The sequence below is a fragment of the Leptinotarsa decemlineata genome, unplaced genomic scaffold (genome assembly GCF_025532065.1).
Source record: "Leptinotarsa decemlineata unplaced genomic scaffold, Ldec_3_MD MMD2_tig00026340_RagTag_RagTag, whole genome shotgun sequence".
NCBI lineage: Eukaryota > Metazoa > Arthropoda > Insecta > Coleoptera > Chrysomelidae > Leptinotarsa > Leptinotarsa decemlineata.
Genome location: NW_027412694.1, coordinates 8,245,218 through 8,301,050, shown reverse-complemented (window position 1 = coordinate 8,301,050; position 55,833 = coordinate 8,245,218). Strand labels below are relative to the sequence as shown.

Here is a 55,833-nt window from a genome sequence, read left to right as displayed (position 1 = left end):
TGCAATATGACCTTGAATGTAGAGTTTGACGTTACCTGTAACAACTTTTTCTCGAAATAGAACAACACTGTTGTTAGGCACACGAAAAGAGATATTAAACGGTATTTAGCGTTATTTGAAAAAAAAAAGGATCACGAGTATGAAATCTTAAAATCTAGTAAGCCATATTGGTCGACAAATTTGCATGAAAATTCTATACGAATGAGTCGCTATACTAGTGTAGCATCCACCAGTATATAGACATATTGCTTAAAACATAGGCTCCTGTGACGGTCATTTGCTGTTGTCAAATTATTTACGAAATTTGCAAGGATTTACGCCTGTAGAATTTGTACCGCGAAAAACTGTCTGTCTCGCCTGCTTTCTAACCTCGGCTATCATTGCAGGCTCTACTATAATAGATGTTTTTTGTTCTTGGTACATAAATAACTATTCAATATAAAATTTCAGTTGTGGATAATTCCAGTTGGCCATACAAAATTCGTGAATCATAATGATCACAGCTAATTATTTTATATCTCCAGGTCCTTCTTGGGATGCTATGTTGAAGTATAAATGTTCTTCATTCCTATCACATTGTGCACCAACGTATAAATGGAAAATTCAGATATCTAATTTTATGGAACTAGGCGAGAAGTATTGATCTGCCCGGTTCAACAAAAAATTGAGGTGGGTTGTGAAATTGAATAATTCACTTGATATTCAACATTTTATTAGATAAAACACTATTTGTATTTGCATATTCTTTCGTATAAAAAAATTAAGTACATCTTTGTGTTTACTTAAAACTAAAATGGACGAATTCAAAATCTTAAATACAATGATTGCAGAACTCCTTATATTTATACATACTGACTACTTCCTCTTATGATTTCAACTTATATATTGCACAGTTATTTATGTGAAGAGAGAAGAATTATGGTTTTCTACTATCTAGCAGTGTAGAATTGGGAGACTATGTCATCAGTAACACTACATTTACAACTCAAAAAAATTATGTGAATCACCAACAGTAAAACCTAGGAAAGAAATTGAATAATAGTAAGCTGAAGAAGTATGTTCATATTTTTAAATTGGAATTTTTCAATTGTCGGTTGTCAAGGTTTCTAAAGAATTCATTCTTTGTTGAGTAATATGCATCATGCTTTGTACTTGAAAATCGAGATTCACACTTCACAGTTATTTAATTATTTAAATATACACACACAAATATATATATATATATATATATATATATATATATATATATATATATATATATATATATATATATATATATATATATATTTGTACGGTTTATGTACATATATGTACATATTGGTACTGTTTATGTCAAGACAACTTCACAATTTCATTTAGTTAAGAATGTTACATTTCTACCCCTAAAAAAAAAATACATATATTCAAAATAAATTGATTCAATGAATTCAGTTACACACTATACAGCAGAAAATTGATTATACGAAATTATTGAATATGGAATTTTGTTATTATTGGTTCGAAATTTAGATAACAAAAGCAACAATGAACAAATCTCGAAAACCTCCTGGGTATATTCGGATTTTTATCTGCTTTATTTGTAATTTCATTTCTTCGGCGTTTCTCCAGTCTGATCTCCATTATCTCCATTTTGGGTGTATATGATTTCTGCATATTCAGTTTTCTCATCGTCATTTCTGACAACTGGTTTCAATTCTGCTCTTACCAAATCAAGTTCAGCATAAACTAGTCCTCGCTGTTCTTCTTCCGGTTGTGAAGGTTTTTCCCTTTGATCCACTGGAGAATCATCATGTTGTTCCTCTTCAGTAACCTTATCTTTGTTTTTCTTGAAGATTGAGGTGAGTTTTATAGGATTCTTACGTTCTTTTGGTCGAACATCTGCGCTCTCTGTATCGCTCCTGTAAAAATATATTTTTTCATGAAGATAAATTTGAAACCAGAAAGCTCTACGTATGTTTCTCAATAAAATACATATATCATATAATATTTTTGAATAAACAGGATTTACTAGTAAGGTTGCAGACTCCGTAGACCTGAGCAAACAATTTTCAATATTTGAAACGAATATGAAAAGCAATAGGCCATAGTAAAAGGTTGGCATCAAAGGGAAGGTAAGTAATATGAATAAAATAGATAACATTTTTCCAAAAATAGGATATAAAAAAATCATCACAGAAATTCTGAGAGTTTCCTAGAATATTTTTCAACTGAAATAGACAATTAGAAGTAGTACCTCTGGATACTGCGATCGACATGAAATTGAATGAACTACTTTCGAGACTAAAACTTTGAAAGAAAAAGAAAGGAAACGATACGCGCCACGACTGCAAGATTGAACTGTTATGTTATTATGTCACTTGAAATTATTTTAAATCAATTAGAGATACACATCTAATCACATGATTATTACAAAGATGATATTTTATTCAATTTCAGGTGGGAATATAAATTAAAGTTTCACATCGAGAAAATTAGCTGAACACTGGGGAACACTGTATGATTTGAATACATATCACTCTAACATCATACAAGAAGACTACTTTGAGTGGATTTTAAATATATTCATATAAATTTTTTATAAATGCATCTTTCTTGGGAACTAACGAACAAAAACTAATAATTCCAAATTAAAAACTACTTTCCTAGCACGTTTTGTTTATTTACACATTGAACTGCATAAAATATATATTTCATTAGGGAATTTGATGAGGTTTTTAAAACTAACTTTTAAAAATATACAGATATGAAAAGTATGGATAAATGTAAGCGGTAACGTATTGTTGCTACTTATGGTTATAATGATAACCATAAGTAGCAACTTAAAGTGTCGTAAGCTCTGCATACAGTTGATTCGATAGGATGAAAACCATGCCACCTGTATGCAAAGTACGGAAGCACCTTCAAAAATGAATAATATAGTCAGAATAATAGATATATTTCGGAGAGGTGCGTACGAAATGCCCAAGTTTTGGTAAAATACCAAACCCTTGCGTGTGACTCATACTCGACGGAAAAACGAAAGCCAATGTCATATATAAATTTTGAAGTTAAACCATCAGACAACATTTCAAATATAGAAAGTTACTTGTGACGAATCATCCAAATGGAAAATATTGCACAGGTGTTTTACTTCAACTTGTTGTACGGTGCTAGCTGTAGCATAATTAGAATGATTTCACATATTTCAACAATTTCATTAACAAAAGGTTTAATGAAAAAAAATATAGCCCAGCTACAACTCAAATCTTATCGAATGTGATCACTTTTGAAAGTTGAAAAAAATGTACATGAATTTGGTAGCGCCAACAATGAAATATAAAACCCAGTCACTACATTTCTTTTTATTACTGATTGGCTTCTGATTACACACCAAGAGAGTTGAACTGAGCGCTGGCCATTAAAATTTGAGTTCATCCTAAAAGTCGAAAAATTGAACGGCGTGCAAAAATCTCATTGAAAATATGAAAGGTTTCTACTTCAACATATTCAGTTATTTGACGAAGTGGTGGTATATGAAAGGGTCGTATATATATGTATATATAGATATAGATATATATATATATATATATATATATATATATATATTTATATATATATATATATATATATATATATATATATACAGGGTGTCCCTGGACTTCCTCTTTTCCTCTCGGGAATGTATAGATGGGGTCAAAATATCACCAGTACTTCCAGGATTCCTAAAATCCTTCGTTACCAAGTAACGGGTCCTCGAAGTTACAAAATGAAAAATGTTTTTCTGTGATAACTTTTCAAGTGAATATTCAAAATCATCCAAATTTTGGTAATTGACTAAACAAATGAATTCCTTCGATGAGCTTTCATGCAGGAGTCAGTTGTTTTGCTACAAAGTCAGGAACGGACTACCCCCGATGGTCCACACCCCAAAACTTTGAAATGACAGATATTTTTCAATATTTTTCAAACAAATTAAGGTTACTTGGACAATTTTATGAATAAAAGGACTCGTGTGGAAAGTCGATCGGAGCAACGAGTCTTGATAAAAATGTAGTTTCACTCGACGACATCAAACCCGCTCGTCCACCATTATTTGAAATGAATAATTATCAAAGCAGAAATAATAATGATAACGTTAATTCAACAACATTTATCCTGAGATGTCTACCATTATTCGAAAATATTAGTTTTTAAGGAAAATGGAAATGATAGGTAAAATGTTCATAACGAATTTTTATAATGCAAACACGTTTAACTAACGAAACTCAAGAGCCTCAAGAGCAAACAGAAATGAAAAATCCGCTACAGAAACTGCTCGATATGACCACCTTCTCTCTCTATACATTTTCTTAGTCTGCGAAGACACCCTCTCTGTACTTGAAATAGCATTCCAGGGTCGTTTCGTATGGCTTCACAATGTAATGTTATTCTATTCAACAATGCATCTCTTGTGTGAATAGGTGTAGCGTAAACAAGGCTTTTTAGATGCCCCCACAGAAATAAATCCAATGGATTTAAATCCGGAGACCGCGATGGCCATGAATATGGCCCACCTCTACCAATCCATCTATTGTGGAAAATATGGTTCAGATGGTCACGCACAATCAAACTAAAATGAGGAGGAGCGCCATCATGCATAAACCACATATCTCTTCGGGTTTGCAATGGAACATGTTCCAAAAGTCCATTCAAATCGTTCTGAATGAACTCCAAATAACGCTCTCCATTCAATCGGTCCTGTAGAACGAATGGTCCTATAAGATGGTTTCCTATGATACCAGCCCAAACATTCACGTTGAATTTCCGTTGGTGTTTGGTTTGCAATATCCCATGGGGATTTTCTTCGGCCCATATATGGAGATTATGAGAGTTGATAACTCCATCTCTACTGAAACCTGCTTCATCAGTGAATAAAACTCGATTAATAAAAGTCATATCCTCTCTTTGCCTACCCATGAACCAATTGGCATATTCCAGTCGTGCTGGAAAATCTTGAGGTGTCATGGCATGTACCTTCTGGATGTGAAATGGGTGGAGCAGTTGTTCCCTAATTATTCTATGAATAGTGGACTTGGATGTATGGAACTGTTCTGATAGATTTCTGATGCTCATTGAAGGATCATCAGCGACGGCTTCCAAAATATTTTCCTCCAATACAACGGTACGTACAGTCCTAGGAGCGCCCTCACCACCTCATTTTGGCAAAACTGTACCTACAATAATATCGAAATAAAACAACGTGCTCAAATTAATTATTATCAATTATTACATACCTGTCTCCCTCAAGCTGCGATCGACACGCTCGAATGTTTCTCTTGACGGTACCGTTCGATTGGGAAAATGCTCGGAATACAGACGACGAGCTTCTGCAGCATTACAAAATGCTCGTCCATAAAATACATGCATATATGCATATTCATTGAATGTAAACTGTTCGGCCATATCAAAAAAATTCAAAATATCCTATAGAATATTGACAATACAATGATAGTCATATGACAACGCACCACTCAACAAAACAAAATCGCATTCATTTTTTATCAAAACTTTCTAAAAGGTTTTTTTGTCAACATCTGTGAAAAAAATATTATTCCCTGGATATTTTTCACCTGATCATGTGCAGCCGTTTTTGTAGTTCATTCGTTTGCTTTTTATTAGTATAGTAAATATTTTTTCCGATGTGCGTTTTTTCAGCTAAATTTAGATTCGTGTTAAAGAATTTCTCCCATAAAATTATAATTATCAGTGAAACTCCTCAACAGTTTAGCTGTGAAGAAGAATTTGAAACATTCGAATGTTGAGTTTCATGAGATTCAGATAACTGATCAACACGAAACGTGATTATTCCACACGTATTATGTACATACAAAATATGGAATGAATTCGATATTTCATAGTAGAGTAGCTTGTTAGTTTAAAAACACCACGAATCTACAGAACTTGATATTTCTTTTGAAAAAATATCTGCTATCACAATTGTGACTTAAACTTCCATATAGGTACTGTACTTTTTGTTTACGACTTCATTTTAGCATACTTTGTATTATTCCTCTCATAAATGTTGTTGAATTAACGTTATCATTATTATTTCTACTTTGATAATTATTCATTTCAAATAATGGTGGACGAGCGGGTTTGATGTCGTCGAGTAGAACTACATTTTTATCAAGACTCGTTGCTCCGATCGACTTTCCACACGAGTACTTTTATTCATAAAATTGTCCAAGTAACCTTATTTAGTTGAAAAATATTGAAAAATATCTGTCATTTCAAAGTTTTGGGGTGTGGACCATCAGGGGTAGTCCGTTCCTGACTTTGTAGCAAAACAACTGACTCCTGCATGAAAGCTCATCGACGGAATTCATTTGTTTAGTCAATTACCAAAATTTGGATGATTTTGAATATTCACTTGAAAAGTTATCAAAGAAAAACATTTTTCATTCTGTAACTTCGAGGGCCCGTAACTTGGTTATGAAGACTTTTAGGAAAAAAAAGTTATATGAAGTACTGGTGATATTTTGACCCCATCTATACATTCCCGAGAGGAAAAGAGGAAGTCCAGGGACACCCTGTATATATATATATATATATATATATATATATATATATATATATATATATATATATATATATATATATATATATATATATATATATATATATATATATATATATACATATATATATGACTAGTTATCTCTTGATGATGCTAACTTGGTTAGCGAATCGTGCGTTGAGAGACAGTACTTTGGTTAGATGTTGGAGAAGTGTTTCTAATGGATACAATCTTGCGTGTTTCCAAATTTGTACATACCTTCAGATGAAGGAATTTGTAACTTCCTTTTACAAGGAAGAGGTATTTCAGTTAAACGAAGCCCTTTTTGATGTTCTCATTCTAGTTCTGATTAAAGTAATGCAAATACCATTTTTTTTCAATTTCAGAATAATTTTAAATTTGTTATAAAAATCGAAAATCTTTCAAAAAGTATTTGTATATCAAAACTCAGAAAACTTACGATTCTCCAATGTGTCTCAAGTCTCTTTCCCTTTCACCTGGAAATAAAAACATTCTTACATTAAATTACATTATCGTATTTGTTTTCACTGGTCGCTGAGCACAATTTGTAATCAAGTTATCAGAAGATGATCGATAATAGAAGGTTTTGGTTTTCTGCTCCTCCATCTTTATACAAAAATGTGGGACACTTCCAAACGAATGAAGAAGGCAATTAATTTAAAAATGAACTCTTCACAAATATGTATATCATAAACGTCATGAAGACAATTCTTTTAAATATAAACTGAAAGAAAATGCCCCCTTGAAACAGCTACTTCCATGTAAAAAAAATTACACGAATTATTAGAATTATTAGTATCAACAAAGGTAACAAATTTTTACCTTTGTTAGAACATATATTTCATCCGGTGCTTTATAAGTAATGTTTTGGTTATAAACTATATTTCTTTGAAATTACTGTAAAAAAATCCAATCATGAATATGACATTTTGAAGTATAAAAATTCTTAAAGGATACTTGTGAATCAAAATAATGCAAACACGAGTATAATGACTTTGTTCATGTTAAAAGTAATATATGTGGTCAACGTGATTGGTTCAAAGATATTGGGTCACTCTGGAGGATGTTGAATCCGTTGTGGAGAATGAGAGGTGCAAAATTTATTGGAACTCAACAATACCAACCTTCAAGCTGACACGAGCCTCCGTACAGAAGTAAACGCAAGTAGAATCACTCAACGCCATTGTTATGAAATGGTACCTCCCATGTAGGTACTCAGTTGCGCAATTGAATAAGCGTTGATTTCAGATATAAAACAAGTGGAAGAAATTCAACGTACCAAGTGATCTCACCGAATAGTGCTACAAAAAGCTTCAAGGCGCTCTAAAAGCGATGCACCGGCATCGTAGTGATTCATATGGGATTTGAATCGCATCGAAAGTTGCTGAGGTGTGTAGTTTTCTGATTTGGAACAGTGTTCCGAGCTTTTCAGAAGCGGCTTTCTCAATTCCAGCGACATGATTGTGCCAAGCCATATTAGTGTCCATTTTAACCCCCAACAAACCCAACAGTAAAGCCTCATGCCACACACGGCCAAAGGCCTTAGAAATATCAAGCGCAAAAGCTCTTGACTCTCCATATTGCGTTATTCCAAATATGGGTGGCATACGATAGAAGATCGCCTGTTGATCTTTGTTTCCGAAAGCCATATTGATAATCGTTAAAAATCTAAAAGTCTTACAAATATTCAAGGATATAGTAGTTTACGGCTTTTTCCGTGATTTTTGGTATCACTGATAGCAAAGCGATTGGTCTATATTTATTTGGAAGATTTTTCTTGCGCTTTTTGGGAATAGGTTGATCGCGAGCAATTTTCCAACAAGAGGAAAAAAACCCTTTCTAGTAAGACAGGTTGAAAGTCTGCAAAATACTGGTGCGAGTTCATTTGCGTACTTTTTAAGTATAATGGCGAGCATTTCATCAGGATCAGACGCCTTGTTGATATTAAGCTGTTTCAAAATTCGCCTGACTAGACGTTATCGAAAAGTAATTTCCGGCATTGTGGATTCTAGTGTGGGAATAGTGGGTCGTACCTTTCTCAGAAAATCAACTGTGGCGTGGGACGTAAATTGTTCGGCTAGTAGATTTGCTTTTTCTATGGCTGTTGTTACAAGTGAACCATCCGCTTGTCTTAGTGATGAAATTGTGGATTTTGTGAAGTTTTGACTACCAGCTTTAGTTATCGACCAGAAGGATATAAACCCGTTGGGATTGGTACGCAGTTTATCCATAATTATCTGATTGTGAAGTTCTTTGCTTTCATTTATCCCAAGTTTGCAGCTGTTGCGAGCATTAACGAACCTAGTTCCGTTTTCGGCACTGGGATTTTTTCGCCACTGCCGGTAAGCGAGATTTTTGGAGGCGTCAGCTTGTTCGAAATTTTTCGGAAGGTCATCCTCGTTTCGTTCAGGCTTGGAGTCCAGCTCTCCTACCCTTTTGGCTGATTATTGGTCGCGAGAAGGACCAATGGGTACATGACTGGTGGTATGGCGGCATGAAGTCCTCAGACATCAGTACCGCCCTTCACGGGATACCCCTACCTGGCTAGGGTGGGATGGATGAGAAAGTTATTCATCCGTTAACGGGGGACATGAGGGCCTCATTCGACAGAGTGTCGGGACCTTCTATATCGGGAGGGGTCGTCTACAGCATAATCTGTGGCTTTCCTGACTAACGGGTTTTTGTGAGTTTCCGTGCTTTCAAAAACTCGCTGATTCCTCGACTGAATGGACTGCCGAATGGAAGGCAGCTGCAAATCTCTGCGGATGGCTTCATCCCAATTAACTTATTTTGCAACCTTTCCAGAATGGAAATGTTGGACGGAGCCGATTCGAAATTTTTGTTGAACTGTTTGTTTGCCGTTAGAAGTTCGTTTCATTGAAAAAAAATATATGCAACCATGGATGATAGAATAACTTTCGTGACTTCAGAAGCACAAATAGATGAATTTTTAGAGCGAAAACAAACATCTAGCCAGGGGAAATTTCGGAAATGGTCTTGGATATCATCCCACTCAGCAGATCTGTAATGCCAAACTTTGCGCGGCTTAGATTGTTCCCTAACATTTATCGGCAATTCACTTAACACTGAATGTTGTGATCACAAGATCCCAATGGAGACCTTACGGTGACTGTGTAAATCTCTGGATTGGTTGTTAGATATAGATCCAGAAGACTAGCATATTCTCCATCACGGTCAGGAATCCTAGTTGGCTCATATATAATCGGAGTGAGTCCGCTGCTTATTGCAAAAGCCTCAGCTTCGCGACCTTGTTCGTCGTTGATATTTGAAAATTTGAGCCATTCAATATTGTGGATATTGAAGTCACCGAATATGGAAATTTTGGTACTAGGATGATTGATTTGCAGAAAGTTAATGGTGTTTGCAAGTGAAGAGAAGAGAGCCACATATTTTGTATCACTTGGTGGTCGATAAACGCAGCATATGAATTTAGTGATCTTCTTTGGGGTTCCAGCATTTCCTCACGTTGACAAGAGAGATTGTTTCTGTACGCAGTGTTTCGGCAAAAACATATAATCAAGTGATATGTGTATCTACGATTTTTTTTCAAATCGATTGGGTAAATACTCTGAAGCAAAGCAAAAAGTGTTTGAGTTGTCCAGGAAGTGACTGAAAAGCAAAGATTTTCCGAAGGGAGAAGAAAGGTTAATTTGAGAGTTCATTTTCGGAGCTATTATTATTGAATGATGAACTTTCAATTTGAATGTCATAGCAACTATCGCTACAATAGTGCATCTGCAGAACAGTCGTTACTGAGAAACCAAATCTGAATAAATCTGACTAATCCCATAATATGTATCAAGAAGAGATGGGTCAACGAGTCTGAAATAATTGCAGAAAATTTTCAAAATAACGGCTCTCTGTAGGGTCAAGTAAAAGAAAGATAGAGGACAATATTCGACCGATACTTGATGAAAATCCATAATGTCTTCAAGTAATACTTCATAAGGAAATAAATATGTCTAAATACAATTTCGGAACATTCATCTCTCCCAACTAGGTGAATATTAATGAAGTTGTATCCCAACACCAAATCGTGTTTTTAACACCTCGACACGTGTTTCAATCACCAAGTGATCATCTTCAAGATTAAGATTAAACTAAATCTACATACAATGTTGTCCTTATCTATAGCATAGATACCTCTGCTAGGTACCTGCGTCTTAATTGTCTTAAAATTAATATCACAATGTTGCCTTATTTACTAGTCAGGTAAATCTGATAACTGAAAATATTATTTCAACAATAGTAAACTATAAAGTATGGTCCACCATACTAATTCATGATATTATTATGATGACTTATTTCTAAACTCTCATAGGCATCTAGATGCCTGTTGTTGTTTACTTAGAAATAAGTCAACAATAAGTAATATTATGAATAACGATGGTGGACCAATAGGCACCTAATAGTTTACTATAGGTACATATAGCTTATTGAAATAATATTTTTAGTTATCAGATCTACCTGACTAGTAGATAAGGCAACATTGTGAAATTAATTTTAAGTCAATTAAGAACGCAGGTACCTACCAGAAGTATCTATGGTATAAATAACGACAACATTGTATACAGATTTAGTATCTTCCTTTTGAAGATGATCACTTGGTGATTGAAACACGTGCCGGGGTTTTAAAAATAACGGTTTGGTGTTGGGATAGAACTTCAGTAATATTAATTTACTACATCGAAGGTTCCAAACAGTTCATCACAAGTACACCCCGTAGGTTCTGGTAAATGTCTGTCGAAAAATAACTACTTTTCCGGCTAATACCACGCTGAAAATTGAATTCAATAGACATTGATGCAAGATAGCTCACATGGGTTAGTCTTGCAGAATTTTCTTGTTCATCCAGCAGCAGGACCATGCTTAAATCAATTGTGAGATCACCTACAGACCGGTTTAGAGTTATTACCTCTCAACAGCATAAGAAAGATCCGATCCAAACAGCAGTGTGTTTTGGGACTCAATTAATTTTAATATGCCTCGACTGCAAGTAGGTCACCTTCATTTAAGATAAATATTATTAATTAGTAACAGCTCCATCTCGTGAAAAAATACCTATGCAGGGAAGAAACATCCCATGTATCTGTATTCTGACAGAAATCAAGAAACGTATTAGTATCTAGGAGAGATACATGCATATAAAAAATAAATATTTCGAAATGAAACATTGAATCATTCGTCTTTCCCAATGTATCTACACTAGGTTCTGGTAAATGCCTGCGGCAAACAACTTCTTTCCCAGCTAATGCCACGCTGGATATTGAATTGTATCCGATAGACATTTATGCAAGATATCTCATGAAGGTTAATCTTCCAGATGTTTCTCATTTATCCACCAGCAGGACCATGCTGAAAGCAGTCGAGTACATCACCTACAGACCAGTTTCGAAGTATTGCCTCTCATCAGTGCAGATCCAACCCAAACAGCAGTGTGCTTGGGACTCTAATAATTTCAACGCGGCCGACTAAAAGAAAAACTTTCAACTAGTAACAAGATCTATATTGTGAATGAGATTTCTCATAATTTCATTAAACTACTAAGGAAGTGAAGTATATGGATTGGATGAAACAATTCGCTCTATCTGATTATTTGTTGGAATCAAAATGTTATCAGTACCTTTATAAGGGTTTTAAGTTGCCGTCTAAATCAACCTTGATAAGAATAACTAATAAGTAGCCCATCTATTAACGTCCTCATGCGAACATTCTGAAAGATAACGAAGAAACTCCTGGCATCTTGATTGGTATGACCCCTGAATCGAGGGGCACAACTTTAAATTTGACTTTTCAAGAAGACGTATTTGTTACTCTATCAAATAAATCTTCTGACCACAATTCCTTGATGACTTCTGCGAATGCTTTGAATGAAGCAGCCTTCATACTAGAAATACTAGTATTGATATCTTTCATGTATTCATCCTTTTTCAAATACTCCAATAACCACCTCGTATCTGATAAACATTGAATTACACTGTTCATAAAACAGGTTTTGCCAATATTTTTCCGATTGAGCCCGAGGGTTTTGACTGAAGATTGTATTAATGGACAATTCAAAAATCTTTAGAAACCATTTCAGAATTTTGCTGAGATAAAGTTACTTCTCCATTTGCTTTTCTTTATAAAGTGGGTTTTCAGGTAACATGTAAATTTCAGTACCAAAAAACGAAGCCGCATTTCCTCTTTGTATGGTTCTAATTTTTTGAATGAGAAAAGATGTGGCTCTTGAATCAAGGGTCTCAATGATTATCTTTATACAATTTCATTGATGAAGGATAATGCTTTAAACACACCAAAAGTTCCAACAGCTATTTGGCGAGAGATATAATCATTTCCCAAATTCTAATATTTCCGTAGTTTGGAACAGCACCGTCTTTCATAGAAGTAGCAGTAAGATGGCAAGTTGCTATTGTATCCAGAAAAGTAAAGTCCCAAAACTGATTTACCGATTTTTCATGGAACAAATGTCATGTCATCCCACCGTTTTACGTCGTCTCTACTTATAGCTGTGGTTTCCAAAATTGCAGGAATTTTTGCTGAAGTTGATGCCCTTTTGATTAGATCTTTATGGCGCAATGGCAAGATGAACGTCCAGCGCTAAAACGGCAGCTCAACCCCAATCACAAATGCACCACATTCACAAAAGTGTTGAGCACACAGTGGTGTATCAAGTCAAAATCCAATCACAAGTCTTAAACAGTCATCATCCAGTAGAGTCTGAAATGATGCTACAGAAATATCATTTATCAAAGCACCAGATTCTTTCACAGTAACTGAGAGAAGACGAGTCTTATTTTTTGAAGTTACAGAAGCTGCCTTCAGTAGAATACTAGTTTCCTGACCTAGTAATGGTTTATCCTTTCCCCTCTGGTTTTTTATGTCTTCAATTTTTACTGATTGGTCAGTTCTGGATTCCCAAAGAGATTTGCCTCGATCAAAAATACAATCAGATATTGGCTTTGGGTATTATGAGATGATTTCTATCATATTTGAAACACTGCAAAATGAGAACAGAAATGATGTCAAAGCGAGTACAGTGGCTGAACGAATTCCTATTCCTTCTCTAGAAAATGGAAGTGATGACTGTAACCAAGTTTCATCTTCGATGCGGTGATTAGTGATGAGTTCCAGCATCCGTTATTGTTATTCTGTAATACCCAGTAGTCTTGCCAAGAAGGCTGCACCTCAAAATATACGATAACTTCGAAATGGCTAATCAATTCTTCAATAAATGGATTGCGACATGTGTTGGTAAAATAGATAAGCGCCCTGACATAAGATGAAATTATTGTAATTTTTCTGCCAAACAATATTTTAAGGCATCATCACATAGCGGGGCACGGAGAAGGAACCAATTGGGTTTTTCAATCACAAATATACCAGGAGCTATCAAGTCGAAATGATCGATTATGTTAGGGTCTTGTTTATACAGAAAAATAAGTTCAAATTTCTCGAAATTGAGCTCCGTCACCTATTGAACCATCATCTAGATATCAGCCGTTGAATTCAGTGAATATTTGAGTAATCAGATGATGTATAAGAAATGTATACAACGCGCTAACCTTCATATTTATTATCAACCAGCCACTCCAACGTGTTGAGATAAAGGATGAAATATACCAAAGTACTGCTTGGAGAGTGTTTCAACTTGTATTTACTTCTGAAGGGATTTATTAGCTGATAAGCCTGATGCAGTCTTTCTCAACCATTAAAGCGACTCAGTATTTGTCATGGAGTTTTGTAATTGGAATTTGAATTTGTTTTGCTTTGATTCAATTTGATTCAACACCAAATTCGAATATTGATTTTTTTTCCAAATTTCAAACAATATGATTCAATTAGTGGGGTTTTGTTTGTCTTGTATTCTTATCATAAATAGTATTTATTTCACTGAAATTCAACGTTGAATGTGTTCATTTTGTTTTAAAAGAATGAATGAAATAAAATTTCAATAAAAAGTTGACGTAGTGTATATAAATTTAATGTAGGTTCAAGATGCGGTCTCCTAAGAACATTCAGTGTTGATGAATTAGGTGTTTTCCAAAACGAAATTAGATGATGTAGTTCAAATATGTCAACAAGAAATAAAAAGTAAATTCATTTAAGATATTTCAAATGATGAATTTCCCAACACTAAACGATATGTATTCCTAAAAGTGCTCATTTTTTCTTCTTTAATGTATGTACAGTCTTGAAAAAGTTTGTAACTTGACGATATGAAACAATATTCATTTTTAAAAAATAATTTACATCAGGTTCAAAAATATCTAGTTGTAAACTTTATTTTCATTTGCTACAATGCCATTCATTCATATTTTCTCACTTTGCTTGTCTAATTATTTTCAAATTTACCTTTTTCTTCAGTAATATATTTTGAATTCAATAAAACCATCAGTATTCACCATCAGTTTATTTATTTATAAAACAATTTATAAGTAATTTATCCAACTTATTCTAAATATTTTAAGTACATATAACATACAAAATTTTTACATTAATTCATATAATTTTGAATACGTTAAAGTTGGAGAAACAGAAAAAAGTCAGTTTTACAAATTCATGTTCATACTTAAATAAAATGTATAAAAAATATAAGAATAATATTCATTAGAGAAACCTTGTCTTTGTAAAACCGTCCTCCGCTTAATTAATAATTACTATATATATATATATATATATATATATATATATATATATATATATATATATATATATATAAACTTAATACTTAAGGTAGATGAAATAGAAACAAAAAAGGTTATTGTCCTACATAATGTATCAGACAAAAATTGAGATAAAGGGGTGTAAATGAATATTATACATCCAAAAAAGATAATTCAGTGCCATTATCCAGAACAGAGAATGATTTTTCAATACTTTCAGTAAATTAAATTCAGAAAATCCTATAATTTTGTCCATATCTAGACTTCCTAGATATTTATAAACTATTAGCATCTATTATTCCATCAAAAACATCTACATATAAATAATTCATATTGGATAAATAATAGTATGGTATTTTGTTCTAGCTGCCAGAAGTAATTGACAAAGATTCATATAATGATAAATTGCTTCAAAAATCATTCAATTTTTTTTATGTTATGGCAGTTTTTTCATTCATAACCTAAAACATAATATAAATTATGCGAAAAAAATATCTAAACAACTAAGTAAATACCTAACGAGTATTTTGCTTTAAGCAAATGGTGGAAAATATAAATAATATACAAGTCTGTTTTGATTATTGATTTTAAATAATCAGGAAAACTATGTATATAGATGATACAAATCAAAAAGAATATGTTTGGACCGCCGTCTCTTTTTCGCAACTCAGCCAACTATCTTATTATCATAAAATGTAAAACATTCATACTTATTCGTCAATCTATATAATATTTCCTTTCAAAAAATTATCAAACTCAACAAGCTGGATACTACAGATTCTAGAAAATTAGTACTTACATATATTATATAGAAATTCACATTAAAGTATTCGTGTTGATTATTTACATATATTTTCTAATAGACAACATTTTCTGAAAATACTAATCTATAAATAGCAGTCATTGGTTTCACTACAGTGAGATCAACATAAGAACTCGTTATTATATTGATTGCACCGTTTTGAATGACACACTCAGTATAATACATTGGAGTATAGTCAAATGTATCTCAAATAATATCTGTAAGTGACGATTCATTCTTTTTGATTTTTTTTTTTATTTTGACATACTTGAGAAATTGAAAGGAATTCGTCCATGAGAATAAGTAACTTGAGATTCTCCTTCATACTAAAAAAGGTTAATATATAGGTATGACCGTCTCTTAAGTATTTTATATCAATCTTTAACAAATTTCATAAGTCAAATCTTAATGTTACATTAAATTTGCTATTTAATGTAACTATTCTCCAGCAATAAAGTATTGTTTGAAAAAAGAAAAAAAATTCTTCAAACAAAAATTTATAATATTCCATATTCTAATGGAAGGTTGTGGGTGGTTAAAAATACGTTATAAAAACATATCAAAACAGTTTGTTTTTGCTGATAAGAATGAGTATTTCTTTATAATGGACATTTGTGAATTCGACAGAGAAAAAATAAAAACTTTTGAAAAAAATCAAGTCACATTCTAAAAAATTAAATAAATCGTGTTTGGAGACAATTCTTTCAATAACTCATTTGAAAATGGAAATACTTTATGTCATGGAAACCTGGAATGTCGAAAGTCTATGGATTAACATGATTAGTACATCGAACAATCAAAAATATCACTTGACGCCATGAATAGAACGTTATTACACGGCAGTATCTATTTTCTCGTCCTTTTTGATTGGCAAATCGTTACCGTTAATGTATTCAGAAGATACCTGATGATGGGGGTTATCTACTCCATCGCCACTAACACCGTCAGAGTGCGGCGGTTGTCCATTCTCTCCGGTAGTGTAGTCGATCACAGTGGCACCCCCTACAACAAATAAAAGCTAATATGTAGGCGGTCGTCATATATGAAGCTTTTTTTCTGCCGGTACTACTTATAAAACCATTCACGTATAGATTGCTGGAAATTATTGTATCTATAATAGATTTTCTCAGACAAAAACATATCAAGAGAAACTAGTTTTTGATAATTTGAAAAGGGAATATTTTCTGGAGATATTATTTTTTGGGAAAGAAACCTTTTAGATTCTCAAACTTGCACATCGACATTTCTTTGACATTCTTCTGTAAATGGAATGAAATAGTATAAAGTATGTTTTTCAATCTCAGATTTTGAAAAATATATATTTGTATTCCATATCAGTTTATTTCCATTCCATATCAGTTTATTCTGAAAATAGTATCAAAAATTCTCATCCATGTGAACATATGACTTATCGAACTGATAAGAGCTTTCGATGTAAAATTTTGTTGAAGAATAAAATGAAGGATAAAATAAAGAAAACATGAAAATTCTCCTTACGTGTAGTAAAGGAAAGGAAATGAATTCGTTGGAAGCATTGTAAATAAATAAATTCAATGAAAACTTCAATTTCAAAACTCTCAATGACCAACTAGAATCATGCAGCTCTCCTATTTCGAATTTGTGAATTTTGGACAACTAGTTTATTAGGATCCATTGATAGCTGGAGAAGAACACAAGTAGTGTTTTTCAATCAATACTCAGTAATGTTGATATGTTACAAAGGTAAATAATTATTGTTTTGGTATCTCAAATAAGCTACTGATTCAGGTAACATTTTTGTTATTAAAGGTACAGGTTTAATTAACCTACCCAAATGACATTGTATATTCAAGTATTTGTTTATCAAACTACGTCAGTTTACTTGAGAATGGTATAGTAAACCGAAACTGGTCGTAACAAATGAAAATGTTAGTACTCTATCAGACAAAAGTTATTTACTCTATCCTATATTTCATTGTACGTCTTTGTCGTTTTTCGTAGTTTTTCACTTCTCTCTCATATCTTTTTGATATCTGAAAATCACTCAAAAATGACGACATTCATATAGTGCTATGAACATTTTTCATACTCCAAAGTATAATTCGCAAATATTAAAACAGATCTGAAGGAACAGTTTCACCATTCGGTGTTGAGCAAAGAGCTATTTCACTGGCTATATGTTACAAAGATCATCATAGAACTAAATAATAAGTCACTATGTTTGAATGTACAAAGAAATAAATAGTAATTGAGAGGTATATATCCCGTAGAGGCACCAAATATAAGCCACTAGCACTCTTGTAACAAATTATTCTAATTTAAATCACACATTTGTACTACTTTCGCCATCTATGTGGAGTTTTTCAAAGACTCTTAGCTACGTACTATTCTATATTATCGAAGAATCTTTGAATACTGTCTCATAGGTGGCAGTAGTTGTGCATATGTTTTACTTGAAAATGAAAAAATAAAGAAGGTATGAGTGATTTCACTTGGATTTGAATGTTCATATAGATTCTACCAAGAATTACCAGTAATTTAAAATAAGGAGGGAATGGTAATAGTTAAAGATTTACGTAAATATTGTTTATATTAAAATTGAAAGGTTGTATTTATTGACCAATGGTAACTAATTGAATATCTAACATGGAACTGCAAGATGATGAAATTGTTTTCTTTTGACATTTTACAAAGGAATCATTCATTTCAGTTGATGTTGAAAAGAAAGATTTACATACTTAGTTGAAAACCTTATTCATTCGGAAGAAAAATATTAGGTATGATATCAAGTAACTTTGAAAAAAATTCTGAATTACCAATTAAAAATTTTAGATTCAATAATTCATTTAGTCTATTGAAAAATCTCACGAAAAAGACCATTTCTTGTGGAAATTGTCAAAGAATAATCAACACAAGACATTATTATTCGAATTTCCATATCGTATTGTTTTGAATGTGTTTTATCGAAGAATCATTAAAAGTTTCATTTGAATTTAATCTACACGTGATTGGAAAATCGCTCATTTGCACAATGCATACTTACAGACCGCCATATAACAGAGGCAAGCAATGCTTTTATACTTAGAAAGCGTAAAATATATATATGAAAAAACAAAATTTTGGTATTGAATTAGCAGTTTCCATTGCCAGTCATATTGCCTTAAATGTTTTGGAACATTGTTAAACAGAAAAAAAAAATGCTTTTCCCAGAATATAGTTTCGAAATGATGAACCCAATTCTAAAACTGTTAACATTAGAATAGGTGAGAGCAACGTTGTCATAAAATTCAAAAATTTTCGATGATGTTTATGAACATCACGCTTGAAGTATAGTTATGAACCTGTACTGAAAAATGATCACAGTAGAGTTTCCATGAGGTTGGTGAGATAGGTTTGAATATTTCTTTCCATTTGGTATCTCAGGAATCGATGACTATGGTCATTGCTTCGTGCTCTTGGTGAACTATATTACCTATATAATCCTCGAGCCACTAGATAACCACTACAACCAGATGAATTCTCATGAGAAAAATGTTTTTATTAACAGTGTATGCATCATCGAATCATACAACATTGAAAATGCAACAAACCATGCATCGTTAGAAATCGATTCAACTGTTATACATTCTACTGAAAATACTTTTCAATAGATTCATTTTCATGCCAGAGGTTCCAAATACCATTTATCCTATTATAAATTCACTATTTCTTTCTATAAATATTGATAACTGAAGGCTATTAAATACTAGAGAACTAGAGGGATCCTTCTATTGATAATATTGCAGCTGGCTGATTTTTTTTTACCAGATCTATATTTTATCATAGTGTGGCGAGTGTAGAGATAATAAACCATGCGAGTCGAATAACTCCTTTCTTCAAAAGTGAAAAATACATGATGTTTTGATGATCGTCATTTTTTTTCAGAAGTTACTTTCACATAGATACATCAGTATTCCATTGTATAAGAATGTATCTTTTCTACATATGTGATAAACTATTTATTGGTGATTATGAGTGGCTCTTCATTATGTCTAATCTATGCACCGAAAAAATTTGTTTCTCAGTTTGCTTTCATTTACTATGGGTGAAACTTGTTTCGCAACTTGAGGTTATCGTTATGAACAGTTTTGTCTTAATATTTTTTTTTTTTTTTTTCATAAACTACACCTTTCGATTTGATCTTCACAAACTTTATTTTCAAAGGTATATCACGACTTGTTTCGCTATCAAAGTGGCTTTTTCAAAGTGTAAAGCTACTGTGATGGCGAAACATGTCATGATATGAATTGAAGGGGTTATATTTTTAGGAGTGATTAATTTTTTGGGAAAGAAAGTTTTTGGCTTTCTACTACTCCATCTGACCCATACTCCATCTGATTCTTATTCCACAACAAATGTTTGAGATACAAACTGAGTAGAGAAAAGTATCTTCTGTATAATTAAGTAGTCATAATTCAATGTTTATATGGAAGTAGCTGTTTCAGGAGGACTTTCTTTCAGTTTGTGTCTGAAAGTTACTTCTTTGCATGATCTACACATCCATGTATAGAGTTACTTATTTTCTTATTACTTCCTTCCTTTCTTTGGAAGATTCTCTCATCCCTTTTTTTTATCAGATGGAGTAATAGAAAGCCAAAAATTTTCTTTCCCAAAAAATGTCATGATATATTTTGCCAAAATGAGTTATTTGCATGAAATTTGGTACCTGAGGTTTTTTTGATGTGGGAAATCATAATTTCGTGTTAATTTTCATGTAACATGTAGAGGGCGCTGCGTACGCTGTCATTATTCATTTCAAAATGACCAATTTTTTTTAGTAGTAAACTTTTTATAATTTTCATGAAAAGTAACCCACACCTTTTCTGAGTAAAAAAAGGACACTTCCTCAACAACGCTGGAGGTGATGGTTTTTTAGGTATTTACAATTTTCTATATCCATGCATATTATTTATCAGCTCCTAGGGCGCTAAGTGAAGTTGCTGAGAACAGGGCCGTCGCCATGGGGGGGATGGCAGGAGCCTCTCCCCTGCTTTTTCGACTTGGGAAAAAGTTGGGAAATTTTGGGCCGTGTCAAAAAAGTTAGGGCAATTCGAAATAAATAATGATAGCATACACAGCGCTCTCTAGATGTTACATGAAAAATAATACGAAATTATGATTTTCTACGTCAAAAAACCCCGGTTACCAAATTTCGTGCAAATGACTAATTTTTTGCAAAAGTTATGTTTAAAAAACGAACAAAAAAATGTCATTTTCAACACCCTGTATCTCCGAAAAGAAGCATTTCTGAACAAAAGTTTATATAGACTTTTTTTCTTGAAATTATCTCAGGATTACGTCACATGAATATTTCAACGTACTTATGATACACGCTGTATAGTCTTCCACAAGCTAGAATAATAAATAACTTATAATTTACAACCATTCTATACTCCCCAATGCTAGATACTAGCTATAATTCTACAGGTAATCAGTTAACTACTTGAAAAACTAGATATAATCTATAACTTTCTACTTAAATAAATCTAAAGAGATGAATAAAATTAATGATATACTTAACAATGAAAGACAATTTATAGAAATATGAATACCAAGAAAAATTACCTATGGTCTCTATATCCTTCAAAATTCTAGTAGGTATGTAAAAAATATTGGTATTAATTGGACACGAAATACTTGAATTTCCAAATTGAAGGTGTGATGGAGAAAGAAGAAAGTAATCAATCAATTTGTTTCGTAACAACATCACCATCATAACAGTTACAAACTGAAGATTACTTAAAAAAATAGTTTTTTGGAGAAGGCGAAATACATTTTACAGAAATTTATTTGCCTTACGACGTTAATCCAAACTTTAGTACTCCAAAGAAATCTACAATGTTGACATTGAAATTAGAAAAATAGATGAACTGTCCAAATTTTTCTGGTGAAAAATCTGTTTTAGTTTGTATTTTCGTTATCCAGCTGTCACCCTCGTAGATAAGGCAATTCTCAAGAGCCAAAACTTGTGCGAGCTAAGTATTAACAAGGTTTAACCTTTTAACGTGCGATTCCTAGCGTTTTATACGATAATTGTGTGTATTTGAAGTGTGAATTGAACAAATTATATTAAATAGTTGTAAATGATGATTATGGATTGAAAGTGATATTGAAATGAAGAAATTTTAAATGAATATTCAATGACTTGAAATATTGGAAGAGGGCTTCAAGACAGTTAGCATGAGTGATTCATTATACTCATGCAGTCTACCGTTATGTGGTCGGTGGTTGGGACCCCACTGTGGGACGATCGATTTTCACTGTGTATCGTCGTTCTAGTGCCAGGAATCACACGTGAAAATATGACACCTCGTGAATCTTTGGACTTCTGAGTGGTGTTGTTTGTAACGTGATAGCTGGTTATCGGAAAAACAGATTTTGAACAGACAGATTAGGAACGTGTAAGACATTTTTTCAATATCATCCTCGAAAATGAGTTGAACTGTTTTTGGATCCAAATTTTCTCAACTCTTCAAAAGATGGAAGTTTACTATAACAATATCAATATATGTGAAAAATACAACAATACTGTTGTATTGTTCGTGCTGAAAATTATACTAGATAATTATATTATAGATTATTGACATTACATACAGGGATCCCATAAACACAAGATGTATTAGAAAACTACATTTTCTACATTCGTTCCAACATGTAAGAAATACCGATTACAGCTCAGGAAATTAATCAGTGAAATAATTCAGATGCGCATGAAAACTCATTTTCTGGAGAAAACCTAACTATAATGGGAATAACATTTTGGAAAAAAATCACTGCTGAAAAAGAAGTAAATTTGTTTTTGGTAGAAAATAAGTGATTCTGAAGTATCACAGCATACTTTTTTTTTGTAATAGTAAACTACCCCCTTTTATTTATTTAATAGTTTGTTAGGATCAGAGTGACCTGAGATATTTTGATGCTCGATTTCAGATTTCAGAACTTCATGGAAAATATATTAGTTAAAAAAGAGAAAACATATCACAAGATGAACTACTCAGTACAAATAACCGATGAATATCATAATTTAAATAGAAGTTTAGTTTCATACTTCCAATTATTTTAGTAATCAATAAATGTTTACCATATCGATCATCCACTCCCTGACAACAAAGACGTTTTTTTTGTTAATTCATTTCCCATAATTTGAAAAGTTACATTTATCCCCACAAAAATCTTATAGGGTCACATCAGGTGACCAAGCGGGTCATTCTGAGGGATCAGGTTTGCCTATAAATTTTTTTGGATAATTCTCTATCAGCCACTCTCCTAGAAACCTCAGGGTCAGAAGTGGTCCTGATGAAAGTATGCAAAATATTCAGGTAAAAAGAGTCAGACTCTGCTTTTTGGTATATATTTAGAAGCTGCAGATGAATACTACTAGTTTCACCATAAATAAACACTGTAATTACAATAATTCATATTATGGGAAAAGTTATCTATACCTGTCGGAAACAGATAACAGTAGAACTATTTGTTTCTCCAAATTACCTGAAGCAAAACAAATGTTTTCCTTTCAAAATAGTTTGGTTCTCAGTGAGTGAAAAAAATTATTGATTTCGAATAAAATGCTAATTATTTCGAGTTAGTCATATTCTTCCCTCTTGCCAGCAAGTGACATCATGTCGTTTTTTTTCTTTGAATAGTAGTAAAAATAATATCTGGTAACTTTATAGGACCTTGATATGTTTGGATGTTCAAATTTAAAGGGGAAAAGTCTTTTTAGATCATAAGTGTTTAACCGTCAAATTAATGAAGCATCACGATATGGTGAGGGGAGTAGATATTTCAGATTTGATCTTATATGCCTGGAAAAGTGGCCTATGAATAATCTACCGATTTTTCTAGGGTTTCATTCATATTTCTATTCCATATTTGGAAATAATGATAAAATATACACTTTGAAAGCAAAAAATCAAATAGTAAAATCAAGTAGAACCTACCACAATCATCCTACAACTTATGAAATTCTGAAGTATTTGAAAAGTATAATGGAACTGTTTTCAGGGAATAGGCTTTTGAATTATTTTGTGATATAGAAATGTGAACGATGATGACAATGAATTCATTCTGTTTGACAATGTTCATATACAGAGCAATCCAATATTAATATGCACATGCTTCATGAAAATAACAACTATTTGGTCATGCCAGAGTTTCAAGATCTACGACAATCCATTTGATATAACTTACCACATTACTTGCCTCTTAGGTATTAGCTTTTATTTGATATTTTTGTACATGAATAATTTTACAGGACAATAAACAGTACATCTACATCTATATGTACAAAATATAACTAGAAATGATAATTTATCTGAGGAATAACAATATAAAACAATAATGATATTCCTCAATCAAAACTAATAACAGTATTTTCAGAAAGTAGGGTTCAGGTTAAATTTCATTTATATATTAAGCAGAAAACTGATCCATTAACTCGTTTGGTTACTCAAATAAGGAAAGACAAATTGATATATCATTTCTGGTTTTATTCTTCTATAGCTAAACATTACAATTATATTATCTCGTCATATCAGAAACAAAAAAGGTAAATTTGAATTCACATGAAGTATTTGAAGAAATATATCTCAATTGAATCGGAAGACACTCAACGTTACATACCAAAGTTGATGAAATACACCCATTCAAAAAATATGAAAAATCTACTCACCACTGAAACACCATCTGCCAGAAATCTTAGCAAATATCAAAATGGACACCAGTAGGATAACAAATAGTACCACTACTACAATTGCTATTATTACTCCGATTCCAAGTTCTAGACCTGAAAATTGAAATTTTTGTCCTTAGTTATCATATTACCAAATGGAAATTATTGTTCTTACATGAAGTAAACCTTTCAGAGATTCGCTTATTTTTTTACTGCATTTTTAATATTAATATTATTCATTACAAAATCATCACTGTATTTGAAAAAATATTTTGTTTGGAAAACAAAACATTTCTAAAGATGTATATAGTACACAAGCCCACTGCTTGATTTCTACATCCATATATACCTTAATGAAAATATCACTTTTACGGATAATTATTAATATTCAACTGTGTGTACCTACTCATGGACATCTTTGAATAGTTTGTACAATAATTTTTTTTTGTTACACAAAATTAAATGATTGATAAATAATGATTAAATTAAGGTAATGATGTATTACGAGATGTACCAGAAATTAACGTCAGTAAGAAGTTCAGAGGTAGTACCTGTGTCACCCCCACAGAACCATGGATTATTGGGATACATGCCTAATTTTTTTTGCAAAGGTGAACAGAATCTTTTGCAGATACAGTCAGTCGAATCCAATTTCGGGAATTTTTTTAAATATTTTGAGAGTCAACCAGAATATTACTGCAGTTTAATCCCAACACCAAACCGTTATTTTCAACACCTTGACATGTGTTTCAATCACCAAGTGTTCCTCTTCAAGAGGAAGATCTTTTTCTTTAATCTTCCTCTTGAACTTCAAACTGTTCGTTTGCGAAAGCTAGTGTGATGTCACAAGATATGTGCGATAGAAGGAGCATTTAATGTTTGAGGTTTGAATGAAGATGTGTTCAGTCCAGGAAAGTTGTATTGAGATAGACCCAAGTAATGTAACGCAGGTGGTAAGGTAACACATGGTTATGGAATATTTTATTAAGAATAAGGACTGAGTTTTCATCAAATTTAATGATGAAAAGCTTTTCAGTCCAACCATTCAAATTCAAATAATTTCCAGCAATGAGAAATGAAAGTGAATCAATATATTGGTTTGTAATGGTATATTTTAGCAATATATTTTCGTTCACTCTTTCCATTAATAGGTATATACCTATAAATGCATTTATTTCATTTCTTCGAAACAAATGTGATGTTTCTACATTAAATTAATTCTCGCAACAAAAACAAAAAATGATTTAACAAACTTCTTTTTTCACTTGACTATTTGCAAGGATTTGTAAACTTTTTTATTGTTGGTAAAGATTACAGATTGTTCAGTGCATTTCTGGTTGAATAAGCGAACCCATGTACTACACATTACTTTTTTGAGACTTTTTTCATCCTTCATGGCTCCATAGCACAGGCAGATTAATACAAACAAACAAAAAATAATTTTTCACACTGCCTATACATGACCGTGTGACACTAAAGACGATTCCTAGCTAGCAGGTAGTTCATATATCTGGTGACGTCACGCAACGTTCGCCTAAAATGCTTCTTTGAGGCCACTTTATGAAGTATCGGATTCACTCAGAGAGTTTTGCTTGCTGATAAAACAATAAATTCAAATTATTCCGATTCGATTTTTGGAATAAAAAAAGGTAAAAATGAGCTCGTTGTGGTAAAATCTGATACCATTGCGCCATAAAGAAAATGAATTCAAATGAAAATTACTTGAGGAACTTGGCCCAAACCTTTTTGTTCGACAATCCTATCACAGCCGTCGCTTTGTAACGACATGTTTCTACGTGTTTACAGTATGTGGTTGAAATCGTTTCGTGAAAATTCTATGTAGAACTCGCCGTTCAAATGGTCAGGTAATTGAAACGGACCAATCAGCGTTCCGTTTAAGATTTCTGACCACAAGTTCGTGCTTGAAAATTAGAATCAGTTCCTTACGGAAACGTTTCAAGAAAAGTGGATCGACCATGATGGGCAATCACTCGATTTAAACCCCATTGATATTTTTCTAGAATCATTACGTAACGGATTCACAATTCTGCGTCAGACCAAAGAATCAATAAAAATAACAGAGTAGCCTTCGTAGGTCTGAAAGCAAATTTGAGAATATATAGAATTTGCATCAAGCAATCAACGTGTTGAAAACTTTTTGAATTCAATGAATAATTTATGGCAAAAACTTTTTAGTTTGATATATCTCTCCTGTGAACGAGTTTTTAGGACTCAACTTGTTCGATTGATGATCTATTTATTTTGTGAAAATTCATATTGAACATAGGATATTGAAAATAACTTTTGTATAATTTCTAGGAAGATTTGTATTTGCAACAACCAGTTTCAGTTTATTAAATCATTCTCAAGTAAACCGAAACCGGTCATAACAAATGAAAATTTCAGAAGAAAACAAATAAAAGTTATTTTCTCTTTCCTATATTTTTGGTACTTATTGTGCTTGCAATAATTTGTGATTAGGGTCAGATGATATAGTGAAATGAAATTTACAGATTGAATAGCTAATGAATTTTTAACACAGGTTTGGGCGAAACTTTTCAAGTGAGTACCATTTTTCAAATCGTCCCCAAACATTTTATGGCAGTTTGAAATTTATACTGAAACACCCAGTTCAAGCAATGTTTTTTTTGAAAACGTGTTTGGAATGGAACTAGAAATATTCCCGTTCTACACCTATTTTTATAGTGTTTCAGTACAATTTTAATTCTTTTTCAGATTGTAGATAATGAAAATACATTAAAAAGGTTGACAGTTTTCTTCGGCTACATTGCGATTAAACTTGATGATTTATCGATAATTATTGAAATATGAATTGTCCCAACTTTTATAAGAGACAAATGTAACCTATTTCAAGTGACAACACAATATATAAAATGTATTCAATTTTCTTGAAAAAATTATTTGTTTGAATATTTGTCTATTCATATGATTTAAATGAAAAATCAGAATCATACTTTAAAACTTTTGACAGAGTTATAGATCGAATTACCTTTGAATATATCTTATGGCTATAAAATATCTTGGAAAACCTAATTTTATAAATTCTAAAAACATCTCTTGATTATAAAAATATGACTCTTGAAAATATTTCATAACTGTATTGAAGCAATATTCAAAATTCGAACACTCACAAGTTATTCAAAAATAATCAAAAACTTATATTTGAAATCAAAATGAATTTGATGACTTTGTTGAGAAAATATACATTCATAATCAAATAGAATAATTTCGAACATTAAATTTATACTATTCACCTGTCCTAATTTATCACAATAGGTGGATTTGGCAAATGCCTGCAAAAACCTTCTACTTTCCCAACTAATACCACGACGGCATTGAATTAAATCTGACAGATATTTGTTTCCTCACAGAAGAATTTCTAACAAATGCTTCTTCTCATTCAGCAACATAGTAGTAGAATAATAAACAGTATAAATTTATGCCAAAATTTTCAAAAAGTAAACAAATCTTAATTTTAAAAGTAGAATAAAAGTAGAATAATGAACAGTATAAATTTTAACAGTTTCGGAATATTCAGTCAATTAGTAATCAAACGTCTCATCGACGCCAAGTCAGGGCAATCGTTTGGAATTAAACATTGAAAAACCTTGTAAAAACCTACATTTTGTCAAAAAAATGAATGTGGAAATCATGATGGAATAACAGTCTCACATATTTGAAGAACCATGTGGCAGTTGGGTTACATTATGAGATTGATGTTATTAATAAAAAAACCTTTAAAAAAAGCATAATGAAAATGATCATAGTAATACATTAGAATAGGTAATGTAACTCACCGTATATTCTTTTTCTAAAGAATTTCTGGATACCTATAGGATTGCGTGAAAATGGAGTAGAAACTTTAAAAAAATATTGTTGGTTCGGTAGTATTCCTCCAAAATGTCAAGAAAAACTTGGTTGACCTATTCATATAGTTATTAAAGTTCATGGTGAAGTTTTTCAACCCCCGAGAATCATTAAACAAACTTACTTCAATTAGATTTAACCAAAGTCTGTCTCCTTTACTAGTTTCATTCATATATGACAGTGAAATTAAGAAACATAGCACTTAACATATTTGTACATATTTTTACTTTGACTCCTATTTGTTCATATCTTGACATTTTGGTATGGCTGTTTTTTTTATAATTCGTCACTTGAACAATACAGTACAAAAAATAGTTACCTTCCGGTTCGGGGCTGGTGGAAATTTTGATCCTGTACTCCTGTGATCCCATATCATTATACGCAGTTAAAATGTAATCGATTTCGGTATCTTGCTTGTTGATAGCAGCTAGGCGTAAGTTGGCTTCATATCTACCTCTTCCCTAAAAAAAAATGACCAAATTACAAAGAAAATAAATATTTCGTATCGATTTCAAAGCATTCACTTCTACCACAGTAGAATGTGACAAATATCGCCCGGAAAACTACTTCCACGGCCAATACCCCGACATACATTGAATTATATTCGACAGACGTTTGTGCAGGTGCTTGCAGGATAGAGACAACAGTCGAATGATTTCCTCATAGGTCGACTGCATGTACGAAACTTTCGTCTAAGACAAACTCTGTTATGTACTAAGAGCTCCGCCTCGTGAAAAAAGCTCCGAGAAAAAAGCATCCAGTATAACACTCCAACGGAATTCAAGAAAATTCTGAAAACCGAATCGAAGAAAGAGATACTAACTTAGTACGAAAATGAATATTTCAAATTACATTTGAAACATTCACCTCTTCCAAAGTCCTTAAACAATAAGATGTGGCAAATGCTTATCGGAAAATTTCCAATTCCTTGGCCAATAACACGATGAATATTGAATATTTGCTTGTGCAAATGTCGGCTATATTTCAATGTCAACCTTGGTATCAGCCTGGAAAGTAGTTTTATTTAGGGAGGTATTCATCACGTCTTCCAATTTTGGCATGTTGGGAGCGACGAATGTTTCGAATTCAGTTTGAAATATTTTTTTTTCAATTACTGTTTTGACCAAGTTACAGAAAATGATTCAACTGCGAAAATTCAAATCAACACACAAATACATTTTAGTACCAGGGTGCAGTTAGAAAATGAGAGTGATTCTTGTAGGTGGAATTTTGTATCAATATCCTAAAACTAACTAATTCATTTTATTGTATGATTTTCACTATGAAGGGTTTTACAGAAACCATCATTCAGTATCTCAAAGAACATTCCTATAGGAAAAATAAAAATCAGTAGAGTTTTTTTTCTAAAGTAATGAATAGTACTTACTTACAGAAGTACAGAAGGCCACATATTTTTATATCGACTTCAATCTCCAAATTTCGATTTTAAACTCGAAATTTCGGCTTCTATTCGAGATTACAGTCGAAATTTCGAGATTAAAGTCGAAAAATTTTCTGCAGATTTTGGGTCATGTTCAGTTGGAGCTTGATACTTTTGTGAGAACGGTATCGAATCTGATGTCAATAAAAAAAGTACGGTTCTCAGAGCAACTCAAAAACATAACCTAAGTGATAAAAATGATGCATGACTTGTTTTGAGAACCAAGTATGCAGCAACCTCAAAAAATATCAATGTGCAGGCTAGAATCTAGAAGATCACTTCGTTGAGTATTTTTATCGTCGGTAATCTGAATGCTTAAAATTATTTACTACTTTTGTGCCATAGAATCATTGCCAAGGTAACTGATATATTATAAAAGATAAGTATTTCCCAGCAAACGAGTTGATGTTTCATTAGGAAGAGGCACCTCCACACAATGCTGCACCCGTTTTCAAACGAAGACTTTCCTAGACGGCGAATTGGCTGAAGTATCAAGAAACGGCCTGCTATAATACCTTGCCTCACATGTTAGACTGTTTTTGAAACTTTGGGAACCAAAACGAAATAGAATTGAAAACAATACTAAAAGTTGGGCATAGAAGATCAGTTGTATTTCTGTAATAGGGTTAACGGAGGTTAGTTCCAATATAAAATGGAATGATTTCGAATGAAAATTAGTATGTTAATTTTCCAAATCCACCCGTTCTTATTTATCGATAACGTATTCATGAAAATGCAAAACAAAAGTCGTATAGTGAATGAAAACACCTCTCAATCAAAGTATGATCCCTTTTTCTATTGACAAAAATATGAGGTGGCTCTAGAGTTTGGGGGAATGTACAGCTTGACAAATCTAGCTTTGCCTCTGAGATGCGCGAACGACTTTTAAACTCGTAATTTCGAAACTAAAGTGGTAATTTGGAGATTCAAGTCGTAATTTCGGATTTAAAATGGAGGTTTCCAATTTTGAATTCGGAATTTCCAAGAAACGGATAATAAAAATATGCGCTTTCGTAATTATTTGAGTAAAACCTAATCGTAGGATTTTCACTAAATAGTTTACAAAATCGCGACACGTGTCTTACTATCATATCTTATCATAGCTTTTTCAGGTACGTAAAATACTACAATTTTTACAAACTGCATCGTCCATTTCCATCACAATAATAGTTGTTAATTATAAAAACTTAACGGGAATAGATAGATAGATAGATAGATAGATAAATAGATAGATAGATAGATAGATGTTTATTGACTACGTTATATAAAAAAAATACATTTGTAGCAGGTCATGAGGTGTGGACAATATGTATGTATAAAATGTATAAAAAAATCACACAGTCATAAAAAATTATAAGTATAGATGAAAGTTGCCAAGCAGGCAATCAAACAGGTAAATTATTAGCGGAGTTTATTAACGAAATATGTTGAGAGGCAGATCTGTGAATATGTATCATAAGTGTTTGACAGAAAATAGGAAAAAACTTTATATATTGCAGATCATAAATTCTTCAACTGTGTGAAAAACAGTGGTGGGAGCATATTTTCTTGACTTCTGCTTTGTATGGATTATAATTTGGGGTTTTAATTTCGCCAGGTAATTTGTTATATATCCTAATATCAACAGAGTTTCTGGCTGACTTAGACGATTTCTTGGTTTTTTAAGCAGATTTTTATTTCTGGTATTGTAGTTATAAAACTCCGCATTAGTTTAGTATGCATTTTTGTTTTTATGTATATGTAGTAGTGAGTGGTATATGTATATGTATAGGGATCACTGCCGGCCGATGTTTTCCTTACTCGGAAAACAGCGGCCGGCAGTGATCCCTATGTCCTGCATTAGCTATGACTCGTATAGCCCGCTTTTGAATAATGAAGACTTTTTTGAGTTTGGAGTATTACCCCATAAAATGATACGGTGATTCAAATGGGACTCTATGAGACCATATTTGCAAAATTTTTGAGTTGACGCAGAACATAGTATATTTGGATGTTTTTTGCACAGTTTATCTTCATGAGCGGACCAGTTGGAATTATCGTCCAAAGAGTTTTAAAGGGCCACTATTTGAGAGTGTGTGATTTGCGAAAAAGTTCAGTTTTTTTTGCCAATAATGCCATTATAACCAAATGAGTTAGGTATAAAAATTACAAAAAATATTTTATTAACCAGGAATTACTATGAAAAATATTGCATGAATTGAAACTGGATTTGAAAAGTAGCATTATCTATTGCAGACATACCTATAATATAAAAACATGAGTATAAAAATTATTCGTTTTTACAGATCACTGTTTTCAATAAGTTAAGATGATTTGAGAAGGAGAAAAATCACGCAAGAGTCCTTCTGCAAACAAATACTCTTTTGAGAAATACTATTTCCTTTTCAATTTGTAAACACGAATATACAAAATTGCTTCAACCAAACGAAAGAAGGAATATTGATATTTAACTTTAAGGGTTTGTGTTATGCAAAGTTTTGAAATCAAGAAGTTTAAAACCAAAAATTCTTTAAACTCCCATTTCATTTACGAGATACAAATCCATATCAACTCTGTTTTTCAAAGAATATAACTGGAAAAACTGATAAAAAATAGAATAGTATTGATTTTATCGAAATATATCATATTGAAAAAAATCTCAAAAAAATTATTTAAAATAAAAATGAGAAAACTCTTACCAGTTCCCTCACTGCCTCTGCTTCAATCCTTCCTGTGTTGTCCGTAGATCCTTCCCTTACTTTCTGTCCCCCAATAGTCCATTCAATTTGTGGTTTTGGATTCGCTTCGATGGTAACATTGACGAGTCCCACTTTTCCAATTTGGTAACCAAATTTATCAATTGGTTCGTAGGTCGGAAGTGGGGCAACTGAACAAAGATTTAGATAATCAGTTTTCAGGTATACATTTTTTTGCTATAAATACTAGTAATATGCAATTTTGAGTGAACATAATAAATACATTTCTGATATAGTGCATATATGCATTTGAATTACGCCAGATATTATTTTCCAAAAATTATTATGTTCATTTTCAAAATTATACGAGTTAGTATGGCTACCATAACATGAAACAAGTGAGTGAAATAAGTAATATTTAAAAAACGTATTCCAAAAACACTTTATTGTGAGATTTTCACTAAATTGTTTTACAAAAACGCAACACGTGTTTCGCCATAAAATGGCTTCATCTGGCGTGTCTTTCAACTAATTCTACACATTCAATACTAAATATATATATATAGTTTATGGAGTACCTGAAATCAAAGTACCTGTAAACGAATTACCTGAATTTTAAGTAGCTGATATTTTACCTGAGTTTCTAACGAATTAAATTACCTGCACTTATGTTCCATTTTCACATTTGAAAAAATATATTCAGTAACGGAGAGTTATTGAGTTCTAATTGATCATTCAGTAAATTACCCGAATTCCTGAATCTATTGATTTCTAAACATTCTAGAAGATTAAGTTTCAAACTCTTCTCTTCTAAATGTAACACCTCGTACCCATTATTGAACTCATGTCCTTCTGCTACAAGATGGTTTGCAAATGTGGAATTGGTCTTTCTATTTACAAAACTACTCCTATGATCTTTAATTCATTGGAAAAATGTTCTTCCTGTTTGGCCAATATACAGTTTTGGACAAGAGCCACAAGTCAGCTTATATACTCCTGATCTATCCGACACCAAAGTTTTGTCCTTATTGTTTTTAATAAATTTACTTAGGTTATTATTCGTTCTATAAGCTACGTTTACGCCTTCTTTCTTCAAAAAACGGGCAATATTCCTGTTTGGTTCCCCCACATATGTCAATGTCTTATAACTAACGTTATCGCATCTTGAATATGGGTAGACCAGATCCATGGCTTGCTTTTGTCGTTTTTTGGAAAGAATGGAGCTTACAAATCTACCTTATAACCGTTATTAATCGCGATTTGTTTGATCAAATTCAGCTCTTTCTGAAAATCCCTATCAGACAGTGGACTATTCAATAATTTGTGAAGCATACTATTGGATGCAGCAACTTTATGCTGGTACGGGTGTGTGGAGGAATTATGTATGATAATGTCCGTGTACGATGGTTTGTGGAAAATTGCAAACTCATGTTTATTGTTATTTTTCGTAATGGTTGAGTCCAGGTAATTTATTGAATTATTTACCTCCCTCTCAGTGGTGAATTTTATTGACGGGTGGATGGAATTGACACATTCAATGAATTTGCCTAATTGCCTATCTGTACCAGTAAAACATACTAAGATATCATCTACGTATCTGTACCAGTACAAAAAATTGTTGGCTAACTGATTATTATGGATTTTATACTCTATGTTATCCATGAAAATTTCCGCCAGTAAGGGACTCAAAGGATTCCCCATTATTAGTCCTTCATTGCATGAAAAGAATTCTCTGTCAAACTGGAAATAATTTTGAGACACACAAATGGTGAGTAAATCAACAATCTCTTGTTTTATCAGTGGATTCACGTGGTTTTTGTCTAAGAGACACTCCACTAGTCCAATTGTTTCAGTTGGCGGGATACTGGGAAATAAATTTTGGACATCGAACGATATTAATTTTGAGTTATCTGGGAGGATTACGTCTTTAATATTATCCACTAATTGATAAGAATTATTTATACTAAATTTAGGCTTGAAATTGGTATAGGTTTGAATCAATTTAATCAGGATTTCTGAGATTTTAACGGTAGGTGCCGTTAGGAACGATACCACTGGTCTATTCGGAAAATTGGTTTTATGTAATTTAATAAGAGAATACAGTTTTGGTGGTTGTGGATTCATGATCAATGCTCTACATTTATCCTTTCCATTCATAACCAATTCTATTGTTTTGAGAGTTTCCTTAACCTTTTTCTGGTACATAGTTGTCGGATCCTTCCTCAGAATCTCGTAGCTTCCTGAATTAAGGAAATCTAGAGTTTTTCCTATGTAGTCCTTTTTATTTAATGCAATAACCGTTCGACCTTTATCTGCTCTTGTAAAAATCACTTCATTATCTTTAACTTTTTGCTTAATTGATTTTGCAATTTTACTTTCTCTATCAGACTGAATTTGATCAACCGGTTCAGATTTCAAAATATTTAACATGTTCACACCAGAGTATACTTTTGACTAGACTGGGATTGCCGTAAAAAAGTAAACGACTATTGAGTGCCAGAATACTCATGAAACCGAACATTTGATGTGTGAGCTACACATAGATTATCCCCTACATCTGAACCAGCTGTGCTGAACCTTGAATAAGGAACCCTTTGATAAAATTATTGAAGAACTACTTTACCAGAGTAAGGGTTCAGGGTAACTCCCTGGACACTGATTCAGGGCTGTAGCTTAGACATAGGCAATGCAACAAAGGGAAACATAATTCATTAACAATTCAAATAATGTCCAGAAATATATGACAAACTTCTAAAAATTGACCCGTAGGCAAAAGTGGTAGAAAAATCGTAACTTCCGAGTTCTTGGAAGAAATGAATTAATCAGGCAGTTACCAAGTAAACAAATGAACTTCATTTGATACAATCCTGATGCTTTTAAAGAATCATAAAATTAGTTGAAATCAACATTTTTAAAAGCATATGAAATATAATAACGTTCATGTCAACTTTTTGATGAGAACATTACTAGAAACAAGGAAAGTATATCTTGAAAGATTTTTTCAAATTCAGCATTCATTGTTGATTGTTAATAACTACCTTCAAAAAGTGTCTAGAATGCATAAACCCTTTCGAGATTTTGTCAAAAATGTAAAAAAAATTGCAATTACCGACCTAAGGTGAATGAATTCTGAAAAACAATAATCATGCTTCGTAAAAGTTTGAATTTCTTTTATCCACCACAATAAACTAATCTATGACAAAATGACGACCATTGAAAACAACCTATGAAACTGATCCACTACCACTTGTCTACATAGGAACAAATGATTATTACTGGAGTTTAGACCCAACACCAAACCATCATTTTTAACAACTTGACACGTGTTTCGATCACCAAGTGATCATCTTCAAGAGGAAGATTAAAGAAAAAGATCTTCCTCTTGAAGATTATCACTTGATGATTTAAACACATAACGAGGTGTTGAGAATAACGTTTTGTTCTTGGGATAAAACTCCAGTAATATTCGTTTTACACCAAAGGTTCCAAACAGTGCATGACAAGTACTCAGAAACAAGAGAAGTCGGAGTCAAAACTTGCAGTAACTTTGTATTACAAGTTAGGTCACAAAGTATTTCAAATAAATTCAAATAACTAATGAGATGAATAAAGGACCACCCTCCACCACAACCCGCAAGGGTTTATTGTGGCTCACACCTATTCACACTCGACTAAATAAACCCAGCTTCTTAACGAAGCCGATTAGTTTGTATGGTGAGTGGTCTTTCAGGTCTAAAAACCTGATTCGGTCCACAGCAGGGCAGGCACAAAGTATGTGCTCTCTGCTGTTTCATCATTTTCCAAACAAAGGCGACACACACTGTCTTCCGACAGTCCGAGTCTCTGCATATGATGATTCAAATGACAGTGACCTGTAAGAAGGCCTATTAGACATCGTAGTTCATCCCTACTGTAGTCCAACAACTGTTTGGTATGAAGCTTCGAAGGATGAATAAACGCATTGGAGTGAACCAATCCTGGAAGATTCTGCCAGAAGTCCAAAAATCTTCTTGCCATCCAGGTGTTCAATATTCGTTTGGCAAAGCCTAAAGCGATGCCAATGACGGGTTCTGGTCCGATGAAGCTGCTTGCAGCACCCTCCTTTGCAAGTGAGTCAGCAGCCTCATTGCCTTTCAGGCCAGTATGGCCGGGAATCCAGACCAGAGACAGTCTGTTACCAATTTGCTATCAATTTTGATGTTGCTCGGTAGGAACCAAGAGCTTCCAACTCCGTTTGACTAATAATAATAGTAATAAAGATCTTCATTAATTCCAAGAAACGAGATTGTTTATAACAGGGATAAAATTTAAAATAATGATTAAATAAATTATTTCAATATTAAATATCAGTTACATATACAGCACATAAACACATAAATACAAACACAAATATACATATATACACACATCAGAAAAGTCTAGGGATATTTTTAAAAATGGCAATAATTTTTTTTAGATCGCTTTAGGGAAAAAAAAGTTGACGGGTGATTATTAAACGAATGTAACTTACAACAAAATTTATTAAATGGTCAAAAATACTGAGTGCGCATATAAGCAAAACTAAAAAAAAATGAATTATAATGGTAATTAAAAACAAAAAAATGTAATATGAAGATCAGAATTTCAATTAGAGGAAGAAAGCAGAAACTTTTTCAATTCCGATTTGAATTTTAATTTTTGATTCATTTTTAGTTTCTCTGGAAGATTATTATATATTTTAACTCCTAAATGAAATATTGATTTCTCCCCAAATTTTGAACGATTTGATTTAACTAGTAGTTTTTTTGCTTGTCTTGTATTATAGTCATGGACAGTATTTATTTGATTGAATTCCAAATTCGAATGTTTGTGATTTTTTCTAACAGAATGAATGAAACAACAAATTTTCTATTGATAAAATACACTGAATATCTAAAAGATCACGTGGTATATATAAATTTGATGTAGGTTCATGATATGGTAATTTGAATATACATTTTATTATTTTATTTTGCAGTCTCTTGAGAGGATTTATTATTGATAAATTAGCTGTTCCCCAAGAATATTTTTATTGACTTGTGTATAAGGTTGGATTCTTCCAATCTCTCCGCACACAATTCAATAGCGTAAATTTTCTCCTGAAATACAGTCGCAAAGGTTCCTAGGCAGATTGATATCTCTGTCCTGGGTCTGCATAAAGGACGTAATTGAGGAAACTAAAGACAAACCGAAAAAAGCGAAGCTCAATACAAAAAAAAATTGAAAAATTCTAGATACACTTTAAAAAAGAAGGTGAGTGAAATTTAAAAGTAACAGTGAAACTAAAATTAAGCTACCCGCTTTAAATTATTTTTCATTTCTAAGTTTCCAATATAATACATTATTTTCTATTTCTGTTTTCATCTCTTTTTGAGATTTTGAATGCTATCCATTGTTTTTACAATTATTACTTCATAGGAATAGCCTTCACATTCACTTGAATCAAGAAACCTGAATAGATATAATCAATGGATTCGTCAGCTATGTGATTGAATTCTATGGTTATGTATTTGAACATTTCAGAAAGATATTCAAATACACACAGGCCAATGAATCGTGTTCCTGATGAGATTTTCATATCGTGGCCTGACGATGATTCACACACTTCAATTCAAATCAAAATATCTAGAACTGTATGGAGTATTGGAATAAATAGATATCAATTCGAAGGGAGTGCCTTTTTCCTAAAAATAAATCAATTTTGCAATTCTCAGCTGGAGGGAGTTCCGGCTTTCTGATAATGGATAGTGGAGGTCAAAAAGGGTGAGACTCAGCTGTCAGTTGAGAAATTTATGTTTTCTATAGGAACAAAAGAAAGGAAATTCATAGGGTCATTCCAGGTGTAGGCATCACCAGTAACTGAATATGAAGATAATAAATTATGCAATTTAATTCCATGATGATTGATGGATATTTGCTACAGTACATAGTGAGTAAACAAAGCGGACTAATTTTGATTTGAAATCAATCAAATCAGGTCGGGATTATATGTAAGAAATCAGTATTACTATGACAATATAATAATAAAACGATCTTTATTAATCCCAAAAAACGATAATGTTTATAACAGGGATAAACTTCAAAATAATGATAGAAAAAATTATTTCAATAGGCACTAACACAACAACTAAATGTACAGCACATATTTACATAAGTACAAATACACATTTTTCTTTGAAATATAGATTATGGCAATTGGTGGTTGGCAGAGTTAATATCTGATGTAGTTAATATCTGATGTAATATCTGATGAAACAGGTAATGGGATGGTACTCCTGATAGACAGAGTGTATTCTTGGTTTGCTTTCTGTTTTTTAGTCATTTCTGCAATGGATATTGGTTATATTTCGTTAACAGTTGATTTGAGAAACGTTGTAAAATTAGAGGTCCGCCGATTCATAAGTCTCCACCCATTCCTTTGAGGCGAAGCCGTTCAATTACATCCTGGAAATGGGGTTTTGTAAAGACAAACTGGTGTCTGATTGATCATATCTCCGGAATATTGATTCACGATTCATTATAAGACTGATAGGTTTGTAGAAGGTACATTGATGTAATTTTTTCAAGGAAAACCTCTAGTAGAGAGTAGTTATTTGTTCATTAGACGTTACTTATGTAGTGAATCGTTTTTACGGGACAAATTGTTTTCTACCATTTCAGAGCTCATTATGCTGCATTCAAATTGGGATGTTTTCTTTAGCTATACTTTTCATTCGAGCATTAGGAATGATGCCGTTTTTCATCATTATACCGGGTGTCAACGAATCTATTAGACAAGTCATAACTTCTAGACTATTAGGTGTATCAAAACGAGATTTGGTACAGATAAATGGTATGTGGAGAGGAGAGTTTTCACATATTTTTCACTTTCCGGTCACTTCCGGTTTCAGCGGAAATGGCTCCGGTTCTGAATTTTTAAATGGAACACCCTGTATATTGTAACATTTTTGGATTTCTAAGACAATTCTGGATCAGAAACTGACATTTCCGGAAGTTTTTCAGCCTACTTGATTTTTTCAGAGTCACTTTTAAAATTGCATCTAGGTGGCCATGATCGGACGTAAACTAATCTATGGACCTCAGGTGATATCAGAAAATTGCAATAGCGGAGTTTTAGTGACTAGTGTGTTGAATATGAATGAGACAAGTTTACAAAATAACATTTTCGTGTCTAACTATTATTTTTCAAATGGCGACCATTTTTTGACAAGCACTTTCCGAAAAAAGGATTTTTTGACAAATCTAACGATACTAATTTATTTGCGATTGGATTACAAATAAGAACATAAATTAAATATTACTGAGGAAAATACTCGATACAAATTCATTTACTTTTGTCAAGAGTGCCATGGATAGGAATGATGCATAATATTTTGCGGTTATTTCCATCAAGTCCACTTTGGAGAACAAAACGCTCACCTAGGTTATGACAGTGACATAAGCTTTATGAGCAGAAAGTAGAAGTTTCTCTTGATTTTCGTTAATTTTAGTTTAATTTTTCGTCGAAATAATGTATACTCAAAGTGAAAAAGTGGATATGTTGTTATTGTTTGGAGAATGCCACAGAAATTCAAGGAAAGCTGCTGAGTTGTATGCTCAGAGATATCCCAATCGGCAACACCCATCTCATCAGTATTTTCCCTATGTTGAGAGTCGTTTTAGGCAAGAGGGAAATCGAGACGCAGAACAGAGGTTTGTCATAAATGAGGAGACTGAGATTAACGTTCTTGCTATGGTAAAAGTTGACAAAACGGTTTCTTTAAAAGAAATTAGTAGAGAAATGCAGATAAGTCACGAATCAGCAAGAAAAATACTGAAAAAGCACGGATATCGAGCATTTAAATATCAGTTACATCAACATTTGTATGCTGACGACGGCAATAGAAGAGTAGTATTTTGTGATTGGTTGCTTCAAAATCATAGAGTTAACCCAAACTTTATCAACTTCATTCTATTTTCCGACGAATCACGGTTTACAAATAATGGCATGTTTAATAAGCAGAATTGTCGGTGCTGGGCCTAACAAAATCAACATGCAATGAGAGAGGGCAATTTTCAAGAAAGGTTTGGCGTCAATGTCTGGGCTAGTATCGTTGGAAACAGAATAATTGGTCCAATATTGTTTCAAGGTCAGTTAATAGGGGTTAGATACTTGGGTTTTCTTCAAAATGAAATCGAGGATCATCTTAATGATATGCCTTTAGAAGTTTTACGGCAAATTTACTTCCAGCAAGATGGAGCACCACCCCATAATAGCGGAGACGTACTTGATTTTTTAATAGAGCATTTTAATAATAGAGTTATTGCAACCAACGGTCCAGTACGGTGGCCTGCCCGCTCACCGGATCTGACTGTGTTAGATTTCTTCATTTGGGGATATGTAAAAGAAAGGGTCTACTATGCAACAGCCCCAGCCACTCTCGAAATCTTAGAAGAAAGGATTCAACAGGCATTTAGAAGTATATCGCCTCAAATGTTACAAAACGTGTTGAGAGAAACAATTGAACGAGCTGAAATGTGTCTTGAACAAGGAGGGATGCACTTTGAAAATTTACTATAGTGGAATTTTCAAGAACTTAGGATATTGCAAAAAATCTAAGTGCATCGCTGAAATTATTAGTTAAATTTGTTGATCCAATCGCAAATAAATTAGTAACGTTAGATTCGTCAAAAAATCCTTTTTTCGGAAATTGCTTTTTAAAAAATGGTCGCCATTTGAAAAATAATAGTTAGACACGAAAATGTTATTTTGTAAACTTGTCTCATTCATATTCAACACACTAGTCACTAAAACTCCGCTATTGCAATTTTCTGATATCACCTGAGGTCCATAGATTAGTTTACGTCCGATCATGGCCACCTAGATGCAATTTTAAAAGTGACTCTGAAAAAATCAAGTAGGCTGAAAAACTTCCTGAAATGTCAGTTTCTGATCCAGAATTGTCTCAGAAATCCAAAAATGTTACAATATACAGGGTGTTCCATTTAAAAATTCAGAACCGGAGCCATTTCCGCTGAAACCGGAAGTGACCGGAAAGTGAAAAATATGTGAAAACATTCCTCTCCACATACCATTCAACTATACCAAATCTCATTTCAATTCTCCTGATAGTCTAGAAATTATGACTTGTCTAATAGATTCGTTGACACCCGGTATACAGACCAAGGTTACTTTCATATATTTAAACAATCGTCATAAAATATTCCGAGTCTATGGAACCTATCTCGATTTTCAGAAAAAATTCTTCTTTCAATGAAACACTTTCAACAGTAATCAATTTCTGAATCATCCAAATGGACAACTTGTGTTTTGACCCAATGAGTACGGTGAGTGTACATTTTTCTTCCAATTTGTATCTGCAATAGACTGATTGAAAAAATCGACTATTTTTTCTTCATAAATATATCGAAAATATTGTTGGAAATGCTAAAAAAAAAATCCTGTCAAAGCCAAAGCCCTCAATATTAATATTAAAATATCCCGCTTGGTAAATTTCATAATTTTTTGATAAACCGACATGTTTCGGAGTTATTTAACTTTAAAATATAATTTATAATAATTTCTCCTTTTTTCCAATTTTTTGACGAAAAGTTCATCAAAAAATTCTCAAATGTTTTAAATTTTTTATATTCTAAATTCGAAATATATATTATGAAATTATAAAATCAAATGAATAAAAGATAAAAATAATTTTCAATTGAAAAAAAAATTATAGTTATTGAAAAAAGAATATACGGGTAGTATTAGAAAGTTGACAGTTAAATAAAAGAATCTGTGAAATCAAAAAAATTCAGAATATAAAAATGTTGGGAAATTTGCGAAATTTGACAAATTTTTTTGGTAAACTTGATAGTTTCGTCAAAAAACTGTGAAAAAATGAGAAAATATTATAAATTAAAATATGTTTAAAATATGTTTTTTCCGTTAACCAGCTATCGCACCCCTATGAACGACAACCCTCAGAAGTCGAAACTTGTGCGAGCTAAGGACCAACGATGTCTTACATTTTAACGTGTGATTCCTAACACGGGTTGGACGATAGTAAGGGAAAATCGAGCGTTCAGCCTGGGGCTTGAACCATCGGTGATTGACTAAGTTAATAAAGCACCCACGTCGAACCGCCCGGCTACCGACCGAAGTTGGATAACTTCGAATCGCGTCAATTTAAAATTATAAGAGAGCATTTTTGTATAGCGTTCAATTTTATACAAGAAAATGATTTGGTCTAGCCTTTTTGATGAACCATAAAAGAGTTATCGAATTCTGAACTCAAGCTTTTCCATGTTATTCATACGAGAAATTTAAATTTACCAGGCGGGATATCCTAATATTAATATTGAGGGCTGTGACTATCACATGATTTTCTTCATCAATTTCAACAACATTTTCGATATTTGATCCGTGTATGATCTTTAAATCTTTGTTAGAAGTTTCTTTCTTCTTTTCGTTAAAAGTTTCCCACGTTTCTTTAATAAAGATCTGGAAGAAGAGAGTTGAAGTTTTTTTCTAGTGCGTACTCACTTTTGAAGACACCCTGCTAATAATATGAGCCTCCCAGCTTAGTTCACGGCTCATTTTGTTTTGATAGTAACATGTCAAATGACTTTATTTAGTTCTCCATTCCCATGTATTTAGGCAATCTACAGTTTTTCAAATTACTTCGTAAATTATCATTTTAATAATTATAGGAACTACTTTGCATTCCTATTAATGTCAGGAAATAAGCCCAACATGAAAGACTCATAAATCAAACATGATTCTGAAATATAAACAGATACCGCTTTTTAAACTTAGCCATTAATTCCATAGGCTTGGATTTCTTCATCCAGGTTTCGAAGTAGTTTTATTGACGATGTAAGTAAAATATTTCTTCAAGAGTTTCATCAAATTTAGTGATTCTCCTTAGCAATTATTGACACTCTTTTTTATTATTGATTGTATATTTATTTGAACGAACACTTCCTTTTTCTTTTTTACTCCGTAAAATGTATGTTGTCCAGTCATTATTCAGTAATAGACAAGATTCTTAGAATATCTTTATATAGTAAAAATTTAGAGTTAGTAGTTTTTCGGTAGAATTACTTTTTATGTTTATATGCATCGGTGTTATATTTGATTCCTTAGTTTGGAATGAGAAGCTGGAATCAGGAAAATATTGCCCTTTTCTAAAATCGAAACGACTGAAGTAAATAAATTTTGGCCACCATGCAGTAGTAGATTGATGCCAATCTTGAAAGATTGGTTACTCAATCTGGAATTCTGAGTATTCAGTTTTTGAACAAAAGTTTTCAGATTTTGTATGTTTTTAATAGTTTTTCATGGTTTTTTCCCTGACACTATCTGGAACTTCATAAACAAATAACCAAATAAATCATTTTCCCTATGATCCTCATTACCTTCACCATTTCCAACTCTCTTTGTTTTACGTTTCCAATGTTTTACCGAAGTGAAGTCACTTTTAAAAACTCTTTTTTTTCAGTGACAATTGTTGGATTACTAGATATGCTTCTTCCATCTGTTGAGTTTATAATTCCATCAACCTTACTTTGAGTTTGAATTTTCATAATTTTAGCGGCAGTCTTATTCATTATTACACTTGGTCCACCTTGTATATTGGAATCCCGATTTGTAAGTTTTTGTTGAACATAGATCAGTCGTTTGTTTTTTGTAGTCGTACCGTTTCTACCTTCTGTACCGTTGTTGAGTTGAATGGAGTCAGTTTCCATACATTTGTAGTCATTGATTTTTTAGGTAGAAATATATTTGATTCGTACTCTAGATTTTTGCTTTCTTTCTGAAAATATTACGTTCCTATATTCAATCATTTGTCTTATTGGTTTGTTTTCTTTTTCTACATAAAATGTTTCAGGTGCAGGTACGTTCACATTTTCATCATATTCATATTTGCATTCGGGATGTTTCTGCTCATTAGATGCATGCTGTTTCTTTCAGAAACAGCATGCATGCATGCATGCATAAAAAACAATCTCAAAGGTCGCAGTCAGATTATAAAAACAACTAAATCTACAAAAAGTGTTGAAATAAATACTGGTGTACCACAGCGATCGGTTCTCGGGCCCATTTTGTTCTTATTGTATATTAACGATTTCGTGAGCATATTGTACATATATGGTGGACTGAAATTTGACACTCACATCAGAAAGATGAAAAGCAAAATTTGCACCGGTTGTTATGCAGTGAGAGTTATTGCTGGAGAACTGGAGTTTATACTACGAAAACAACATATCACGCTTTGGTAGAGTCTCACTTAAGGTACGAGATACGGTATACCTTTTTGGGGTGTGTGTAGTCTTAATTTGCTGGAGTCTGTATTTGTATTACAGAAGAGAACTACACGATACTTGATTATTTGTGTAAAGCTAAACCTCGTGACTCATGAAGGCAATTGTTTGGAGATAAAAATTTTTGACGGTTGTAGCTCTTTTCATTCTGGAGATGGTGTGGTTTATTAAAAACGGCTGGTGAAACTTGAGGTTACCACCTATCACTATACAACTCGTCAGAGCATACAAAACAATTTGAAATTACCTATCCCTTGCAACTCTCTGATCAATTACTCCTTATTTCACAATGGTGTGATAACTAAAAGAGACAAATATTGATATCAATCAATACAGATAAATAATTAAAGGAATTTGGAGTAGTAAGTAGATCCTGATACAGTTTGAGCATTGTTTGCTGTTTTTTATACCTTAGTTTAGTGTATACATTATATTTTTATATTCATAGGACATTTATGTATTTATTTTATATTTATTTACTAGCTTTGTCAACAAGATTTTTTCTTCAGATAATAAAGTATATAATGAAATTTAACCCCGATTGCTAACATTCTGATTTATCCGAATGAAAATTTGAAATTTCTTGCAAAAGTACAAATGTCACTCCATTCATTAAATACTCTCTCACGAATTTTCATTTTGTGTTCTGAAAATTTAGTACTACAGTTCTTTTATTCTCACTATGAAAGGAATAGTTTCTTCAAGCAAGACTGATTTTACTGATCGACAACTTTCAATGGTCCTGCTTGAGAAGTCTAGTGTATAGCAGCAAACTGACTTCAGCAAGTTTTTGGATTTTCATATCAGTTCCATTCAATTTTTGTGAAGATAATTATTAGTCACTGACTGACAAAAGATCATACACGGGAGGTTAGAAATTTTATTTTTCGTTGTGGTAACTATAAAAGTTTATGCTAGGAATCTACTTTCTGACTGGTAACTACATTTCGGGGAGTTTCAGCTTTTCTGCAGATGCAGTTGCCTATTGATTGACATTTTGAATTTAAGAAAAAATGCAGAAGGTCAGGAATTCTTTTCATTTTGTTGTGAATAACTATATAGGTTTATGCTGAAAATAAACCACAAATCACTTACATTTCACATCTAATTGTCTCTTGGTTTCTTGACGACCGCCTGGATAAGCCGGATGGAAAGCAACACATTTAAGGGATCGACCATTATCTGTGGGTTGAAGAACTTTGGTCAGGTTCTGCAGCTTAGACTGTAAATTTTCCTTAGCCATTTCTACCACCGTTGGCATTTTCAAGATACTCTCGTTTATTGGTTCATCATCTAAAACGGAACAATTTGAATACGGAACAATTTTGAATGTATCACATAATATACCTAAAAACCAGCTGATATTTGCTACAGGTCGACCATCTCTAACAATACAAGATGCTTCTAGGACGTCGTTGACTTTATATACTCTCAATGAATCAGTTCCCCTGCTTATATCCAGTTCGGGAGTTTTTGGCGCTTCTGTAAATAACAAATTTATTATTACTGATTCAATAAAAACGTATACTAAAATTACACAATCATTACATATTTGATAATGTTATAATCACTAATATTTTATGAACTTTATTATCTGTGAACTTTATTATCTGTGTGTACGAAATTATCAAAAATTTCCGGTTTCATTCTGATATTTAGAGAAGAAAAAAGGGGAGAATACCATTGAATTTAAGTTTAACTTTTATTTCACATTGTACTTATTCATAATATCTGTAAACAGCCGCCCGCAACACAAAGTCTTATTTCAACAAGTTTTTGTCTTGTCGACATCGAAACAGTTGCAGTTTTGTTGTGGTTTTGTCCGAACAAAAATTAAACTTCAATAACGTTGTACCATTCATACAAGGGTTTCAGACACCAAAAAATTTATAAATAAATCACTTTTTACTTACTTGCAACAATAAGCTGCATGATCCCTACAGATTCCGTGGGCTCGCTAGGGATTCCAAGTGTACACTTGACGTTTCCATTATCTCTGTCGTCTACTCTCTGGATCGTAAATCCACATTGACCTGCATCCAACCCTTCTCCATAATAAGCAATCTGAAAAATAAGTAGAGCTACTGCAGGAACTATTCGCAATGGCAGTCATATGTCGGTAGTCATAGGAAGAGTAAAACCAAATTAAACTTTTGTTGGAAACACGAAGCGTTAGAAAATCAAATCATATTCCATATATAGCTCGGCTCGATTGGCATATCGGCCGATTCCCCAATTGGCCGGCCGTCCGGCCGATTGGGGAATCTGAAAAGTACGGAAGCATAGAAACGACACTATTTTTAAATTCAATTTGTCTTTAAATTCAGACTTTGAACAAGGAATTCCGACTTCAAATTCGAAATTCCGATTTTGAACTCGGAAATCCTAAATTGAATTTTAAACTTGAAATTCCGACTTTTGGCTCTGAATTCCAACTTCAAACTCAAAATTCCGGGTTTGATCAGCTTGGAATTCTAACTTTGAACTCGGAATTCCGACTCAAACTTAAAATTCTTACTGTAAACTCGGAATTATGATTTAAAACACTAGTTCAACCTCTAAATTCCGAATTTGGAGTGGAATTAACGTGAGATCAATATGAACTCGATTAGTTAGGGGATGGGTTGTGAAAAACGTCATAATTTCGAATGTAAACTCGGAATTCTGATTTTGAACTTGAAATTCTGACTTGAAACTCTGAATTATGATGTCAAACTCTGAATAACAAATTCAAACTTGAAATTCCGAGTTCAACCTTGAAATTTCGAGAATCAATTCAGAATAACGTGATATTAATATGAATTTGATAGGATTAGGTTAAGTGATTAGGTTGGGATACGTTTGAAAAAATGAGGTCATAATTTCTAATTCTAAACTCGGAATTTATATTTAAGAACCGGAATCTGTAATTAAGAGTCGGAATTCAGATTTCAAATCAGTAATTCCTACTTCAAATTCAAAACTCCGATTTGAAATCTGAATTCCGACTTTGAACTTGGAATTCCGATTATGAATTAGGAATTCCGGTTCTGAAATAAAAATTCAGAGTTTGAAATAGAAAGTATGACCTTATTTTTTCAAACCCATACCAACCTAATCACCTAACCTAATCCTAGCAAATTCATATTGATCTCAGGTTATTTCAACTTCAAACTCGGAAATTTGAGGTTAAACTAGGAGTTTCAAGTTCAAAATTGGTATGCCGAGTTTAAATTCATGATTCCTAGTTTTCAGTTAGAATTTCAAGTAAGAAATCAGAATTCCAAGTTTATTTCAAAATTATGACGTTATTCTTTATAACCCATCCCCACCTAATCACTTTAACTGATCGAATTCATATTGATCTTACGTTATTCCGACTTCAAACTCAGAATTTCAAAGTTAATCTAAGAATTTCGAGTTCAAAGTTAGTATTGAGAATTTGAAATCATAATTCTGAGTTCAAAGTCGAAATTCCGAGTTTGAATGATAAATTATGACGTAATGTTTCATGATTTCGAGTTTAAAGTTCATATTCCGAGTTCAGAATCGTAAGTTCAAAGTTAAAATTTAAAATTAGTCGGAATTCAGAGTTTGAAGTAAGAATTCCTAGTTGTTCAAAGTCGGAATTTTGAGTTTAAAGAAGGAATTTAAAATTTAAAGTCGTAACTTCGAGTTTAAAACCAGAATTCCGAATTTAAATTCATAATTCCTAGTTTTTAGTCAGAATTTCAAGTTAGAAATCAGAATTCCAAGTTTATATTCGAATTTATGACGTTATTCTTTATAACCCATATCCCTCTATCAACTCAACTGCTCGAATTCATATTATTCTCACATTATTCCGACTTCAAACTCGGAATTTCGAGGTTAAACTAAGAATTTCTAGTTCAAAATTGGTATGCCGAGTTTGAAATCATAATTCCGAGTTTTGAGTTATTTTTGATAATCCATTCCCACCTAACCACTTTAACAGATCGAATTCATATTGTTCTCACGTTATTCCGACTTCAAACTGGGAATTTCGACGTTAAACTAAGAATTTTGAGTTCAAAGTTAGTTTCGAAAGTTTGAAATCATAATTCTGAGTTTAAAGTCGAAATTCCGAATTTGAATACTAAATTATAACATAATTTTTTATAATTGAATTGAAGTTGCCGATACTTGACGAAAATCCATATTAAAACTAATTAATACAGTTTATTGTAAGATTTTCACTATAAATTTATACTGAAAATCATACAATGAACTGTATTAATTAGTTGTATTTTTTTATAACTTATCCGAACCTAATCTGATCGAATTCATATTGATCTCACGTTATTCTGACTTCAATTTAGGAATTTAGAGGTGAAATTCGAAATTTCGAGTTCAAAGTTCATATTCCGAGTTCAGAATCGTGAGTCAAAATTTAAAATTGGAAGTCGGAATTCAGAATTTGAAGTAAGAATTCACAGTTTTTCAAAGTCAGAATTTTGAGTTGAAAGAAGGAATTCCAAATTTAATGTCAGAACTTTGAGTTCAAAGCCAGAATTCCGAGTTCGAATTCAAAATTTCGAGTTGTGTTTCAAGTCAGCATTTCAAGTTTGAGTCGAAATTCCGAGTTTTTAGTTAGAATTTTGAGTTCAAATTTCAAGTTTGAATTCAAAATTTCCAGTTGAGTTCAAAGTCAGCATTTCAAATTTGAGTCGGAGTCCCGAGTTTGAATTTAGAACTTCGAGTTTGAGTTTCGCCCTGATGATGTATGCCATTATTTCTCGGGAGTGAAGAATGAACATACATAGATTGAATAATTTCAACCAACTTTTGTTATGTAAAGTATTTTATAAATATCAATACTTTTCGAGTGATTCGCGGTTGGAAGTGCCCATTTTTTTAACCCATAAACTATTCAAAAAAGTAAGTATTTCATAGAAAACCATTCCTAGATAAAAATGTAGCTTTTAAAAAAAACAAAAAAAAAAGGTTAGTTTGCGGTGACAGTAGACCCAATATAAACTGAATAATAGCTTGTTAAAGGTCGGTTCTAAATATGTAGTTGAAATATAACATGTGTTGTATACACGAGAAAATATCTCAAATTTATAGTTATAAAAATATATTCTCATATTATATCAAGCCTCTGCGAATCGATCGTAAATTTTATGGGTATAACATTTCCAAATAGTTTTGACAAACGTTCGAGACGAATAAAACAAAACGAATGTTGAAATTGATACCAAAAGGCATACCCGAAATGAAATATAACCATTATAGGATATTCACATTAAGAAGAGAATGACGTCATTTTTGGTAATTTTGTATACCCGACATAACACCGTTAAAATTCCCAATAAAATGCGTTCAATAGCAATGAAACTAGTAAAATTTAATTTTGTAAGTTGCTCAACTGATAGTCACATTTCAGACACTGCCGAATCGGAAAAATTAAAAAATATATAAAATTAAACGAATTTAAATAAAATATTTTCTTTTTCATTACTTATTATGAAAAAATAGGTGAAGTGTCACTCCAATTGTATTTCAACTAAGTAAGTAAGTAAGTAAGGTTAATAGCAATAAAACAAATCAACAGTACAAAAAAATTTGAAAGTTCGAAATAGTGCACATGTTGACAACTTATCATTTCTGACGTCATTCTCTTCTTAACGTGAATATCCTATATTAAGGAATTTGGTGAAATATTCCTAAAGATATTCACGAGTATATGACGTACCTCACTACTTGGAGATGCCTGTTTATTCAAATTGAAGTTTCTTGACCCTGGGAGTTCTATCCTGCAGTACTGTAGCGGGACACTAACCCGACACAAGAAAGTAGCATTTTGGCCAGGAAGTACCAACAACTCTTTTCTCTGGATATCTACCTGCGCTGCTAACAACTCTGAAATATAAAAAACAGAAGATATAATAACAAAGAAACGAAATGGAGCAGTTTTTATCATATGAAATATTTATGATAATCACAATGTAATTTCTCAATTGAAATGTATATGGAGGCTTTCGTTGTTGTAGGGATTATTCAACACTGAGTGACTGCCAAATGAAGTCCTATTATTAGACTCCATGCATTACCGTGAATAGAAAGGAACATACAAGTCAGGATTTTTTTACAATAAACCTATTAGTGTGATGAAGTATCATTGCTTGGAGGAAAAAAATTTAAATTGGTTTCGTGCCAACGAGATCGACATCTGTGGCCATTAAACTATGTTAACACCTCCCAAGCTATCTAGGAGTCAACATGATTATCGTAGACCCGAAGTAGAGTCAACTCGAAAATCTACCTAACCTCAACTAGGAAAATTCTCCCAAGAAAAATATTTTGTCGAATTTGAGTCAGGCACACTACCAATAAAGCCACTTCAGCGAAGTGAGGTTTCATTAATACACATTGGATGCTTTCTTTTGAATATTGATCAGTTGAATGTAACATGTTTTGTTAATGAATCGGGTTCCATCATGAATAGATTTCTTTTACCTGTGGAACCATAGTTTTCCGATCAGTAGATTATGAACGTTGATTACCAAACTCTTTCAGAATAAAATGGTTCAGCTGATTGCAACATTCTTATTTGTGGTAAAGTGACTTTCAAAGATGGACTTTGTAATAGGGGAGCCCAAGCGGGGATTTCGGGATTTACTGAAACGCGGCAGATTAATATACAGGGGGATACCCGGTTGAGTACCTCCACCAAATATGAACCCCATACATAAGGCCGCCCGTGAAGGATAGAGGATCAGATTAGTAAAAAAAAATTGATCATCAGAAATTCTCGAGAACGTCAGATTAAGGTAGGGTGAGTTAATTACATGCTAAAAAGTGTATATTCCAGTAATCTGACAATTTGAGAGTGACGCAAAGAAAGGGGAGGGCAGCAAAGTTGTAAAAAAACGTCATCTCGACATTCTCGAGCGTAGCTAATTTTTTTTATTTTGAAGAAAATAATTCAAGGATATTGAAAAATATATAATCTGACGACTTCCGCAAGCCGAAATAGCAAAAATTCGTCGAGAAACTTTAATGGGTGCAGCTGCGTGATGCCTATATTTCCCTCTCCGCGTTTCTATTTCTTTTTCACTTTTTCTCTATCTATTACTCTCTCACTTTGTCCCCGGTCTGAATTCTGTTGCCATGACGCCATCACAGCTGATCACAGAGACTCGTGATGAAGATGAAGATGATGATTAATTAATCAATTAATTGTTGGATGTAGCCCTTACTACGTGGTAGGAAATCATAATGAAGAAAAGAGAAATAAAACTTTCTATGTTTTTCACCACTTTTATTCGTTACTAACACTTTCTATGTTTTTTACCACTTTTATTTGTAACGTTACTGCAGTTTCGTCCTATAAGGACATTTTCAAACTTATATATTGTATAAGTAACTGCAGTAACGTTAGTTACAAATAAAAGTGGTACAAAACATAGAAAGTTTCGTCCTATAAGGACATTTTCAAACTTATATATTGTATAAGTAACTACAGCAACGTTAGTTACAAATAAAAGTGGTAAAAAACATAGAAAGTTTCATTTCTCTTTTTTTCATTAATTAATCAATTGATTATAAAAAATTAATTTTTTTGAGCATTTTTTTATTATTTTTTTATAAATACAAGTATTCTACTAAAAAACATAAACTCACTCATTTGCATGCTATTTCCTGAGCTTTTCAAATAATTAAGTTCAATGATTTAAAAAAAAAAACAAAAATATTGTTTTTGTCAGATTAAGCGAATTCCTCTAGCACTGCACTATCATTTAATAGGCATATCGATAATGTTGTAACCTCCTCCTATCGTTTGTACGGATTAATTGCACGTAACAGTAGTGATTTCACAGAAACTTCGACCTTAAAAACTTCATTTTATGCTTTCATAAGATCAAAGTTAGAATACGCGTCAGTTGTGTGGAGCACCTTTCATCAATATCACATTGATAGAATAGAAGCAATTCAACGACGATTTTTAAAACTGCTAAGCCTAAAAACCGATGGCATTTATCCTCCAATAGGAACAACCCACTCTGAATTGCTACAAAAAAATAATTTTGCAGTCTCGAAAAAAGGCGTGAATATTATAGTGCTGCACTAACCTATAAAATAATCAGAAGTATAGTTGACTGCCCAACATTACTGGAAAAGTTTAGTATTTGCATTTCTAGAATCTGTTCCAGACACCCGAGTACTTTCTATATAAAAACATCTCGCACAAATGTTCTGGAGAATTCTCCAATCCATACCATGTGTAAAGTGACAAATTCTGTTAGCGATAATTTAGATATATTTAGTTGCAAATTGTCAAATATAAAATCCCACTTCCTAAAATAATTTTTTTGTCACCTACAATAAATATAAAATGTGTAGTCTTTATAGTCACTTGTTTGTATTGTTTGTAGTGTTTGTAGACTTTACAGTCACTTGTTTGTGATGTATTTATTATACTCTGTTATTTCCTGCTCTGTAATTGGGCTATGTCCATGCAACAGTATGTTTTTACATATTTAAAAATCTATAGCCGCCTTCTCCACCGATGAAAAGGTATATATTATATAACATTTTCTTCTTCTTATCATCTAAGCTTTGCAACGTAATATGTCTCAATGACACTCGAGTGAATCCCTATTTTGCATCATGGGCTCCCCTGCTATAAGCTTGTCGCTCACTAGTGACTTAACAATAGCTGTAAAAAATATATTATTAATTAGTTTTTAGCCATGAGACATTGAAACAATAAAAAATAAAAAATAATTTTGAAATGTATTTTTAATAAAATTATAATTTTCAATTGTTAATAAAAAAATAGAAAATAACAAGTTTTTTATTTTGGCAACGGTAATCTATTTTTTGCCTATTGAGGATAACTTCACCAAAGGAAAAAAATGACAAGGTTTCAGTTTAATAATTATAGGGATTTTTATATTAACTTTCAATTCAGAAAAAGTTATTAATAAACAAATTTATAATTAACATTAAAATTGGGATAAAAATCTTTTGACTGCGGATTATTGTTTATTGATGTATACCAACATTACATGAATTTTTTCATTCCTTAATATTTACATTTAATATGTTTAAATAATTTTTTTTGTTTTTATGTCAGAGTGACGAAAGGCGCGCGGAAGCCAGACTACCCGCTTTTGGCTCTATTTTCAGGGCTCTGTAAAAATTATAAATAATCGAGATACAGTTTCGGGAGTCGGGACTTTTTTTACGCAAATTCATTGATCTTTTGAAATCTTTTTTCAAATTTCCAAAATTTTGAAAATTTTCCGAGATATTAAGAAAAAACTAAAGACCCATTTTTTTTCACTAAATTGTTTATAACTTTTGTAATTTTTATCGGCGCGTTTTCGGACCTCTCCTTAAACTTTCTAGGCAAAAATACGAATCGAATGACCTTGGTCGTAATTTTTGGACAGGGCTGAAAAATGTCACCAAAAAGAGCTAAATCGAGTACATGTGAACCAGACTAACAGCACGTTCCGTTATTTGCTGCTATGACATGCTATGACGCACTGGCCAAGTGACCGCGTTGCCGGCCAGCGCTTGACAGTGTCAACTTGTCCAAATATGCCCGGGAAGTTTCTGTCTCTCTGCTTTGCTATTCCAACAGTTGACAGCACAGTGTCAGACGGTACCTATGAAAATGGAGAGGAATAATTGAGTTGCTTGTTAAGTCAGGCTCTAGAATATCTAGAAGTTCTGAAAATTTGCCTGGAGTCAATCGGAAATACTGGAAAAATTTCAACTCGGCTTATGTCAGATCGTTGAAAAAATGATGAAACTCTTCCAGATTTGCCCCTCTTTTGATTATTGGGATGGACCCACAACATTTTTTTCGTGACTATTTTCTTCTACATTCAATAATGCGGTCACTATAATGACGACTCCTTCGTCAGAACTGCTAGTGATAAACATGTTTCTGTCACCGCTCGATGTCAACTGAAATTCCCTTGAAATCGAACAAAGAGCACCTTCAGTATGCTGGTTGTAGCTGGACAAGTGGGCGATGCTACTACTCGTCGCCATTAGGCGACGGACAGCGCAGCACCGTGCTGTGTGTGCAGTGCCGGAAAAGTGGGCGACAAGCTTCATACAGGGAAATCGAGTATTTTCAAATTCACTTTCTTGAAAATTTCGTACGGTTTAAAAAGACATGAATAGATAATTCCATCAAATTCCCAAGTAATAGTCACGGAATCATGACTTCGAAGGCACTATGGAAAACTGGATAAAGAATTCCTACACACACAATACAATGAAAAAATTTATTCGACCTCTTTTCTTTGTGCCACTGTTCATTTTCCATTATTTCTCGCGTCTGTTAGCTATTTTCAAATTACTCGACGGTGTCTAGAATTGCGAGCGAGGTCGTGTGAGAACGCGACACGCAATGAATTTCGTTAGGAAACTGCTTTATTTTTACAAAGAAAATTTGTCACTTGAAATTAGATATCGATTCTCGAGAGTCGATCAGCTCGTAACTTCCGTCAATAGTAAGGGTCGGACTAGGAGAAGTTGAACACGTACAATTATTTTTTTATATATCATTTAGTGAATAAAGATTGAAGCATAACTCTTCCTTATAACGCTTGATTCATTATCATTTGATGTCCAAACTCTGTTAAGGGTTTTGTCCGATCGAAACAACTCAGCTGATTGTAAATCCTATAGCAACACAGGAAATTCTATTTGCTATAGGAAAATTATTTCTGATGAAAGGGTTAATATTATTAATATCAGATTAACAGATTCAATTTGAAATATAAAACAAAACAATAGTATCAGCGAG

General features: G+C 32.6%; 1 protein-coding gene across 2 annotated transcripts; it reads right to left on the bottom strand.

Moving 5' to 3' along the window:
• Positions 1-695: 695 nt before the first annotated feature.
• On the bottom strand, positions 696-50,997 carry Fas3 (Fasciclin 3). Of its 2 annotated transcripts, XM_074183589.1 has the most exons (9): positions 50,755-50,997; positions 46,973-47,123; positions 46,407-46,541; positions 46,155-46,352; positions 32,742-32,929; positions 28,942-29,083; positions 24,735-24,848; positions 6,996-7,032; positions 696-1,898 (listed from the first exon to the last, which is right to left on the bottom strand). In XM_074183589.1, the coding sequence occupies exons 1-9, from the start codon at positions 50,980-50,982 to the stop codon at positions 1,586-1,588; spliced, it is 1,506 nt and encodes a 501-aa protein (XP_074039690.1). In that variant the 5' UTR covers positions 50,983-50,997; the 3' UTR covers positions 696-1,585. The 2 variants fall into 2 exon arrangements, with proteins under 2 accessions (XP_074039690.1, XP_074039691.1); XM_074183590.1 differs by lacking the exons at positions 696-1,898; positions 6,996-7,032 and adding an exon at positions 14,978-17,047.
• Between the last annotated feature and the right edge of the window lie 4,836 nt (positions 50,998-55,833).

Bases quoted from the DNA above. Each gene is read 5' to 3' on its own strand.
- Fas3 (XM_074183589.1), bottom strand. From the start codon at position 50,982: ATGATAAAAACTGCTCCATTTCGTTTCTTTGTTATTATATCTTCTGTT. The intron at 46,353-46,406 runs GTATATTATGTG...GTTCCGTTTTAG, and splicing joins AAATATCAGCTGGTTTTTAG to ATGATGAACCAATAAACGAG. The intron at 7,033-24,734 runs GTGAGTAGATTT...TTTTATTTCCAG, and splicing joins TGGCAGATGGTGTTTCAGTG to GTGAAAGGGAAAGAGACTTG.